Here is a 60,948-nt window from a genome sequence, read left to right on the forward strand (position 1 = left end):
ATAACTTCACCTTTTGTATAGTATCAACCTAATAACCTTCCACAAATAAATAGAGCTTTTATAAAGGCTTAGCTCAAAACTTACACCAGAGTTTTTTTTTATGCAGGATAAGCTCAAAACCTGAATCCAAGCTTTTAACACGTTAAGCTTGCAACATTCAGATTCATTGAAAATGTATCATAAGAGAATAAAAGTCTTGAATAAGCGCTTTTAGTACGAAACTGATACAACAACTCTTAAAAAAATTTCACTCTCTTGGAACTAAGGCAAATTTAACGGAAAAAAAATTATAAAACAAATGAGAGAAAAAAATAATATAAGCGTTTATATTTAGAAATTGATGCGTTTTAAAACGAGGAGAAACCTCCTTTAAACAATCCATGGGTAATTTTAATGATTTAATCAATTAAATCCATGTATTAATTGATTAACCAAGCTAAATTAAGAAAGTTTGAAAAACTATGTCACTTAATTGATTATTAACCTCTTTAATCGATTAGGAGACATTAAACTTTGATTCTAACCGATTAGAAGAACCCTTTAATTGATTAGATAATATACAATACCTTCATAATTGATTAAACAAGTTTCTAATCAATTAAGTGCGTGCTTGAATTGGTTTTTCATAAGATTTTAACAAAAAGGAAGAGGTTTAAGAATATTTTGTGTATGTATGTGTATTTTCTTAATACATCAAGACTTATTCTTGTTCCTTTTACAATAAACCGATCAAGACTGGGAACAACCCTAAGGGAATGACCGTGCAAAATTTCATACTTTCACACCTTCGAGTCTTCAAGCTTCAAGATCATAACTTCAAGTCTTCAAGTTTATTTGCTTGATTCACCTCTAACTATAATTTTGTCTAGAACTTGAATTCTTTGACTGACGAGGCTTGGGATTTTTCTCTTTTTATTAGTTTCCATCATCAGAATCATTTGAAGAGCAATCATGATCAAAATCACTTCGGTAGATGTTATAAACACTTGATAGTTGTCACCAAAATACTTGATAGTTCCATTATCAAAATCACAGTATTGTCATCATCAAAACTACTATGCTATTTCTTCTAGTACCTCCACAACATATAGTACCACAATCTCATCCTATAAACCTCCACGTAAAAAAGCATTTTTTTTACATCAAATTGAATGTTATTTTTTCTAAGGACGAAGGCGGTGACTTGAAGAGTCTGTGTTTGTTTTCCTATGAGTCATTTTTTCTCCTTAGTAATTATCTTCCTTATTGATATTCTGATTTCTTGTATCTAAAAAAGCTAGTGCATAAAGGATAAAAAATCACAGAAGAGTGCTCACAAATCCCAAAAGAATGCATAATCTTCATGGTTAGATTATGCTTATCCTTCCACCATTTATATCTTTACAAAAGAAGGCAGTATTGATGAGGTCTTTCTCCTTCTTCGCATTAGAGCATTTTGACCCCAAACATGAATGAAATGATATGCAACGAGTATGAAAATTATTCCATCCTATTTTATGAATGCAATTTCTCAGCGTTGGGACTTTGCTTACCATTTACTAGTGTTGAGATAAAGGTTCTCGATGTCGTCGTAGTTTGGTGCCTCGGATATGGAGTATATGATTGATTTCTCTGGGGTCGATTTTTCAAGGATTTGGAACTCTTCTAAAGCTAGTGCCTTTTAAAGACTGATTCTTTATGGTGACCCTCATCCAATTTAATGTCCATGTTATAGTTTGTGCTGTTGGGGACAAAGTGGAAGGTAAATGTGCTTAGTTGTTCCCCAAATATTGTTTTGAGTGTCATTTCCTTATAAGGAACAAAATATATGTATATGAAGAAGAGGACCTTACTATAGAAGCTTTGTACTATAATAAATGATTTATGAGCTTCATCAGCAACCTGGGTTACTTTGAGGGAGGTACCCCCACAGATGACGACGACCAAAAACGCTTACAGTGCCTCATTGACGTTCAATTGATGATGGAGGCCCGTTCTCAAGAAGAATGGAAAGTCATTTTTGGTAAGATCTAAAAGCTCTTGGTCTATTTGTCTTTAGTATGCCTATTCATGGTGTATTTGTTTAGACAATGATTGTGCGCAGATTGGATAAAGGATTAAGTGCAGCTCTGGCTTATATGGTGGGGAATAGAAGGGAGTGACGCCACTTAGAATAATCTTTCGATGTTGCTAAGCATATAAGGTTTTCCCAAACTTTCGTTGATGAAGGGATCGAGCTCCCATTCCTCTAGAGACCGCCGAAAACCTCATTAGGAAGAGGATTTCTCATATTTGCTCCCATTCTCTAGAGGAAGAATTAGTGACTGTGGCTCGATATACTTGGAGTGCCTATGGCTCTTTGGCCTTTGGTGGAGCTGGCCGCTAAGAAGCTCTTTGGTTTGATCAACAACATGGTGAGAAGCACGGGCTAGAAGAAACTGTTTGCAATCTGAAGCTTTAGAAGGATAATTACATGCAGGAAATACAAACAACTTCTACCTGTCTTAATGTAGGTTGATTTGGTCACCCTTAATCTCCTCAGCTCTCTGGCTGGTCAGATCCCTCATCTAGTAAGGACCATGGTGAGGAAGAACTAAGTTCTAGTTACTACTCAGGGAAATTTATCGTCTGCTCATGCATCTCTTTCAGTATCTCATAGGGGATCGGAATCTTTGCGCCTTATGAATGCTTCTATAACTTAGCAATTGGCTGACTATATGAGCGCCTTTCTTAGGGAAATATTTTATTTGTTTGAGAATACCTTGCAGCAAATGGAGCATTTTCATTTTCCTATGCTTAATCTCGAGATAGCGATTTGACTAGATGTGATGCTCAAAGATGGAGAGATTGTCTCTTTGCAACAATAGTCATGTCAACCACATTTTTTCTTTTGTATGTTGTATGTATATTATGTTGTACATGTGACTTCATATATAAGAGGGTGGTGAATTGTGTGTTTTAAAAAAAATTGATTTTGAAAAAAATTTAGAATTAATTTCAGAGTTTAAAAACATTTTAAGCAGCACAATGCATAAATTAAAGAGTTAAGGGATGGAGAGAAAACACTATAAGTTATAGAGATTCAGCCAAAATAAAAAGACTTAATCCTCTCCCCAAGATTTGTTCTTGAGAGTATCTAATATTCTTAAGGGTTTTTAGTAGGTTTAACTTTCTAACCCCCTTATACAAGGAAAATTAAGTTTGTGGCTAACTTCCAACCAAATAGAAAACACAGATAGAAGCGACGAGTCTTCCTTCCAAATGATGGATCAAAGCGATTAGTCTTATTTCCACAAGAAACTTGGAATGATTAGTCTTCAAGCTTCAAACCAAGATTTTACACGGGCTGAACTTGAACCTGTGTGAACTTTTAATTCGGGCTCAACTATCGAACTTAAGAGCTTTTATACCAAACTGATCTCTAACCATAGTAATCTTTTAACACCGAACTAAGCTTGAACTGAAAAAGAGGTTTTACATAAGATAACCACAAACCAATGTGAGATCTTAACCCTGGGCTAATCTCGAACCAAATGAAGACTTTTGAATGGGCTGAGCCTTTGAACGGAACCATTGAATTAGTAACTAAATCCCCAAAACAAGATTTTAATGAGTTTAGCTTTAAACCCAAATAAATAATTCCTAAATGGATGAATTATTCAACCAAGGTAAAACATAACTTCCTTGGTGAATTTACAAAAATATCGGATGACTTCTCGACAAGTGTACCAACAATGTCGAAGTAATAAATAAGATCATATCCACAGGGACTGCTATTTAACTAGACAAACATTGTGAAATGTTTGGAAAGTAACAAATAAGGGGTTTCGAGTCTGCGTGTGAGAAAATAAAGTTGTTCTGAAAATTATGAGAAAACAACCATGTTTTGCCTAAAATCTCTTATTTTTCCTCTATTGATGTCTAATGCACTACATGAATGAAACATCGTTATATTTCCACGGTGAGTTAACAAAACCATTATACCTTATCCCTTGATGTATAACTCACTTATTTATACTAGAGTTCTCCTATCCCTATTCAACTGGGATAAGTGAAATTAGGTGATGATACAGTGCGTTAATTCCAATGCCACTACTAGAGGTCTCCTATCCCTATTCAATTGGCGTAAGTATAATAATTGTCCTAGTTCAGACACATAGGCTAAGGGTATGTATTCTCTATACGTCCATGATCAAATTAATATAGTATCTCAAATATGCACATTAAGTCAAAGAGGCAATTAAATAGAAATATAACTAAGATTAGTCATGCAATAACAAATTAGACATATGTCCCAACAAGTTCAAAATAAGCTCATCAGACAAAACGTAACCTAAGAGTATTTAGCTACTCATATTGATACAATTAAAATACCAAATAAGAAGAAGGTTCAATATGAAAATCCTTGAAGATTTGGCCTTCAATGGCTTTGAATGCGTTCCAAATCTCACTTTCGGTACTGTATTTCGCCACTTCAAGTCAAAGATTGTAAAACCCTTGAAAAGATGCTAAAAATCCCCTCTTAAAGCCTTCATATCGTACCAGAACACGTCAGAATTTGTCCAGAAAAAATACCCATTGCGCGCGCAATGTAACTTTTTCAGCTCCATCACGCATGCGATGGCCAATGCGAATTTTCTAGAAACTTGCTCATTTTTGCTCCTTTTTCAGCCAAATTTCTCTAAGTCCCTATTTCTTCATACTTGGTCATTTTTGCATCATTCTTTGGCTATTATTCTTCAAATTTGGTCATCTTTGAAGACCATACCCAAAGATGTTTAAATACATAAAAAGCAACCCTTATGGACTTTTAATCCAAAATAAAAATAAAACACAAAAAGAAACCCTAATGGGCTTTTATTCCAAACAAAAAATAGAAAACCGCGGAAAATATTAAAATATTATATTCGGGCTTGAAACAAACTCGGATGGCTTAAAAGGACCATATTCAGAAAGGTATAATAATAGTCATTTTGATATCGACGCCAAACCTACATAATTCCTGCCAAATCTTTCTGACACGTGACTTCTTCTTTGATACGCATAGCTAGCGTTCCTACATCAGTCTCCTCCATCTCTAAATAACTCGACTTCGAATTCTCTTCTTGATAAAAAGCCTCATTTTCTTTATACTCATGAATGTCAGCAACATTGAAAGTATTGGATATATTCATAGAATTTGGGATAACTATCATGTAAGTATTATCATTGATCTTTTTTCGGGTCACTTTGAATGGGTCATACTTATGTAGTTGCAGCTTGCAGTAAGTACCAACTAGAAACCTCTCCTTACACAAAAACACCATCACATCGTCCCATATTGAAAACTTTAACTTTCTTGTGTTTATCTCGCATAGGAGGCAAATCATTTGGCAATTCATCTACGATCAACTCCTTAAAATCCATTAGGATCCCTATCACTTCTTTTAGAATTGTTGTTTCCTCGTTTATAACACTCATTAGCCCTTTAATCACCATTGGAAAGAAAAATCCAGTTTCTTTAACAACCTTATCAAACCCCCTTTCACTCTATATCATCATTAAGAAACTAGACTTTTTTCCAACCGGATTCTTATCAAAGTGAACAATAAGAGCCATAACAATTTTATGTGAGCCCTGTGTAAACGTCATCACGTTATCCATCCTTGATAAGTGATATCATTATCAAACTACTAAGGCATACCAAGTAAAACATGACAAACATCCATGAAATCGAAGAATCAGTCAACGTCGATATGCCAATATAGAAACTCCTTCACTCTCATCATTTTGTAGAATAATGGAGTATCATCCTTCACTCGATAATCATGGTTATATCGATTCCCATGATCAACATCTCTTCCTCGTCGGCTCTTCTTTAGAACTCAAATTTTCATCAATATCAGCATGATTGTTTCCACCCCATGAAACCTAATTAGTTCCCTTCTCATGTCTCTTCATTGGTTCTCGTTGTTATTGGCGTTATTCACCTGAGTTGTTAAAGTCACCATCTATTCAGTCAAAGCAGTTAGGGCCGCGGTAAAAGCCGCAATAATTCCCTCAAGGCCTGCTCTGATCAACAGTTGATACCCCATGACATATCAACCTACAAAAAAACATGAAAAAAGTTGCCCTGATACCACCTGACACTATTGGAATCACGAAGGATTAGCAAGTGCTAAATCTAGAATGAAAACACAAGTTTGTAAGCGACAAACTTGTTAGATAAAGTTTTGGAATCTACCAAAAGAGAAAACAATTGAATTTTATTATGATCAAAGATAATTTTGACGGTCACACCCAAAGGTTATTAAATACATAAAAAAAACTTTAATGGGCTTTTAATCCAAAATTGAAATAAAATAGAAAAATTTTTTAATGAACTTTTAATCCAAAACATAAATAAAACAGAAAATAAAAAACTCTAATAAACTTTTAATCTAAAATAGAAATAAAATAAAAAATTATGAAAAATAAATTTTGTATTTGGCCTAAAACAAATTCAAATGGTTTAAAAGACCCCTGTGTCTTTTTGATATCCAACGTCAAACCTATACAATTTTTGCAATCAACCCAGGGGCGGAACTACAACCCAGCGAGCCTGGGCATGCGCTCGGGCTCAACCCCTCCTTTCGTTGTATACTCCCCATTTAATAGTCGATTTTTAGACAACACCAGAAATAAAATTAGTAATTTTTAGACAAAACTAAGGCAAAATTAGTAAAAACAGGGTGTAAACTTTTTGGACAAAATCAAGGGAAATATTTTTTAGACAAAATTAAGGGTAAAATTAGTAGAAACAAAATGTAAAATTAATAAAAACAATGTGTAAAATGTTTGTCCGAACTCTCTAAAATTTCTGGCTCCGCCACTAAATCAGCCAAAAGCGTATTTTCTACTTAGAAGTGTAGACTTTTTAGTGAATGGTCAATGATATGTTTTGCATTGTGCCGCTTAATCCCATACTATTACAAAGTTTAAATTTTAAAAAAGAAGGGAATGCATTATATAAGTGTTATAAAAGTATTAATTCTTTAAGTGAGGAGGCCGGCTCCTTTAGGATTTTTCTAAACAAAATTAAAATTAGGTAGTAGATACATTACATGAGTGTGACATATACTTTTCAAAACAAATTGAATGCCGTTTGTTTGTTTACCATCTATTGGTTTCTTCCGTACCCTATGTGTGTGATTGTTCACTCCTATACCAAAATTCTGTCCATATTTTATTGGTATACTGACTCGGATCCGACTCATTACATTTGAGTTATGATGAAATTGAAGACCGAGTCGGATCTTATAAACACGTAGTAGTAAAACTAAAAGGAATAACGTAAACTCGTGACCAACAGAACTGCATTTGAAAAGAAGAAAAAAAAAGTGATGCTTTGCTCGAATATCTATACGCAACCTCCATGATTGTTCATGATACATTAGGCAAAAAAATAATAAAAGATAAACATTACTATGAAACACAAAAGAAAGAAAGGAAAGAGCGCAGTGGGTAATGTTATGTATTTTATAAACAATGAAAAAGCAGTTTGATTGAGAAAAAGTAAAAGAAGCCAAATATTGGTGGGCCTTGTGGAAGGAATTCTATGTAATGTATTGTATGATGGAATCTAAAGACCCCTCGTGCAGTGCAAAATAACTTTCAGTGCACGAGTGCTTAGCTGGTTGCAATTGTCCTACTCTATCATTTTTTATTCTTTTCTTTCTCTTTTTCAATCAATTAGTTCAGTTGATAGTTGTGCATGAACATCTGATTGTCGACGATGTGCAGATGATTTGAAATCAGGACAATTATAAGAACACGAGGACAAAATGAAAGGGTGTTTTACTTGAGTGGCAAATAGACATAAAGAAAATTGTGGTACGAATAATCTAAATGGGCCATGAGAAAAATTGTTCTGCTTCTAATGCAACAAAAAATATCCCTAGGGTGTCACTTATGTCTAAAGTGATGAAAATAAACAGGCACATTGATTGCAAGTGTTTTTAAAGTAAACCTTGTGTTGTGTCGTGTCACATCTTCATTCTTGTTCATGCTTTTACTTTTCATTTTAAAAAAAATTCTTGTTGTTATCTTATTGATTACTTGCTTCTTCAAGTTGATCTAGGGTTGTTCTTTTAATTTTAAAAATTGCACATATATAGTTGAAGACAACCAACTTGATTAGAGATATTTAATTTAAGACAATTTGTTCAATCGGTCACTATGCAGAAACATCATATGCAGATGCAGATGTGCAAGTTTGAACTCGCGACATCCCATTTATTCATCCGAGACACGCGATATCTCACTTGTATATGCCAATTTTTATTTATTATTGCCACTCTAAAATGATATTAGTGCTATTAATTTACAAATGTATTATTTAGAAATTAGCTTTACTTGTAAGACAAAAACATCATTAGCCAACTTGTTCTATTTCAGACATCAGAAGAAAAAAAAATATTTATGTATGATCAATTATTTTTAGGCCATATCTTTTGATTTTATATGTAATTATCTGCAAGATGTCGACATATTATTCGCCTCAAACCATACATTAAAAAAAAAAAAAACAGAAATAAGAATCTGATATGAGTGAAGATTAATATCTGGATACATTAAATGATATGGAATATTATATGTCAACTTTTACTATACACAATTATTATGCATGACAGATGTTTATGATTTCTCTCTAGCTTCCCTAAAATGTGGTATATTTAATTTAGTTTAATTAAATTAAATTTCCACAGATCTAAGCAATCATAGTCTCTCCACATGTGAGTAAGATTGGAAAAACAAATATCAGCTGGAAGATTCAGTGATGCTTTGTAAAGAGGGTTGCCATGTTCTTGACTTATTATGATTTCCACCATTGCTTGATCCTTTTGTCCTTGACTCGTGTCTCTCAGATTTCTTTTCCTGAAAATTTATTCATAAAATTATAATTAATTAATCTCAAAACCGACTAATTCAAAAAAATCAATCCAACCTATTTAAAATCGGAACAAAATTTTGGATGGACTACCCGATAAAAATATTATTAGTATCTAACAGAATTCGAATCTGAAGCCTTAAAAAAAACAAACTCTCACGACTCAAACTTTCACCGAAATCGACTTAGGTTATTTATAGAAGATTTAACAAATGATAAACTACTTGAAATTGGAAATAGAAACAGTAAAAATAAAATAAAATAAAATCTTGGTTTCTACCTTATTGTTTTCAGGTTGAGACCTTTCAGCTTCTTTGTCAATTCTTTCCTTAATTTGATTTGACTTTTGAGCTGATTCTGATGAGTTTCTCTTCATTTTTGCTTGTTTCTTTGCCCACATACCCTTTGTAACCTCTGAAACCAAAAACAACTTAAGACTCAGATTTCAAACAAAAACTTTATAAGGGAAAAAAACAAAAACAAAGAAGCAAAAGAAAAAGGTGAATGAACCTTGAGTTGAGATGAGTCTATAAACTTGACCAAGCATAAGTGTGTCTGTTGGTTTAAGAAGCTTGATACGTGTAATACGAACAGGATTAGTATTGTTGTTGTTGATTTTGTTGTTGTCACTTTTATTTGAACAATTTTCTCTATCTTTTGATGTGCATAATGTTGTGGAGATAAGAAGAGCAACATAGTGATCAGGGTGTGTTTTCATGACTTCACTAGCAGATATTGGCCAATATAATTTTTTTTCTTCACCATTTGGTTGTTGTATTACAAGAGTTGCTGTATCAATAGCTTGACAATTTCCCATGAACTCTTTCTCTTTCTTCTCTCTCTCTCAAAGTATAAGATGAGGATGGATAGGAAAGAAGATGCAGTGGAATGTAAAAGAAGTACTTTACTAGAATATTTATAGCAGCCACTCACTTCAACACCACAAGTTTACAAAGGGTCAAACAAAGTGATATGCATATATATAAAAAAAAACATATTCTAGATGCTATGTTATGCTATGTAGCATATATGATATAATAATTGTGCACATGGTGGCCTATAAATACTTGTAAATAAGGTTTTGGTATAGGCCTATATTTCATATGTACATTAAAAAAAAACAATGGTACAGATAGTGATTCCATGAAGTGGTTTAGGTCTCTTCATTTTTTAATTATACCATTTTTAATTCTTTTTCTCAATAAAATCAATATTTTAATTGTTTCACTAAAATAACCATGTCAAGTTGCATTGTTACTAAAAATATCCGCTATAATTGTCCATTTAAAAGATTGAGAATTTTTTATAATAGGATAAAATGAGTAACAAAGTTTTTCCGAAGATACTTTAGAGACGGAGATGAAGAACATAATTCTTTTAAAAATACTTTGAAGATGGGACGATAAATATATCTCTACTCTGTACTTTTCGTCTTGCCTAAAATACAATTACATAATTAATTAATGTATAATTTTAAATTTATATAAAAATTTATTTGTTATTTTATATAATTTATTTTATAAAAAAATTTAAAAATATATGTAATGTTAACTAAAAAAAAGATTTAAATGATTATTTAAAAAAAATTAAATTTGTAATTTTAATAGTCGTGACTCTTATTAACATATATTAAAAATTATCTAAATGATATATTTATCATAAAAGGTTAATTTCTTAATTTTTTTTTTGATTAATTTGGTTATAAATAATATATTGTTTTTACTATTACGAGTCTTTGTAGGAACCATGAGAATCTGCAGAGATTGTGATGAGGAATTTTTTTCTTCTGTAATAGAGATTAAAAAACATAGATGAAAAATAGATTTGAAAATAGAAATGAGAATTAGTATTCTTGTTCTCCGCCTTGTCCTATTGACATCTCTCTCTAGCATTTAATTATTGAGAGGCAAATTCAAATATGTCGTCTTTCCACTTTTCAGTAGAGGTGTCAATTTATGGGGTCAATTAATTTGAGCCCCAGCCCCATAATAATGGGGCCTTAAAAAAGTTCAAAAATAATAGGCCCATAAACACCTAGGACCCAAACTTAAAAGGCCCCAAAATTTAAAAGAGGGCCATTAGGCCCCAAATCAAATAAAACTAAAATTTTAATTTAAAAAATTAAATAATAAAAAATTCAAAAAATAATAACTTTTAAACAAAATAAATATATTAAAAATTATAAATAAATAAAAAGTTTTTTAAAAAAGTTTTTTTAAAAAAATTAAAAAATTGCGTTATAAAGAAATTCTAAAATTAAAAAAAAAAAACAACTTTTTAGAAAAAACTAAAAAAGTTTTTTCAACAAAAAAAATTAAAAAATTCGTTTAAAAAAAATTCTAAAAATAATGTATGGTATATCAAATCCACTTATGTTAGCACATCCACATTTTCTTTAGTTTTGTTTGTTACTTTCTTGTTTGATAGCACATCCACATTTTCTTTAGTTTTGTTTGTTACTTTCTTGTTTGATGAAGTTTTCTTAATAATGTACGGTATATAGTCATAGTGCTTAACTTAATATATATGTAAATATGTAAATTCTTTTGGTTGAAGTTATGCCACTGCTTCAAATATTATAGCGAGATTCACAAATTGCATATCTGTGTAGGATCTAAATTCACAAATTGGGCTTAAAATGGATTCAAAATAATGTTTGGGGTTCTACCATATTTGACTCAATATTAATAGATTTAGGAACTTTGTTTAGAGATAAAGGATTAGTTTGTAAAACATAGATTTGTTACGTTAATCCTACTTTACAAATTACAAGAGTAATAATCCATATTGGAACTAGAAATGAAATTTTTGAAACAAAATAAGGCCCCTCAATAGGGCCCAAAAATAACACATTAATTAAGGGGCCTAAAATTATGGGGCCTAAAAAATTTCTCATTAACAAAGGGCTTAATAAAGTAAGGCTTTAGTGGAGCTAAAAAATTGGCGCTTTGAAAAATTAGGCTTATTTGACAACTCTACTTTTCAGTAGTGAAATTTTGACGATAAAAATTAAAAACATTATATAAAAAAATTATTAGTACTTTGGAATATTTTAAAAAATTATTAGTACTTTAAATGGAATATTCTTTTTTTACTGTTATCAACTTAAGTGTTTGAGTATCATTGCTCTTATCATTCTACTTGATTAATCTATGTCTATAGTTGAGAATCCATAATACTAAAGAAATGTATTGGTGGAAAGTAACATTTTGGAGGACAAAAAGATGGCATGGTAGCATTGGCTCAAAAAGTGAGTTGCGCCAATTTAGACCAAGACAGGGATAAAATGAAAAGAAAATAAAAAATGAAAGTGTTATGAAACAAGGGTGAACGTGGGAGACAGTGATTGGAGCGATGGCGGAAACAAAGGGGACCTTGGCAGCTGAGTTGATGTAATGTGCATCTGTAAGGCGTTACATTCTGTGGTGGTGATTAAAGTGAAATGTCACTATTCAAAAGGTAATTGTAATTCTTCTTCTAGTTACCAAGACTTGGTTTATATGGGAATTTTTACATCTTCAAAATAATACAATTATTTTATTATCAAAATTTGATTAATACAAAGAGATAAATGGTGTATTTTTACACCATTGAGGAATAATTTAGCATATAATTATGACCACCTAATTAACTCTTTTCTTTTAATACTCTCCCACAAGTTAGACGATGCACTGAAACAAGTTAAAACTTGTCGAGGAAAGCTGAAAAAATTGATTTAGGAAGAGTTTTTGTCAGAACATTAGCTATCTGAGTAAAAGGTGGAATTAAAAATAATTTGATGAGACATGTTCTCATTTTTTCTTTGATGATATGACAGTTTGTTTCGGTGTGTTTGAAGCACTCGTGAAAAGTGCGATTGTGGGCCAAGTATACTGCAAATCTGTTGTTAGAGTAGATTGAAGTTGGCTTGGAGAATTTGGTGTGCATGTCATTAAAAAGATTCCATTTAACTGCATAGGTGAGGCTTGCAAGGGCTCGATATTCAACCTTTGAAATTGAGCAAAAAATGATTGATAGCTTTTTGGACTTTCAAGAGAAGAGTGACTTTCCAAGGAATATGGAAAAACCTGTGACGGATCTCCAAGTGGTGGGGCATGTGGCCTAATCGCTGTCTGCAAAGTCACAAAGAGTTAAGTTAGAATAAGAGCGATACAACAAACCCTGAGTATGGCTTGTTTTTAAATATTGTAAAATACGATTTGCATCTTGAAAATTATTGACAGTAGATTACTAATAAAATTGATCGAGTTGTTGGACTCCCAAGGAAATGATAGTGAGAGTTGTGGTTTTGTAAATAAGTTTACCAATTAGTTAACAAAATATGGTAGAATCATGATAAAGAGCAGAGTCAGTTGAGTGAAGTTTAAGAGAAGGATCATAGGGAGTTGAAGAAGGTTTTGCTGCCAACATACGTGTGTTACTTAGTAATTCAAGAGTGTAATTTTGTTGGTTTAGAAGAATATCATATGAAGATGTATCCACTTCAAGGCTAAGAAAACATCTGAGAGGCCATAAGTCCTTGATACAAAATTTGTTGAGAAAAATAGCTTTAACATGCTAAATTCCAGTGATGTTATTTTTTGTTAAAACTAAATCATCTACATACACTAGTAGCAATAAATTGATTATCACGAGATTTTATAAATAAAGAATAATCAACGTTGGAATGAGTATCGCCAAGAGGGATTATAAAATCAGATAATTTAAAGTATTATTGTCTTTTAGCCTATTTAATGCCATAAAGAGATTTATTGAATTCGTAGACTTTGTTGGTGGGGGATAATTGAGGAAGTTTATATCCTTTTGGTATGTTCATTCAAACTTCTTCATTTAAATCCTCGTGAAGAAAGACATTATTGACACTCAATTGTTACAGATTCCAATTTTAAGTAGAAATTAGGAAAAGAAGAGTTCTTGCATTGATTAATTTAGCTACAGGGGGAAAGTATCAAAGTAGTCCACACCCTCAAGCTGAGTGTAACTCTTTGCAACCAGTCTAGCTTTGTACATTTCAATACCATCATCAAGGTATTTTATTGTGTAAACCAATTTATTCAGGTTCGGTTGAATGTTGGCCTACTCCTGTTCCCAAGAGATCTTCTTAAAATTTTGATTATAAACTTTGAGATTTTACAAGTTATGTCCACGAACCTAATACAACTTGTTCCGTCTTGGAACCATAATTGGATAAAGCTAGTGAACCGAGGATCTTGAAACGGCGATGATGATATCCAATACGGAAGTGTGGGGTTGATCTACCAAGGTTAACACTCCAACTCTCAAATCAGTTCAAGACTCAAGATAAGTGTAGTGAAAAGTGGAGATCATAGAAAGTACCTTGCTTTTTGTTAGAGACTAATTTGTTGATATAATTGTTCATAATTTTGTGGTCTTTTGCAACTTATTATATAGTTTACTAGTGTTTAAGCATTCAATTCATGTAAATAAATAAATTATAAGCTTATGTTTGTGTATGTGTGTGTGTGTGTGTGTCTATATATATATATATATATATATATATATATATATATATTGATTTATTCACTTTTCTTATGCATTTTGTAGATTTTTTAAGCTTATGGCAAGTTTTGGGACTTTAGAAATGCAAGAAGAATTCTTGGAAGGAGTCAAGAAGTCCAAATTAGCAAGAAAATTTCATCAAGCCCGCTAAGCGAGGGTTGTAGCGCGCTGCCACTTTTATTACAAAGCAGAGAGCTATGTTTTTTAGCGCACTTAGCACGGTTCCTGTAGTGGAGCCAAATATTTTTGCTAGCCCGCTTAGCGCGGTCAGCAGGCTAAGCGGGCTTCAACTTTTTGGCACTTAGTTTTTGAGCACTTGAGATATTTTGTGGACCTTATCTTCTACTTTTACCAACTTTCTTCAATTACAACATTCTAGGGCACTAAAAAGGGAGAAGAAAAAAATGTCTTTGAAGAATTCCATCAAGATTTCAAGCATCTATATTCATCTTTGATTATTGATGCTAGTGAAGCTTACTTTGTTTCTTGTTGTTGAAGCTACCATGAATATGGATAGCTAAATATCTTTTGTATCAAGATTAGAGGTAGTTAGCTTGCAGATTATGTATTTCTTTTAAACTTTTGTGTATGAACTTGGTTGATGATTAATATATGGTATCTTGTTGTTTATGTTTTATTTGTTGATTTGAATCACTATTGAGAGATATGTTTCAAACCATGACCTAAAAGATATTCATTTATCAATAAACAAACTCTAGAGATTGATTTTTGAGTTGATAATCACTTGTATCTAGTTTTAAGGATTATCATGTTGATTGTTGGCATGAGAGATCATCTAGTGGTGAATATGATAATACTCACGACATGGCTTCAGAGATAAACGGTATTGAAAGGATACATGATTATATTAATAATTAATAAGTTCATACACTTGGTTAATTGAATATATATGAAACAAGTTAACGAAACCTAATCTTGACATGTTTTTCTCAAACCGTTCAAAACTCTATTTTTACCGTCTTTAACTAATTTTCATACATTCATTACTTTCCATTACCAAAAAATTTCCAAAACCTTACTCAAAACATTATTAACTGCAGAACAGCGGTAATATCGCATCAATCCCTGTGGAAAAAATAAAGTAAATACTTACCTTGTAAAAGTGTTTTCAACAAAATGGCACAGTTGTCGAGGATTGGCGTATAAGATATTACAAGCATTGCAATAGTGTTTTGTTTTGAGAGTTACTTGTATTACTATTAAACTTTTATTCCTAGTTTTTGCTCACTTGTTTGGTTAGTGTTTCAGCTTTTTGTTTATGCGAGGAAGTGTACCTGTAGATCAACTCCTTTTTTATCCTGAGATTGAAAGGACTACTCGTAGACTTAATAGCAAAACCAGAAGGAGAAGACAACTAGCCAAGGAAAGGAGACTAAGAGAAGAAAACTGCTACTTCTTCAACACCTCAAAGAATTGAAGAAGTTATGGCTGAACCAGTTCCCCCTCTGAGAGGTTCGTGTACTAATAGTCCTAGGAGGAATGCTCAGTTTTCTTGTAATGATAAAAATGCAAGACATTTCGAGATGAAGACCTACATACTTCAAGTTTTGTATGCAAGTCCTTTCATCAGTCTTGATCTTGACGATCCATACAACCATCTTACAAAGTTCTATGAAATTGTTCGTGCAATTGGAGCTTCCGAAGAGGAGGAAAAGCAAGTGTTCAAAAGATTATTTCCTCATTCTTTGATTGGGAAGGCTAAGGATTGGTAACTTGATCAAGTGTTATACTGTAATGCCTTTTTTGTGAATAGAGTTTCTTTCTCAACAAGTTTGTTGTAACTGTTTTTCTCTCTCTTCTTCCATCTTCACCTTGTTCATCTTGTTTTGCTGTGCACCAACAATTAGTATCTAATGCTCGATTCGGATCCACGGGAAGAGAAACACGAGTGTACGTAAGGTGTGTGTGATTGATTTCTTTGTTCATGAATTCACGTTGAATTCACGATCGAAACTGTAGTGAAATCACATTTCTTGATTTTGAGGGATTGGGAAACACGAGTGTTTGGTGAGATCTAAGTGATTTCTTGCACAACAACAAAAATGAATGGTGGAAATAGTGGTTTGAATACGAAACTTTCAGTGTTTGATGGAAAGAACTGGAATCGGTGGATGATTGAGAAGCGTGTGTTGTTTGGTGCTCCAAATGTGCTTGATCTCGTCTATGACGGTTACATGTTGGTTGTTGCGGATAGAACAAAAGCGTAAAGAAACGGTAAAGGCTGCATGGGACACACTGGTACGGTGCTATAGCGGTAACGCATCAATGAAGAAGATGAAGCTTCAGAGTTTATGTAAGCAGTTCGAGAATCTCAACATGAAGAACAATGATAAGGTACCATATTACATCTCTAGAGTAATTCTGATCACAAATGAGATGAAATCTTGTGGAGAAACTCTTTTTGAACAAGTAATCATTGAGAAGGTATTGATATCTCTCACTCCTTAATTTAATTACATTGTTGTAGCAATTGAACATTCTAAGGATCTGAGCATCATGGGAATTCAAGAGCTGCAAAGCAGTCTAGAAGCACAAGATTTGTGTTTAGTTGAGAGAACCTTTAAGAGAGAGGTAGGGCAGGCTTTGAAGGCGTCTTCTTGTAAAAAGATTCAAGATCCTTCTTCGTTAGAAGCCAAGAAGAGACATGGTGGTTCTCAGATGTTAGAAGCGTCTAACTCTAATGAGAAGAAACATCAGAAGGGAAGGGAGAAGCTTGATAAGAAGAAGATTCAATGTTATTGTTGTAATAATTTTGGCCATTATGCTTCTGAGTGTTGGTCAAAAAAAGGAAAGAAGTATGAAGAAGCAAATATAGCCAGAGAGTATAATGATGAACCTCTGATATTGATGGCTTCTGACTCTGATAATAGTGAATTGTTAGAATGGTGGTATATGGATATTGGACGATCAAATCACATGACTAGAAATAAACAATGGTTGATAGATTTTGACTCCAGAAAGATAATAAAGGTTAAATGTGTTGATGATAAGTTCGTTAATGCTAAAGGAATGAGAAATGTCGGAATCAAAGTGAAGAATGATAAAACTATTCTGGTCAAAGATGTTTGGTATGTTCCTGGAATGAAGAGAAATCTAATGAGTGTAGGTTAGCTAATTGAGAAAGGTTTCTCACTTACTATGAAGGACAATCTCTTAAAGTTGTATGCTTCTAATCAGAAGTTGATTATGCAATCTGAGCAAGGAAACAACATAACATTCCAGGTGAATGTGGACACAACTGAAACTAAATGCCTTAGTGCAAAAAGTGATAAAGGTGATAGTGAGTTGTGGCATAAGAGATTGGGGCATCTGAACTTTAGAAGCCTGACGCATTTGAGTTCTAAGAAGCTGGTACATGGCATTCCAATTATTGTGAAGCCTAAGAAGTCATGTGAGGTATGCATAAAAGGTAAGCAATCTAGATTGGAATTTGCATCAAAAGTGGTTCTAAAAGCAAAGCATGCTTTGGAATTTGTGCTTTCTGATGTGTGTGGGCCATTCCCAGAACCTTCACTTGGAGAAAATAGGTCTTTTGTGTCATGGGCATCACTCATAAAGTTTAAGCATGAGGTGTTTACTAAGTTTCTGAATTTCAAGGTGAAGGCAGGAAGATAGAGTGGTCAGAAGCTAAAGATTCTCAAAACTGATGGTGGAGGTGAGTATAACTCTACAGAATTTAGATAGTTCTATGAAGAAAATGAGGTTGAACATGAAGTGAATGCTCCATACACTCCACAAAAAAATGGTCTTCGTGAAAGAAGAAATTGTACTTTGCTTGATATGACAAGGAGCATGCTGAAGGAAAAGAAGTTGTCTCATTCATTGTGGGGGGAAATTGTAGCAACTGCAATGTATGTGCTCAACAGGTGTCCAACTAAGAAGCTGAAGGAAGTTGCTACTTTTGAGAAGTGGACTGGAGATAAGAAAAATGTGATTCATCTTAGGGTATTTGGTTTTGTATGTTATCAACATGTTCCAGATGCTAAGAGAAAAAAGCTGGATAATAGAAGTAAAATAATGTTACTGGTGGGGTACCACAGTACATGTGCTTATAACCTTCATTGTCCAATATCTAAGAAGATGGAATTCAGCGGAGATGTCATAGTGAAGGAGTCAGAAACTTGGGATTAGAAAACGTCTAATCATGCCTCTAGTGGTGGAGGTGCTTTTGAAGGAAGTTTGAAAGTTGTTTATGAAGATGAGTCAGAATCAGAAGATGATTCTGATTCTAAAACTGAAGTCGAGTTTGAATCTGAAGGGGAATCAAATTTTGAAGGGGATTCGTAAGGTGAATATGACAGAGACTTCGAGGGTGATCTAGATTGGAGGTGGTCCAGATTATGATGGTCAAGACTCTTGGGGTCAAACTTCTATAAGTAATCATGCTTTTGGAAGTAGCTAGTCTTCTGAAGGTGGTCCAGAAGCTAATAGTGTTCCAGGTTCTGTAGAAGATTCTGAATAAGTTCAGAGACCACAAAGAATGAAACAAATACCCTGAAGGTTTGCAAAGTTCGACATGTTACGCGATACTCAAATAGCCTCTAAAGGCAAGTCATTTAGTGTGCCATGTTAGTGGACTCTGAACCTGTAAGTACAGAAGAAGCACTCAAGAAGAAAATCTGGCTTAAGGCTGTGAAAGAAGAATTTAAGGCTATAGAAAGAAACATAACTTAGGAGTTAATTGAGCTTCTAAAAGAGAACAAATCCATCAGCGTTAGATGGGTTTTCATGATAAAATTGAAGCCAAATGTATCAATTGGGAAACACAAAACGAGGTTAGTAGCTAGAGTTTTTCTCCAGAAACCTGGGCTAAATTACTTTGAGGTGTTTGCACCTGTAGCTAGATATGAAACAATTGGGTTGATGATTGTTATAGCTGCTAATAGGAATTGGTCTATGATACAACTGGATGTTAAATCTACACTTCTGAATGGTCCTTTACAAGAAGAAGTTTATGTCTCACACCCTCTTCAATTTGTGAAAAATAATTAGGAAGGGATGGTGTACAAGTTGCATAAAGCTTTGTATGGACTAAAGCAATCACCCATAGCTTGAAACTTGAAGATTGATTCATTTTTCAAGAAGCAGGGGTTTTAGAAATGTGAGATTGAATACGGTGTCTATGTTTAGTATACTTCTAAAGGCAATATGATTCTGGTATGTCTTTATGTTGATGACATATTGCTGACAAGGCGTTGTTCTGATGAGATAGTCAAGTTCAAGAAGGTGTTGATGAATGAATTTGAGATGAATGACCTAGGAAAGTTGGTATACTTTTTAGGGATGGAGATTTTGTACTCTGAGAAGAATATCATTTTGCATCTACTAAAGTATGAACTTAAGCTTCTGAAGAGATTTGAGCTAATAAATTACAAGTATGCAGTCACACATGTTGAGAGGAATCACAAGATGGATTCCGATGGTGAGGGTGAGGGTGATGATGTAGATGATATTCAAACTCATATTGGTGTGGATATAGAGTTGACAGAAGAAGTACTTCTAGATATTTTTCAAATATGTGGGAAGTCCCATTGCTTGGTGCTCCAAGAAGCAACCAGTGGTTGCGTTGTCAACTTGTGAAGTTGAATACATTGCAGATATTTTGTGTGTGTGTCAAGCTGTGTTGTTACTGAATTTGTTGTAGGATCTGAAGATTAAGGTGAAGAAGCTTGTGAAGTTGATGATTGACAACAAATCAGTTATAGGCCATGCTAAGAAACCAATGTTGCATGGAAGAAGCAAGCATATTGACACAAAGTTTCACTTTCTGAGGAATCAAGTCCATAATGGAGTGCTAAAAGTTGGTCACGGTAGCACCCATAAGCAACTTGCAGATGTTCTGTCGAAAGCTATCAAGACTGAACACTTTATCCACTTAAGGGATGGAATTGGTGTTGTAAATTTCTGAATATGAATTACGGCATAGTGTTAGAAGTAATTCATATCCAGAAGCATTGTTAGTCAAAAGCAGAAGCTTCTGAGGTGACTGTACCAGAAGTGGTGTTTAGCTTATGGAGTTTAGTTTGTTTGTTAGCTTAGCTATTAAGCATAGTTTTTGTTGTGCCTATGTGACAATTTACTTTGTCTATTTAAATAAGGTTGTAGCTAGGGTTTGTAATACTGTAATGCCTTTTTTCGAATAGAGTTTTTTTCTAAGTTTGTTATAACTGTTTTCTCTCTCTTCTTTCATCTTCGCCTTGTTCATTTTTATTCATATGTTTCCGTTGTGCACCAACATGACGTACTATTTCTTACTTGATTTTTTTTCCGGTATTTTCTATTTCTCTAAACCATATATGCACTGTTTTTACATAAATAACTCCGTATCAATAGGAGTTTTAGTCAATGGAGCTACAAACTTAAGAACAGTAAAATGTCAAATTGTTTAGTTTGGTTATCTATGCAAGACTGAGTCCTATGTCTCCCTAACTTCCGTGGACCTCAATAAACTTGATATATTAATTTGTCTTAGAGTCTTTTTAAATGTCTAAACTTCATTTGACTGAGGTGATTCTTGTCAATCATTTAATTGGACCATTTAGGGATTTGACTAACGAGTTATTTATTATTATGGGTAAATACGAACCATTTTTTTAAAATTAACTTATACTACTAAAAAATTTGCTTTTAGTGACCGATTTAATGATCAAAAAATTTCGGTCACTGTAGTGATCGAATTAGCCATCAAAATTTGATATTTATGAGCCAAATTTAGGAGGTCACTAAATAAGTCACTAAAATAAATCAGCCACCAATTTAGAGACTAAAATTTTGTGACCGAAGTTTCGGTCACTGTAGTGACCAAATTAGCCACCAAAATTTGATATTCTTGAACAAATTTTGAAGAGGTCACTAAATCGATCACGAAAAAATATTTTTATATACAATTTGATTTATATATAAAAAATAGAGACCGAAATTTCGGTCACTAATATTTTTTTTGTTTCTTTTTCTATTTTTAATCATCATTATTATGTTACTATTTCCTTTTTATTTTTTAAAGATTTTAATTCTCTTTTAATTTTTAATTTTTACTATATTTTTTTAATTATGTATCACAACTTTTAATTTTATTTTATGAAAAAGAACACTAAAATCAGTCACTAAATTTTGTCACAAATTCGATCTCTAAATTTCAGTCACTAAATTTGTCGCAAAAGCTTAGCGACTAGCACTTTTTCAACCGAAAAGTACCGGTCACTAAATTGGTCACTAAATGTTTTAGTGACCGATTTTTAAGCTTCTTCAATCTCTAATTCGGTCATTAAAAATAGTAGTGTTGGATAGATAGATAGTCATGCATGAAAGATGGAGGGTGGAGTGTCACCTTTCTCCGATTGTAGTCTGACCATAACCGGCCATGTGTTCTCTCACTCACCGGTCACTATTATGATATTGAGATCCAAAGTTTCATATCTTTGTCTCATTCTGGTTTAGATTGTTTCTTAATGATTCTAACATTTAATACTATGGTATATATATGATCAAAATAAACAAATAAACTAATGAATTCATATTTGTAATCAGATAATGAAATGTTGTTTTTTTGTTTTGGTATGATATGATCACTTGTTGACAAACAACTAACAAGGATATGGACTTATGAGAAAAAAAAGAAAAGGTGATTAGCTGTGAAAGAAACATATATAGTAGGCCGTAACATGTATTCCTTGTTTGAAAACTACAACTATAGTCCACTTCTAATGATTAATACCAAAAGATATTGCATTGCATGAAAATTTCAATCCTTAGATTGAATACTATTCTCCATGTTTTTCATCATCGTTCTAGAAAAGCACAGTAACAAGGAAGGAATTATAGTGGATTTCATTTTCAGCTTGAAGATGAATTGGCCAACTTCATCGTGGAGTTATTTTCAATTTTCATGGACCACATATAGCATGAGGGAGGGGAGCACCAAGTGGGTTCTCATATTTTAAATGATGCTAGTTTTAGTGAGTGGTGCATAATGGATGAACAATTACTTAAATAAATTAAATAAATAATTCATAAAGTTCTCTCTTATTGTTTGAGCTTTAAGATCTTCCATTCTTTAGACTATGATACTATCCTCTCACCTTACATTGTGTACCAAAAAATTGTGGTGGAATGATAGTAGTGCAATTCAAGCTGAATAGACTCTTAGAAGTTTAAAGAGTTGCAACCTATCTAAGCGCCTAAGAAAATAATAGTTTCAAAGTCAGCTAAGTTTATGAAGATATTGTGTTGAGTTACATAGTGTATGTGAGCCCAATAAAGATGATTTTCTATTAAAAAAAGAAGAAAGTTTTAACTACGTCCCACCGAGAATAAAGGTGGAAAATGTTAGAATTGGACAAATTTGATTTGTCTAAGTATTTTGGTATCGTTGAGTTCGAATCATCCTGAAGAATAATTTTAATCAAAATGTACAAGTTTTTTATTTTTGATTTTCTGAATCAACCTTTTAAACATGATTCAAAACATGTTACCCTTTATGTCCTTATTTAAGCTAGTTTTGCAAGTTCATTTGGAAGTAGGGGCGTGCATGAATTAATAACCAAACCAAATTGAACCATATATATGGTTTAGTTTGGATCTTAAAACTATTTCATTAAAACCGGTTTAATTTATTAAAATCGGTTTACATGTGGATCGGTTCAGTTCTAAATCGGTTTTTCACAAAAACTAATTTTTTTTAAAAAAAGTGGTTTTAAACCGGTTTCTCTCAAAACCAATTAAAAAAAACAGTTTTAAAACCAATTTAAAATCATTTCTTGTTGATTTTGAAGTTTTTGTTGAATACATCTACTACATTTGTGTCTCGTGCTCACCTTGAAATACTCTATCTAATCTAGGACTTTTTTTCCTGTAAGAAACAATTACCTAGTAAAAATATTCTTATGGATGTATTTTTTTCGGTTTTGTGTGTAAGTATATGCTATATGGATCATCACTATAGTTTTTAAATTTTGCTTATATAGTTTTTAAATTTCATTATAATCCTGGACATTGTGAGGAGTGGCAAGTGAATATAAATCGATTATGATGAGAATGGAGAAGCCACCAATGCCCACTACTGCCCACTACTACGACATGTGATTGTAAACCACTAACAACATTTGTTCACACAAACACAAAAGCATTTAGGGAAGTAGTGCAAAGATTAACATCAATTTTGAATTTTGCAAGTATTTTCATAACCATAAAGCGGCAGTGACTAATCTGGATTTTGTTTCACCGCGACTATGTGTGACGGTGATGACCGTTTGGATTTGAAGCAAAAGAGAGAGTTTTGTGAGAGTCAGTTAGATAAATTGGAATAGGGTACCCAATAGATGAACCACATAATAACCGGTTTATATTGGATAATAAAATGGATACCCAATTTTATATTTTAGCATTTGGTTTGGATTTTAAAAAGTGAAACAATTTGGATACTAATTTGGTTACAAATAACCGGTTTTTTTGCACACCCCTATTTGGAAGTAATGTTAGAAAATAGAGGGGGGTTACAAATTAGGCGCAATTTTAGATTTGGAAGTAATGTTAGAAAACATATTTTGGGGGGAGGGAGAGGGAGAGAGGTTCGGCATTCGTCCTCACTTTATCTACTCCACTCTTTAATGGTTTTCCATGGGAACCTGCTTTGTTCCTTTTTGTTTTGATAAATATTGTAAGAGTTCATATAATCATTAATCCACAATAATGTTGAGAAAAATAAATCTCTTATCTAGATCTTAACTTGTATACGGTATAACGCCAAACGCTTCTGCGTAATCTTTACTCGATTCACGCTTCTTGAACCTTCCAACTTCACCAATTTGCTCACAGTCTTCGTGTGTCGCAATCACCCCTTGATCTCACTGATTTTTTAAGTGATGAAATGCCTGAAGATTTCAGAATAACTCCTTCCTGTCCATAGCATTCTACATAAGATCCTCATTCTTTTTTACTGGAACTTGTCAGCACCAATGACAATAACCTCAATCTTGCAAGCTTCCTGAAAACCTTAACCAAACCTTCAAGAACAATTAGTTTCAAGAAAACGTCTTCCTCAATCAATTACAAATCTCTCATAGTTAAGATCTGAAATCAAAACTAGAGGTTAAAGATGAAAGAAATTCGTTTGCAAAAGTTTTGAAATTTTAAAAATGAGAGGGTCTCGATTTCCCAAAAATCACAATGAAGATTAAGATTTTCCACTAAAATTATTATTCGAAATGAGATGAAAAAATGAATTTATATGTGCTTGAGATTATACACAAAAATAGATGGAAAAAGTTAGATAGATTTGATTCAAGAACATTTCATGATTTGAGTCAAATGAGCAAGTGAAGTGGAATAATAAAGCATGCAATTTTTGACCCATTTCTGGTCTGATTGAAATCAAGTATAAAGTCTGATTTGAATCAGAATGCCTTTGATTCAAATCAAGTGCAAAGACTGATTCAAATTAATTTGAACATAGCCAAAAGAAAAAAGTGAAAAAATCTGACTTATATGAATTAGGTGTAAAGTCTGATTCGAATCAAATGAAGTAGAGGTGACTCAGATCAGTCTGATTTGAATCAAGTGCAACTTGTGATTTGAATCATAAAGCTGTCTGATTCGAATCAAGTTAAAAGTTTGATTCGAGTTAGAGTGTTTGAAAAACTTTAGTTTGCCTGTGTTCAATATGATTCGAGTTAAGATATGTACATGATTTGAATCATGCACATAAGATCTCAATTTTTCATGGTGTTCAAAATACTTTGAAATTTTTCTTTTCACCTAACTTAAACCAATAACATATATACGGTTCTTGTTTCACTGACTCGTGAAATTAACTAAAAGCATCATAATCAAACTCAAATATAACAATTTATATATGCAGGCTTAAAAAACGAATCAATTCAAACTTGATTCAGAGATGTGCAACTATGAAGGAGACTTTAACATTCAACTACACAAGTGGGTTATCAAAAACATTTGGTTAGCATGTGAGAGCTGTCTTATTAACTTATGAGTTACTCTAACACTTTTGCAATATTCTTGTCACTCAAACACCACGCTAAGTGCACGATCGACCATGTGAGCTTTTACATTTCTTCTCTTTCACAACTTTGAAGCTTCAAGTTCCTTGTTTCATTATCTTTGACTTTAAAACTTCACTGGAACCTTGAATCGTCTCCCTAACGAGGCTAGTGATAACTTCAAGAAGAGTATAATTATTAGAGATAGCTGGAAAGATATCACCAAGGAGCAACATGATTCCACCAAACATTCGAGTCATCATCAAAACCACCATGATCAACATATGATTAGAGTATCAATTACACTTTTTTGTACCTGCAAGCACATATATCCATACTATTCATATTATTAATCATCTTCCCTAATTTTTTTCTTAGTAATGTCTCCTTTTTTTAGTGTCTTTATCACACTGCACCATATTACAACTCACTTAAGGTTTGTTTGTATTTGTTTTTTCTACTCCAGACCGATAAATGTACTAAACTTGAGCATCATGCATGTATATGATGTTTTCTTGGTTATGAAACGGAACACAAAGGTTATTAGTGTTGGGACCCAATATTCTAGTGCTTTCGAATCTCTCGCCATGTTGTCTTTAGGCACACATAATGTTCTCTTCCTTGTCAAAGTTTATATCATTCTTTCCTACTCCCACTCCTCTTTTACTAATCCTAATGTTTGTTATTTTCCTAGTGACACATATAGAGGTTCTGACTTATGTGCAGGTTCTTCTAGTGATCTTTAAACCCCTTATGATGTTCTATTTACTTATGAACTTCCTCTAAGGGTAAGAAATCCACATGTACATCTTTGTGATTACCATTGTTATACCACAATACTTCACCATCATGATACGGTCCAATATATAAGCCTCTACCAGTCTTCATTAGCAACAAGCTATGTAGGAAGAATTATAGGAATTAGAGAAAATCCACACATGGGTCACTAGGAAAGACTCTTGTATGATGAAAATGGATGTATAAAATAATGACTATTTGTGATGGATCTATTGTGTGCTACAAAGCTCATCTTGTAACAAAAGTTTTCACTCAAGAGTATGGTATTGATTTTGAGGAAACATTTGCCCATGTTGCACACATCACCTATGTCCGCACTCTTCTTGCTATTGTTGCCATTTACCAATGGAAACTTGCTTAAATGGATGTTACAAATGCATTCCTCAATTGCGAGTTAGAAGAAGAGGTGCACATGCTTCCTTATCCATGATATACATGTAAGGGAAAAAGTATGTCGCATTCGTAAGATTTTATATGGTCTAAAACAAGTCCTTAGAGCTTAGTTTTCTAAATTTCACAAGACTATTGCCCAGTTGAATTTCTCTTCTGGTGCTCATAATTATGCTCTTTTTACTAAAAAAGTAACAATGGCATTGTTGTATTGCTTATTTATGTCAATGATATAATTATTAGTGTCAATGACTTATCATAACTGAAGAGCTCAAGCGATTCTTGTGTAAATATTTTGAGATGAAGGATCGTGTACCATTAAGTTACATTTAGGGACTTGAAGTATTATCTTCAAGTGATGGCTTGTTTCTATCACATGCCAATTATGCTTCTGAACTTGTCTCTCAAACATGTCTCAATTGTAAAATTGAACACACTCCTTTTTAACCTAATGTTGAATTTACAAGATGATACTTTGCTTGACATTGCTAATTTTTATTGACATCTTGTAGGTAGTTTGATATATCTCACAGAAACTTGGTCGGATAGTTCATATGGTGTTCATCTTGTTAGCCAATTCATGGTTTCTCCTTGTATACACATTATCTTATTGTCCTCAGGATTATTCAGTATATCAAGGGTACCTTATTTTATGGTCTTCATTACTCAGATACATCCTTATTCACACTTAGAGCATACTCTAGTGTTGATTAGGCTAGTGATCTAACTAATCGTCATTCTACCATTTATTTTTCCTAGACATTCTCTTTTATTTTGGCAAACTTTGATAGTCCGCTCTACCGTCGAATTTGAATATTGTGCTTTTGCTAATACTACTTCTGATATATTGTGGATTTATTGGCTTATTGTGGATTTAGAGATATCACAATTTTCACCAACTAATCTATATTAAGACAATCACAATGTCATTCAAATTTCTCACAATGATGTTTTCCATGAGAGAATCAAACATATTGAAATTGATTGTCACTCCATTCGTCAGCATCTTCTTCATAGTGAACTCCATCTTATCTCCATTATCTCTCTTGACCAGCCAACTTATTTGTTCATAAAATCTCATTTTCCTAGTAGCTTCCGCACTTTAGTATGTAAACTCAAACCGATTACTTATGCATCCCTTTGAGTTTGAGGAGTATAAGATGTATCTCATTAATTTATCTTTATTGTAATTTTTTTTTCATGTCTCTCCAATCTTATAATTTAAATGTAAGCAACTTACTTGCACTAGATACACACAAAATATAGAAATGTATTTCCACATTTTTTGAATTACCACAATAATTAAGAAGGAAGATAGTATTTTTTTATGTATTGAACACGTAATCAGTGTGTTCTTGCAGGCGTAGAAGAGCGTGTGGTAAAGGGCAATCCATAGATTAGTTTTTTAATTGTATCTTAAACTTTAGTGTATGCGTTACAAAAGAAAGAGCATTTGATTATGATATGATGAAGATGAAGTGGTCCCAACAACTCCCAACAAAGCTTCTATATTATAATTTTCTAATCCAAGTCCCACTCACTCACTCCAACCAAAATTGACCTCACTCAACCTATTTATTTCTTTGTTAACTCCTCCAAATCCAAGAATATATATGTTCCTTTCCCTTTCAAAACTTTATTCAATTCAATTATTCTTTCATTACTTGTATTAAATAAATACAACTTTGCCGGTGCCTGTACCTATCGTTAATTACTATATCCATGGACTATGTAATGTAGGGTTTACGTGGATGGAAACTTCACTAACTCACTTTATGTCTTTTTGCTTTAGAGTTTATCTACTCATTTTTCTAGTTTCGTATGGTTTGTTTTGACCTCAGCACTTGTTAATTTCAATATTTGTAGCAACACCCTATATTAAGAAATGAGTATTTAATCTAATTTAGGTTAATCAAGTTGATAAGATTTAAACTCATCCTAAATTTCTTTTGACCCAATTCATTCAAATTTTATTCAAACTAGGTAGAAACGGGTTTGAATAAAACATATATTTAATTCTTTAAAAAAATTAATTTAGTGATAAAAATATGTTAAATTTTAAATTTTAAAACTAATTTCTATAAATAGTTATAATTTGGTTAGAGCTTTAAATAATAGTGAATGATTGTTTTACTAATCTGATATTTATTATTTCGTTATAGAACAAGAATTAATTGGAGAATGGTAATTGCGATGTGTAACGGCGGATTTGAATTTTTGGTGCGGTAAAGGAGTGGTTGACCTGCAAGATTAACAAGTCAGTATGTGAATGAGGTTTGAATTTGAAATTGTTGTGGAGAATGGTGTGCTTTCTATTTATATAGGAACGCGATTTTAACCACTTGCTATTTGTAAAGCGTGAAATATGGGGAGCCGTTGGATGTTCCCTTGTCTTGGATCTCCTACGCTATTCCTAAGGTAGTACGCTTACGCTACAAATGGTTTGGACGAACTATTGCTTTCTCTAGACCAGACCTACTAGCTTTTCTGTTTGGTCCAGAACAGTTGCCCCAAAACTTTTGTCTTTGCTTAGCAATGCAACGGTTGTTGTCGTATTCGTTCTTTTGTGTTGGCCATATCCGACTTTAATGGAAAACCAATAGGTGATGTTGATGCTCTCAATCTTCCTGACTCGTTAGTGGATCAAGTATGCTCTTGGCGAGGGGCGTAGTAAGGAAAGGATAAAGCTCTGGCTTCTACGCAGGCTACCTTATCTAGTACGAAGGCGTCCCTTTCTACTGCTCAAGAAGACGATGAAAACATGCATCTTGAGAATGCCTCCTTGGATCAGACATTAGAGCATATAGAGCATTTTCACCCTCCGTTGCGCATTTTGAGGGAGAAAGTATGGTCAGACCATATGCTTAAAGATGGAAAGATCGTCTCACTTAGGGATTATTTGTTCCTATGTCCTTTTTTTTGTAATGTAATACCCTACACTATGAAGCGTGAGTAAAATGAAATTGACGTGGTGATATTGCTTTTACCCTGCACTAAGATGAATGAATTAGAGGATTGAGAGAAATGAAAATGAGTTACTTATTGTTGTCTATGTATTTTTTACCATGTACATATGACCCGAGAAGGTGACGGGATGATATAACAACTTATGGAAAGATTCTGGGTGGAATAGTGACCAGAGTCTATGGTGAGGGAATCTTCATTTGTTAAGGGGGTCACAAAAACAATTAAAGGAGGAGAAATCAAATGTTGCTACATTGGCAAGGGGGTATGATATATTTGACCTTATATATTAAAACAAACTCCAACATCTTATGCCACCTAGTCTTATTTTTGCCACATCATTAAAAATTTATGCCATGTCAAATATGAAGTGTGGCACCACTAAAAACTCATCTTCACTTTTTAAAAATGTTTATTTCTCTATTAGAGATCATGGGTTCAACACCCGATAACTACAAAAATCTATTAATTTAACAACTAATTACTAATAAATTTAATATAAAATAATTTTATAAACTTTAAAAAATAGTTATATTTTTCTTGCAATCTTTTCTTCTTTTTCATCATTATTAATATATTCTTGAAAGATAAATTAATTCTATCAGTTTACTTAATATAGGGCAAATATCTAAGTCAATATAATACAAGTTTTGTTTAATAAAAACAATACAATTAACTACCTACAAAAACTTAGTTGATAGATGACAAAAAATAAAATATCAACCTTAAAAGATTTACATTAAAATTTTACATTCGAACTACTCAGGTTCTATGTAACCAATCATCACCATCAAAATTAAGATAAACCTCTCTACTTTATAAAGTATACATTTTTAATTTTGCATTTTATTCCTTAAATCATTAAGTTATATCATTAAACTTTATTAAGATGACGTGAATAACCTTATTGAAATAGACGATCTTTTATCTTTTAATATTTGGTGAATTCATCTCTCATCCGTAAAATGATGAAGATTTAACTTTTTAAAATGTATTGGAGTAAAAAAAAAAGAAAAGAAAATATAAAACAAAATTATTGAATAAAACTATTCTCTCTTTTTTATTCTCATCATCTTATCATCTCAATTACAATTCTTATTATACTAAATAAATTTAGGGTAAATAGCTTTTTCGCCCCCTACGATATAGGCGATATTTGAAAAAACCCCGTTAAAAAAAAGTTGCATAGATTACCCTAACATTTGAAGATTCTCTCATTTTTTTTACCTTCATCAAGCAAAAAAACTGACGTGGCAGGTATTTTTTATGTTGTATTTTTACTAATGATGTGGATGGTCCATGTGACTTATTATTTTATTTATTTGTTAATTTTAATGTCACGTAGGCATAGCATTTTATATTATATTTTTGGTTGATATGTGAAAACATGTTAAATTGAATCTTCAGCGCCCTACACTAGCTGCTTCTATTTGTTACAAAAACAAAGAATAATATGTTGTGAAATTAATGCCAAAAACAAAGTATAATATGTTTCTTTACTTTCTCCTTGAAACAAAATTAGAAATGTTACAGAATAACAAATGACATCTCTCACCTTAATTAGGATTTGCAGTGTACAATGTTGAGAGATTAGTATGCTATTTATAAGAAAACTAACACACTAAATTAATGGGATTTTTATATAGGCTCATTACACAAGTTAACTTAGATTATGTTTGCGAGTTTGTAGGGTAGGGGAGGGGAGAGAAAGGCTTTCGAAAAGGAAATTTTAAAAAAATATAGAAAAATATTTGACATTTTTTGAAAAAATAATTTTGTTTAAAATGATAAAAGAGTCATAATCATTACTAAATTTTTAATTTTCAGAATAGTATAACAACCTAAAAGATATTTGAAAAATTTATGCAAGTCCTCCAAAACTCTTCTTCCATACAATTTTTGAGTTCTCCATTTTATGGAGTTTTTGGTGTTATAAATAAAATCAAACCTCCAAAACCCTCCTATCCAAAATCTTTTTATTCTTTTCACCTCATTATTCCAATTTTTCAAAGTCCTCCCCTCCCTTCCCCTCCAAACTCACAAAATGAGCCTTAGAGAACAAGATAACTTAAACAATTAGGCTTAACAAACAGGCTCAATTCGACATGCTAACAATCCTAGCACTTCGACTACTGCATACTTGAGCATACTTCGACTACAGCATTGCAGAGCTTCGACTACAACATGTGAACAGACTTCAACGACATGTTAAGATCTTGTCGAATTGTCGAACCAAAAACCTACCATTCGATCATACTAAAGTTCGATTCAGTATCTCATACAATATTACTTAAAAAAAACGTCAATATCTCACGCATCGTGCGGGTCTCAATCTAATTGTTTTTAATATCTAAACTTGGTAATTCATAAGTTCTCCGGCTAATAATACTAAGGGTAGCATATAATTTGAAAATTGTTCCTAATAATTATGTGAACTAAAATTGATAGAAAAATTCAGAGATGAAGAGGATTAGCATTCTTCAAATCTCTTATTTCATCCTCACTTGGTAAAATCGCGGTCCAACTAATATATATGCATCTAGAATTACGATAAGTTAACAAATCACACTAAAATAATGTCTTAGCTCAAGATTCTTTTCTCTAACACAACACTTTAATGTTGTAGATAGGAATGCACAAACTTTTCACTTGATTTTCAAAGTTAGGATGATCAACTCAAGAGCCTAGAAACATGAAGTAATTTTTTTGGAGATCAACTGTGCTATTTGGATGAGGTCAAAGCCACAATGCACTATGATCCAAGCTGGAGAGGGGGAAGGTGGATAATCGAGCTAGATGAGAAATTTGTTTCCAAGAAAATTTGCAAAAACATGAGACTCTCATCTAATAATCTAGATGATTGTTCAGTCTGGCCTTAGATATAGTGTAGTTTAATAAGTTAATGAATCATTATAGTCTATTAACTGATGTAAACCAAATTGTTGGGCTATGGTACTTATTATCTGAGTCTCGCCTAGTCTCTCAAACTATAAAATATATAGTATGCTAACTTGCAATATACAACTTGAATAACAGTTAAACTCTTTAAGGATAAAGAATAGAGTTTATGGGCTATGCCCTCTCTCTTTGTACCAAATATGATGATTACTGATGATATATATGTTAAATATCAAATAAATTATAAATAAAACATACACTAATACTGTGAATCCCTTCCCAGGTCAGCATTTACAGAATGAAAAACAATAAAACGAATGTTTTCTTGTTACATTATAAAACAGACTCACTATTCTATAGCAATTGAGAACTTGATATAACTTATATCATTTGATAAGATTACAACTTCATTTTAGAACAAGATCAAATCAGACATTTTAGACACTCTTGTGAAGCAAAATATTTGACGAAATTTACCGCCTAAATTACACAGATGGGAAGTATTTGTTTAGATTGAAAGGCAGTGAATAAAACTCTTCACTTCTTGTGTCTGTTTTAAAGGACCTGTACTTATCCCACCAATGCTTTCCTCTATCTTTCCGAATAGCAGATTCCTTCTTATGCAGTGTGTTATCAAGGAAATATGCCACGACTCCAGCTACAAATGCTTTTGATTGGAATGGCACATTTACCATATCATTGAACTGCACACAGATACATCAAAATGTTAGTGTAACCAAGGTGTACATAAAAAGTGCATGACAGGAATATAAAAATAGAGCCATACCCATCTTGCTCCAGTGTGAACTGGACCAAACCCGTTAATTGCTGTGTACTCGTTAAAGTACTGTGGGATAGACAAGCCCAGGAAGATAGAGAAGCCTAATACAAACTTTGTTCTAAAACTATTGAGGTTGCAGAATTGAAGAAAACTTAGACCTCCCGAACCTACAAATGAAAGTTAAAGTATGGTTATTGTAAGCATCAAAGTAACTGAAAAGCCTGAATGTTAAACTTAACTAACCACGTATAGCATAAGTGCTTATCATATGCGTAGTAAATTATTTCTATCATAAGAGAAATTAAATCAAACTAAGTCCTTCTCATAAGCTACTCATAAGCTATTCTAGAGAGCTAATGAACATGTCATAAGTTGTTTTCATAAGTTGTTCCAAACATTATCACAAAAGTTAAGATCAATAGATATGCTCAAATAAATCAACACACGCAGACTTAATATCTTAAATCAGACATACCAACATAAGCAAAGAACAAGCAGTATAGTGCAGCAACAATGGAAGGGGGGATGGAAGCGAATACTGCTCCAAATTTCCCTACAGAGCAAAGAAAAAATAGTAAGTGTTGAAGGAAAGAAATATACTAAGTTAAGGAAAAGCAAATACTCGGGTTTAAAACATTGCACTTAGATTTTCATCTTACCTAGAATTGAAAAGAAAATCATAAACCCGGCGGATATTTGCACCACTCTTCGACTACCAACACGTGTTAAAGCCAAAAGACCGGCATTTTCTCTATAAGAAAAGAAAAACAGACACAATTCTCTCATCAACATGGCTGCTTTCCTCTTAATTAATGTGGGGGTGAACAAACAGAATGGTTAGGTTCTTACACAGATACAGAAGATCCAATCCCGGTTCCAAACAAACCCGATAACAGAATGCCAACACCCTGAAGAGCGGATACAAAATGTACAATTATCAGTGTTGACTACGAAGTACTATTGTTTATAAATGCATTTGAATTGATTTGTGGATATCTGAATGTAAGAGTATCATACCTGCCAACCAATACCCCGACTAAGAATTGATGGTGGTAATGGTGTTGCACTAGCGAACCGATAAACAGCAATAAAAGCTCCACTGGACTGTTTGTAACAAATCAAACACGAATGTAAAATTTAACTCTGATGAGGCAGAATTATTCAATGAAAATGCAACTAAGAAAACAAAATACAGCCTTTCCTCTCTTCACTGCAAACACCAGAGTACTTCTAAAACTTTACAGGATAACCTGAATTTAGCCCTAGCTGATTTTTCTAAACAGCAGAAAATAATCAACCATGATAGGTATCAAATTTGTAAAATTTATTTTCAAAAGAGAAATAAACTAAGGCTAAAGGGGGCTTACTTTGATCTTATTTATCAAAAGTATTTGATTGCAGTATATGCAAAAATAAAATTAAGCTGAATAGAAAAATGATCACACGGGCACATTAGTGACCGTATTTTTGCTAGAATACAAATAAAGGAATTACCTCTACTAGAACAACAAAGGATGCCATCATCATGGCAAAGGCTTCGCCTGCATCAAATGAAGGTGCACCCCATTGAAATGGATATGGAACTCGAATCCTGCAAACCCGATATCCCAGTGAATAAGAAGCTAATATCTCAAGGATGCAATTAAATTTTGATTTAAAAATATCAATTTAGCTATGTACATGCTCTAATGTTCAAAAAATTGACCTGTATAGAAAAGAGAAAAAGGTTCAAGCTAGATATATGTGACACTAAGGAATACCAACACTTTCTTAATACAAGTCTGAGTTGTCAATTGCAAATAACATGAAATTGCTCGTTGAGATTCTGCACTGCTATAGCAGCTATGTGACAGCACTGGTAGCCATCTCAAGGATTGAGCATGATAGTGGTCTGTTCAAATTCTGATGTGCTATAGTGCCACTATTTAACAACACTGATACACACTCTTTATGATTAGTTCATTTTTTACAAGTTAACACACTTACCTCGTAAATTAACCATTTTCTATAAAAAAATGGACTGATTATGAAAAAATGTCTTTTAAAAGTGTTACTAGCATTTCTCATGTGACAATCATTTACTATCTCATAATTCCTAATGTGTCACTCAATCAACACACTTGAAACATTCTTTCATTTCATCCATCCTACGTGGATCTTATGGTTTATCTCCCATCACAATGCATGACGGACTCAAGATATTCAAAAATGAGTGTTGCCACATTGCATGTTCTCTTATTCTCACCTCCACAATGCATCATTGATAATATCTAAATGGAATTCATAACAATGAATCCCCGATAACATCCTTTGGCAAAAGGTGCAATTTTGAAGTTTTATGAAGTAATCGGATAAATAAAAAATTTTAAAAACTCAAATGATATAATGTTAAAGACTTATAGTAGTACACCACAACTTAAGGACATTGGAGAATTGTCATCAAATAATCTGTTGCAAAAGAAGAAAACCCTGTAGAGTATAAAGTCAAGAGAATTCAGAATTCCTCAACTCACCATGGAGCAGCATCTATTAGGCCTGAACGATCAGTGCGGCAGGTTATCTGTGTTTTATGTTTAGCATGGTTATATGCCCCTCCAACAGTCAGAATATACGCATATAACCACACAATTGCAACTGTGAATAAAACAGAAAAACGGTCGAAAACGTGTTTTCCTGAATGGAGCACGTGGGGTACAAACTGCATGACAATCAATAACTGTTGTTAGCAAATTCAGATCCACATAAACCATCAAGCCCAAAAGATAAAGAAATATGAACAGAGACCAAGATGCTGAATTGAACATAGATATTATTTGTCCAACACTTCAAAAAACTGTACCTGTGAAACAAATACTAGCAATATAAGCTCTGGCAATCCAATCTCTACACATTGAGCAACCTATAACCAAACCAGGCATCAATGTCAAGTCAATTTTTTATCAATTAACAATGCACATGGACAATTAATTTAAATATATAATATAAGGCTTACCCCGGGAAAGCCCAACTCATACAACCCAAAACCAACAAGAGATACCAAAGGAACGGCTGAAAGTGGACTTAAGAACCTGAAGAAAGAAGTTGAGTTTGCATCATTTAGAAATTTTACGATCTATCCCATGAACATAAAAATGTTAATTTAATTTTCTCAGTTACTGAAGATTAGATAGTTAATACAAATTCCATATCACATATCACTCAAGCATGTCATCAAAATATGAAATTCGATCATCAGGGTAGTTGAGATTAAACTGACAATGTGCCTAAGTTGCATGGGTAGGAATATGGTACTGAGAACAGGTACAAGATACGTAAGCTTTAAGAAAAATCAAGGCACGGGTACATTAAAAATATACAATGGAATGTCTTTTGTAAGTATTATATTTAACAAACAAAAATACAAGAAAGAGTGTTTCATAAGTAAAATACTCATGCTTCAGATGTGCATAAGCAGCAGCACCATAAATCAAGCTTATACTTCACTTCGGACATTTTCAATCCACATATGAAAACCATGCAAATATAACAAAGTCACTTATTAAGACTAAGAGCTTGAGACCAACCTTGCAACATTACGCCAAAGACCACTAAATCCAAGTACTATTTGAAGAGTTGAAGCAACAATAAGAGCACCTTGGATTGCCCGCATTATCTTCTTGAATTTCTGAATAGAGGAAAATAAGAAAAAAATTGGGGAAGAAAGTGAGCAAACACTGTACTCTGCTAGTTAGATTAAATTTATGCTCTTTTTTGGATTATTTTTTCTTCATTTCTTTTTTAACACTGTCTCATGATCCCAATGTCCAGGCATGCCACAAGCCCACAAGGAATTGAACCAATATCTTTGAGTTTAAGACGTGCCAATTTTACTGATTAACCAAACTTCCATTCATAAATACATTTACACTCTTATTGTTTTCGAATTCCATTAGATTAAAACACTGCATTGTTACCAGTTTTCTGATTATAACGTAGAATAATTTCCTTAAAAAATTAAAGAAGTCTCTATTCAGGTTATGGCTGATTTCATTTCAATACAAGAAAGTAACCCAGCAAGCATATAACACTTCAACTGCGCACAATTAATAGCAAGAATTGTTCTCAAGCAAAACCTCTATAGGATCTGGCTCATCATTGAATCGCCCAGCGAGAATGATTGAGATTGTTGTTGGAACAAACGTGTAAGACCCTCCAATTACAGCTGGCAATCGGCTACCAAACAGAGTTTGCACTAATGTGTTAATTCCAGCCACAAAGAGTAGTGTTTGGATAACTTTAGCCTTCTCCTCCTACAAAAAAAAAAAGAAATAGACTTCTAATTATTTTCTCCGAATCATCAAAAGAATTGTTTCACTTAATTTTTGAATGCTTACATTGCCACCTCCCATCTGAGGAACAAGAGAAGTAGGAATCAACACAGTTGTACCCAGCATCACAAGATAATGTTGGAAACCAAGAAGTATAGCCTCAGCTGCATCAGAATGCACCCAAATTTCACATCAAATTTAGTAAGGTAAAGAAAAGCAAATGTATCAATCATATCATCAACAACCTAAAGTCCACTGAATAAAAGTGATGGCCCTTAAAGTTCAAAATGTAAATTTATTTAGCATGATAACATAATATGATATTGAATTCATCCACAAAATAGAATTATAATTACTTAAAAATGGTTATTTCTTTATTTAAATAGAATATTATCTCCTCATAAACTCATCAAGGTATCTAAAAGGAAAGAATTTACAAAAAAGAAACTTTAAACACTTGGATAAAAAGTTAGCATGCACAAACAAATAAAATATAACCATCACAAAAAAAAGCTTTAAAATATTCCATATCTATAAGCTAAGAATCAGGTTCAAAAGGAATAAAAAAAAGAGAATGCAGCAACTCACGCCAAGGAGGAGGACTTGTTATGCAGTAAGAAACATTCGGTAACTGATCTTTCGGTGGATGAGGCTGTGGCTCATCCGCTTTCGGCGCCGGAGCTCCACCACCGCCACCTCCTGCCATAACTTCCTAACTTCCACACACAAACTCCACAATTAACTGTAAAAATCAATTAATCAAACTCAAATCCAACACCAACCACAAACAAAGAAAAAAAAGAAGATAACAAACAATGATAGAGTATAGTAACTATGAAAGAGAGTGAGAGTTTGTTTAGGTTATGAAAAGTACTAAGAGTAATATTTACAATAATTGCAAAGTTTAACAGAGAGAGAAGAAAAGAAAAAGTACCTTTTAACGACGTTTGTTTCAGCTAGTAAAATCAATGAACTGTATAAAGTCAGAAATAAAAAATAAAAAGTTTTGAGTGAAAGACAACTCAGAATGTGTGAACTGTGAAGTAAGTAAAGAAGACTTGAAATGAAAACAAAGAGTGTGAAGAATGCTATAAAATGATAAACCAGTACACAGAATGAGCTAAATGTTCTTTCTTTCACTCTCTCTCCTCCTAATAATAATTTATTTTCTCTCTCTTGCTGAATGCAACTACTCGAGTTATTATATTAGGAAACCTATCCTTTTACGTTTATTTTCAATTATTCATCTATTAAAATAAAATTCGTCTATATCCATTCTAAATTAAAGTAACTTTTAACTGCAATTAGTGTTACATTTATGTCTTATTAGCGCTAATTAAGTTTGAGACAAAATTTTAATATTATTTGTGATATTTTATTTTATTTTAATTATTTTGATGTTGTTATTTGTTTGGTTTTGGAAGTGGCAATAGAAGGAGAGAAAGCAAGGGTCGTGGATGAGTCATGACGGTGATGGTTGTTGGATATGTTAATTTGTATTGTAGTTATACACCGACAGTGAATGATACATTAGGTTAAATTAATTAATACAGTCAAATGTGAAAGAAGGGGTATGGAATGGAAACCAGCTTCGCCAAAGCTAAGCTAGGTTTATAGAGCCTTGTGACATGTCTAAACGGTACCGTGTAAAATTTTCTTACACTTTAATAGTCTCTCAAATTGTTAGTTGGTTGGTAATTCAAGTGCAAGGCTGTTAGTTGTAATTTGGTATTGAAATTAGTTGATGTGTAACTAATTTGTGAGTTGGTTTTGTTAACTAATTAATAGTTTGTTAGTTAGAAATTGTTCTAGTAAATACATCAACACAATGTGAATAAAATCATCAAATTTTATAGGGTTAAATATGTTTTTTATCCTTATAAAATTATTAAATTTTGTTTCTGGTCCCTATAAAAAATGATACGTTTTAGTCCTCACAAAATTATTATGCAGTAGTTTTAGTCTCTGTTGTTAAACTAATGTGTATTTTTGAATGATTATTTTGCAGACATGTTTAGAAATTAGAATGTTATAAAAAGTTTCTTGTAAATAAAGAAATTCAAAATTTGATTTCTAAGTCGAAATTCTTATTATTTTTATCATTATCTTTTAAAATTTTAAAAATTCATATTTAATTATTATCATTTTAATAAATTCTAAAATTTGGTAAATAAATATTTTACAGTATTCTAAACATATATGAAAAATTTATTGAAAAATTTAAAAGTAAAAAGGCAATTAAACAATTTTTAAAATTTAAAAAAAAAAACAAGGACTAAAACTACTTGTACACAAATTTTGTAGGGACCAAAATATCTTATTATTTTAATAAGAACTAAAAATAAAATTTGAGATATTTATAAGGATAAAAAACATATTTAGCTCAATTGCATATCATTCAATTACTCTAAATTATTTAGTGTATTGCACATGTAAGCGACATAAAGTGCTTTAACAAATTGACAATAGTGGATCTTTGGTTCCGTTCGATATTGGGAGAGTGAAAATCAAGAGTGATTGTAGTGAACATAAGCTCGAAGGGAATTTTTTCCGCCCAATTACCAAAGTTTGATAGTGAAATTTGAAAAACGGGGAATCTACATATAGGAGCATTGTTTAGTTTTCTAGATGTGTTGGAGATCATCAACAATGGTTATTCCACATTAGTTAAGGTGTAACGGATGAATAAAAGGTTGAATTCATGGAGAATAAGAGGAAAGATATCAAAGTTTTGTTCCTCATTAATCAATGTATGGATGATGCTAATTTTGAAAAATTGTTGCTACCACAAGCTCAAAACAGTCTTGGTATATATTGGTAAAGAATCGTGATCGAGGTGATGAAGTGAAGAAGGTGAGGCTTCAATCCTTTGTAAAGAAATACGAGATTATGCAACTAGAAGAACATGAAAAGGTAACAGTTTTTTGTAATGATTAGAAGCATTACAACCTAGATGGTAAAGAATTGTGAAGTTCTCTCGTATCAGAAAATTTGTAAGAAAATCATGTGTTTCTTACATAGCCAGTTTGATTATATTGTGTTTTTTATTGAGAAATCCAATGACATTTTTTCCATGAGCATGGACAAATAGAAGGACACGTTTGATTAGTCGAAGGCATTACTAAGATGGTGATCAAAAGAAATTATGCCAAATCAATTATCACATAAAATGTACTTTTTGTTCCATGAATGAACAGTAATCTTCCAAATATTTGACAACTTTTTGAAAAGAGCTTCCAAGTAATCATGAAGGATAATTTTTTAAAAAATTATATGATGCCAATCGCAAATTGATTTTGAAATCTCTATTGTCAAAAAATACAACATTTTAAATCAGTTCACATGTTCGAAAAATTGTCAACTCACCGATGAATGTTGGTTCTGGCACTCAAGACTTGGTCATTTGAATTCTATAAGTCTTATTTTGAGCCAGTCAGAAGGCTCAAAAGCTATGACCCATAGAGCACACTGATCAATCGAGTTACCTACAAAGTAGGGACGGTATCCTAGTCTAGAGTGTAGGTGATATGAGCCAAGGTTCTATCAGATGAATCCCCGCATTCCACGCCTGAAGATTAGCAATTTGTTATAATCGACTTGCTATATAAGACTGAAACACACCACTTTTTCAAGTACAACTTAAATTCAAACTTCATTCATTCGTCTTACTGTCATACTGACTTGGACGATATAGTGCTAACTTTGAAGGTCATCCCCTCTTTCACCGACAAGGAGATCAAGTCCACAATTGTCATCTGCAATTTGATCACTAATCAATTATGGTTTCCTCACTAAACAGTGGCACCATATTTGATAAATGATATCTGATTCCCATGTTTTCCATGTTTGAACACTCATCTCTCGATTTATTGAACCATATTTTCTACAACCTAGAGATTCAGACCTTCTGAATCTGAATTGAAGATCTCTGATTTTCGATCTTCTCTAATCCTAGATCAACACCGATTCTAAAATCTCCATTTAGATCTTCCAACAATTGGTCCAATTTTATTTCTAAAAGCTAATCGAGCCAAATCAAATCGCACATTTTTCCTCTTGCGGTTCAGATGATTTTTTTTCCATGTATATTTTAAATATGTATCAACAAAACCAATGCAGTATAAAAAATCAAAAGTTGAGGGAAATGAAGCCGGACCCTAAATATCCGTATGCATAACATCAAAAGGGGCTCTATACGCCATTTAAGAAATAGGGGCATGGATCCTATGAGACTTGCCCACATAACATGACTTGCACAACAAAGTGTTTGATTTATTTGAAATTGAAATGTTACAATGTTTGAGAGCCAACTTGATGGATGGGAAATTTGCATGACCAAATATAATGCTACAAGAAGCTAGGGCTAGGTTTATTTACATCAGAAATAATTGAACAAGAAATGGACTTAACACTTTTACATAGGGAAAATGAACTTTGATGATGTATCGATGACATCCTTGAAGGCTCCATAACCAAATGTGAAAAGCAATACAATCCACTTGAATCAAGAAAGCCTTCAAGTAGAGTAAGCTTAGAAAACTGTGATTTGATAAAGCATTTGTCAGCATTGAACTCAAAAATAACTTTGTTATCTTTTGAGAATTTGGAGACTGATAATAGATTTCTAGCAATGCAAGGCACATGAAGAAAGTCATTAAGAGCGAGTGTGTATGAAGGACTAAATTGTGAATAAACATAAGATGGACATACATAATTTATGGTTAGAGAATAACCATTAGCTACACATAACAAACAACCACATAAATAAGATTTCTTTGTATGCAAGTAAGAAGAATTAGGTGTGAGGTGATTTGAAACACCTAAATCAGCAAACCAAACATGTGTTTCAAGATCTATAAGCAATGAGTACTCATGAGCAATAGACATCATGGCCAATGCTTGAGGATCAAATGTAGATTCTTCAAGTATATCAGTAGAGGCATCAAAAAACTCTAAGCTTCGGCTTGTGCTAGTGTATGAGTGAAATGCTCATCAAACATATGCCAACAATCCACAACAACATGACCATATTTTCCACTAAATAGGCATGTAGGCATGTTTTCAAGTGAGAAGCGGCCTCTACCACGACATCTACCATGTTGCATTCATCCTCGACCTCGACTGCTAGCGGAATTGCCAAGCACATTACCTATTTGGTGATTTGCATTCGCTGCGTTTGCTTAAACATATAACACATCCAATTACTGGCGAAACTTATCAAGTTGAGCCTCTTGAACATAAAGGAGAACTCCCACGTCATAGAGATATTGTCATATTGAGGCCTAGTAGTGTCATACATTTGCATAAGAAATGGATTATATTCCTCAAGGAGTCCATCAAGAATATAGTCAATTTGATCTTTTTCAAAAACAATATCATCAACTGCAAGCAATGGATTTACGATAGCTTTAACGCGAAGAACATATTGTGTAATAGAACTATTACCTTTCTTAATGGATTTGAGTTCAACACGAAGTTTATGAATGTGTGCTTTCATGTGTGCGTTAAAATACTTGTGTATTTTATCCCAAACTTCGAATGCATGCTTACATGAGAGAACACGAGGTAGCACATATTTTAAGATGGTAGAGAAAAGCCATATGAAAATAGCTTGATCTTGCGCAATTCATTCTTCATACTCATTCAAAACTTTGCTTTTAGCTTGATCTTGTGCAGTCTTGAACTTTTGAGGGATATGAGGGTTCACGACTACTTTATGCACTCTTTGAGCGAGAATGACACCCTCAACTTGTTGATTCCACAATAAATAGTTGTTCTCTCACAACTTGATTGAGAGTTTAGGTCTGAAATGATGTGAAGAAGATGAATCTGGAGCATTTATCGCAAAGCTCTAGGAATTTTGGATCATGCTACCGATTGGTGCTGCTTGAGAAACTTGCGATGACTCAGTCATGGCAACTCAAGGAAGAAGATGTGGTTATGTAATTGAATTCAATTAGAATAGTTAGAGAGCAGAAAAGATCGGCTACGTGAATGCTAAAAATGTAGTTTTGAATCTCATACTTCATTCATTTAAATATTACAATACCATGACTCTTCTACTTATAGAGATACATGAACGATTATTCAGCTATACTACACACTTACATATATGATAATACATAATTACATACACGTTGATATATTCCATGCACATGTAGTCCTAGTATGGTGCCTTTGTTTCTATCAGAAATTTCTCTTCTAATACATTAAGGGTCTGTTTGGTAAGACCCCAAAAAGAGTTATTAGCTTTTCAGCTCACATTAATGAAAAAACCCTGTTTGGTAACTCTCTTTTAGCTTTTAGCTTGTAACTTTTTTACTAGTTTTTTGTTTTTTTTCAAAAGCTATTTGAAGTAGCTTTTGAGCTTGTGGCTTTTTCTTCCATTTATACCCTTATTATTTTAACAAAATATATTGTTACTCTTATTGATTAAAATGTCCTTTTATATCATTTTGTATCTATCAACTAATGAAACAGCTAATTTACTAAACACCCATGTTAACTTATCAGCTATCAGTCATCAGCTATAAGATACCAGTTATCAGCTATCAGCTACAAGCTACCAGCTAGTTTTACCAAACAAAGCCCGAGTATTGAGTATTTTTTCAGGGACTTTTAAAATCACTTTGAAATACTTTTTATTATTGTAATTAAATACATAGAAACTACACATTTTATTACAATATATACGAAAAGAAATTTAGAAAAAATCTAAGGTTAAATATATTTTTGGTCTTTATAAATATTTTAAATTTTATTTTTAGTCTCTATTAAAAAAATGATATATTTTGATCCCTATAATATTTTTATGCATGCAGTTGTAGTCTCTGCTATTTCTAAAATTTTGAAAAGTTTTAAATTATCCTCTAACTTTTAAATTTTTAAATAGTTTTTTTTCATACATATTTAGAATACTAAATTTTAGAATTTTTTTAAATAAAAAAATTAAATATAAGTTTTTTAAATTTTTAAAAATAATGATAAAAATAAAGAAAATTTTGACTTAAAATTAAATTTTGAGTTTTTTTTTTCAAGAAACTTTGTATAACGTTCTAAATATATATATGAAAATACACAACAATTTAATTATAGAGACTAAAATTACGTGTATAATAATTTTGTAGTGACTAAAACACACTATATTTTTTATAAGGACTATAAGAGAAAAAAAAACTATATTTTTTTATAAGGACTATAAGAGGAAAAAAAACTGGAATAAAACCTTTTTATTAAGGCGGGTCAGGCTATGTACAATGGTTTGCATATTCAACACTCTCTTTTTTCACTTTTTATTCTCCACATCATCTTCTCTTTCTTCCACATAATAATTCAACACTCATTTAATTTTTACTCGCTACAATGGTTTTGTTTAATAAAATTCAACACCTAATCCCACCATTTTAAACAATCACAAGAACCAATAAAATTTTGCAATGTAATATATGTGGGCCCACACTTTCTCATTCAACATGTTGAATGTTTTCAACACATATTAATCCACATCACTTTCAACTCTTTATTCAACACATCATTGCACTTATTCAATTATTGAATAATTTTTTCAACACCTCATCGTAAATAGTCTCATAGGGCATCTTTCAATTTAATACTCGTACGTTCATTCTCTTGTCAACATGTGGCAAAGTCAAAAGATATAAAGAGAGAATAAACCAGGCACTATCTTACACAGAGAAACCTAACACAAAAAGAATTTCTCCAAATTAGTTTCACTATATGAACATTCCATTAGCATGAATTTTTGTTTTTATCCATGCCTTAAATAAGGTTATCAAAAATTGATTGGTGCACTTTAATTAAATATTACAAAAATGAATTTTTAACATGATGTTATTTATGAATTATTAACTGAGCCCTCGCGAAATTTTAAATATGCTTAGCTGTAAATTATGCCTGCAGTTTTAGTAAACAGGTGCTTGAGAAAATTCTTACGGCAAGCAAGCATCGTTTTTATGTAACACGTACGAGCGTCAGGCATTTATTATTGTTCAACAACTGCAGCCTGCAGGTATGTAAAGAGGGTAATAATAGCTTGATGTTGAAACAACAACAAAATTTGTTTTTCTACACATGAGAAGGAGCTTTAAATTTCAAGTTTCCCTTGCTCATAAATAAACTTAACAACCTATTTTTATATATAGTATCAAACATGAATCATGGATACGCTCCTCTCTCCAATTATTGATATTGACTTACTAGATTTTATTGACTAGTATAAATATTTGTAAGGCATTATCACTCCTCTCTCTCTTTCTCTTGTTTTTTCGCTTTTTTTCCTTTCTGTTTATCGTTTGTAAATCTTCTATTTCTATGTCAGTGTAAATTTCACAATAAAAAATTAAAAAATTTGTCTGATTAAAATGATTTTGATTTGAATTTATGTTAGTGTAAATTTCACAATAAAGATTTATTAAATTTATCTGGTTAAAATGATTTTGATTTTGATTGATCTTGATTGTGATTTCATACTTCTAATATTGAAAATGAAAGGACTAGTAAGGAATTGAAAAGGATTGTTGGCTTTAAATTATCAATAAATAAGCATAAATAAGGAACTAATGTGCAGGAGTGAATTTGAAAATTTTCATTAAAGTTTCATATTTGAGGGATACTAACTTTAGTTTATATATATATATATATATATATATATATATATATATATATATATATATATATATATATATATATATATATATATATATATATATATATATATATATATATATATATATATATATATATATGAGAAGGGATCATTTGACACCGGTGTCAAAGTATTAATTTTGACACCAAACCTACCCCTTTATTCTTAACAATTCAAAGGTTAGGATATATTTCCTTAAAAAACTCATGTGTTAGTTATAAGTAAATGTATCCTAACCTTTGAATTGTTAAGAATAAAGGGGTAGGATTTGGTGTCAAAATTAATACTTTGACACCGGTGTCAAATGATCTCTTCTCTCTCTCTATATCTATATATATATATATATATATATATATATATATATATATATATATATATATATATATATATATATATATATATATATATATATATATATATATATATATATATATATATATATATATATATAGGGATATATTTACTTCAAGAGTAAGTGTTGAAGACTTACTCCAAATCTTAACCATTGATTATCATTAATCTAAGGGCTCTAATTAATTTTTTATATAGAAAAATATTTCCAAAAATAATTAGATTAAATAATCAATTAAAAACCGTTAGATTAATGAAAATCAATGGTTAAGATTTGGAGTAAGTCTTCTACACTTACTCTTGAAGTAAATATATCCCTATATATATATATATATATATATATATATATATATATATATATATATATATATATATATATATATATATATATATATATATATATAAGGAGGGTTATATTGACTCCAAGAGTAAGTGTTCAACACTTACTCCAAATCATAACCATTGATTTTCATTAATCTAACGGTTTTAATTGATCACTTAACCTAATTATTTTTGGAAATATTTTTTTATATAAAACTTTAATTAAAACCGTTGGATTAATGATAATCAATGGTTATGATTTGGAGTAAGTGTTGAACACTTACTCTTTGAGTCAATATAACCCTCATATCTCTCTCTCTCTCTCTCTCTCTCTCTCTCTCTCTCTCTCTCTCTCTCTCTCTCTCTCTCTCTCTCTCTCTCTCTCTCTCTCTCTCTCTCTCTCTCTCTCTCTCTCTCTCTCTCTCTCTCTCTCTCTCTCTCTCTCTCTTTATATATATATATATATATATATAAATATATATAAAAGGACGTATCAAATGAGATCTAAAAACTTTTAATAATAACCATCTGATTTAAAATTAATGTTCAGATATGCATTTATGTGTGATATGTATTTAAACCAGAATCTATCTATTAATTATTGTCTCTTAGAATTTGAGTGGAATCTGAAACATTGATTTAAAATCGTATGGTTATTATTAAAAGTTCTCATTTGATACGTCCTTTTATTTATATATATACATATAAATATATTTTTAGTCCATATAAATATCTCAACTTTCATGTATAATCCCTATTAAAAATATAATATATTTTAGTCCCTACAAAATTATTATGCATGTAATTTTAGTCCCTCCTGTTAAACTAATGTGTAATTTTGAATAATTATTTTTAAGATATATTTAGAATGTTATAAAAAGTTCCTCTGGAAAAAAAAAACTTAAAATTTGATTTCTATGTCGAGGTTTTTATTACTTTTATCATTATCTTTTGAAATTTAAAAAATTTACATTTTATTTTTTTTATTTTAAAAAATTCTAAAATTTGATAAATAAATGTTTTAATGTATTCTAAACATGTATGAAAAAAATTATTTAAAATTTTGAAAATTTAAGGGTAATTTTCAAAATTTTAGAAAATAACAATAATTAAAACTATATGTATCAAATTTTTGTAGAGATTAAAATATATAACTTTTTTCACAGGGACTAAAAATGAAATTTGTAATATTTACAGGAATGAAAAACATATATATATATATATATATATATATATATATATATATATATATATATATATATATATATATATATATATATATATATATATATATATATATATAGGGGACGACTCAAGTGAGAACACTTGGTTATTATGAGAAATGAGAACAATGAATCATGACCATTAAATTTTGATTTTGTTGATTTTAATGGACTGGATTGGTTTCTCTTTCTATGTTGATTTAAAATAAATATTAAGGATTCTAGAAAGAGAAACCAATCCAGTCCATTAAAATCAACAAAATCAAAATTTAATGGTCGTGATTCATTGTTCTCATTTCTCATAATAACCAAGTGTTCTCACCTGAGTCGTCCCCTATATATATATATATATATATATATATATATATATATATATATATATATATATATATATATATATATATATATATATATATATATATATATATATATATATATATATGTATGTATAGGGGATATATCAAATGAGAACTTTGGTTATTATGAGAACTTTTAATAATAACCACACGATTTAAAGTCAATGCTTAGATATGTATTTATGTGATATGTATTTAAACTAGAATCTATCCATTAATTATTGTATTTTAAAATTTGAGTGAAATATGAGACATTGATTTTAAATCGTATAGTTATTATTAAAAGTTCTCAGTTCTCATAATAACCAAAGTTTTCATTTGATACGATATATATATATATATATATATATATATATATATATATATATATATATATATATATATATATATATATATATATATATATATATATATATATATATATATATATATATATTTGTGCGTGAAATATTGGACTCTTGCGATGTGTCTCGAGAAGAACATAGTTTTGTGAAAGTGTGAGGAAGCACCCCCATGAACCGTTCATTCACATGTGTGCCCTTTGGCTGGTCGGCCGATTTGATTTAGGCTTAGATTTGTGCTTGGGTGATTCGTTATTTTTTATATACGAAACGGTAAAAATTATTTAATATTAATTAATTTAATTACTAGTATGTATGGGTGTTTGCGGTGCGGTTTTGGCGGTTTTGACATAAAAAATTATCTGAACCGCAAGAGGAAAAAGTGTATGGTTCGGTTCGGTTGGATTTTAGAAATAAAACCAAATCAATGCGGTTTGGATTGGTTCGTTTTTTTTTTTTACAAAAATTTATTGAGCCATACATACACATATTGATGACAATATAACTTTGTATTTAGTCATTTATGCGTTATCAAATAACAACAAAATTCATCATATTTGGATAACAACTTTCCATTTAATATACAAAAATAATATTAGATAAAAGTGTAATAAAAAAACATAAAATAGTAGCATAAAATAATATCAAAAACATTATAATAAAATAGAAAAAAAAGAGGAGATGAAATATTAGAGAAGATGAAAAAGAAAGAGCAGAAGAGATGCGATTAGATAAGAAGAGAACACTAAAAATGTAATTTGAAAAGAGAACAATAGAATAAAAATAATAAGATGAAAAAGAAAGAACTTAAGAGATGAAAGACTAGAAAAGAATATGCGACATGTATTTGGAAAAGAAGATGAGAAGAAGGTGCAATACCGCTCAAAGAGATTTGAGAAGACTTAAATTGAAACCTTAAGTGTGAGGAATAGAAAATCATTCGTAATTGTAAGGCTAAGGCATAATAGGTTTGGGTTTGGTTTGGAAATAAGTTAGTTGAAGTTTGGGGGTTGTAACATAATGCGGTTTGGTTCGGTTTGCTTTGCTTTGTAAAATACAAACCGCAAACTGAACCGCGCCGTTTGTTAAAAAATGGTCCGAACACATCTGAACCAAATGCGGTTTTGGTTCGGTTCGGTTTTGCGGTTTTCTACTAGACCGGTTTGGTTTTGAACACCCCTACTAGTGTGCTGCTAATTAATTAATAATTATTAATTAATTTTTGGTGTGCTGTCCCATTACGGTAACCCTAGTAGATCTTGACCAAGTTTCCACGAATTTGTCTTGCCTTCCACGTTTCAATGTTTCCTCGTTAATTAATTTCCATAACGGCTAGTTTTGGGTTGGATCCGCTCCATTCCCCCCTTGCGTGGTCCCATAACAATAGCGCTAGTTTTTGACCAAGTTTCCACGATTTTGCTTGCCTTCCACGTTTCCATGTTTCCTTGCTAACCAAGTTCCATAACAGTTAGTTTTAGGCCATAACCGCTCCATTCACCCATGTGTTTTCTTCCATTCTAGTTAGATTTTTGCATATAAATAGAGGTCTTCTCATCTCATTTTCATCACTCAAGAATCCTGGATTCCAAAATCTTTCATGTCTCTCTCGTCTCCGCCTCATCTAAATTTTTTTTTTAATTTTTTTAATTCTGGAGTGGCTTCTTCGTACCATCTACGACTGGTATAAAAACTAGATATTTAGAGTGGTATTAATACCAAATTTGACTGGTCATAGTGCCATAAGAAAGTGTAATTCTAAAACGATTACATACCGTATAAATAGTAATCGTACGATGTAAAATTGGATAATTTTATCTTACAAGTGTCGTGGTTGAGTGACTGCTTTGCACACCTTTGAGAAGTATCGCAAAATGCCTTAAAGAGAGTGACATAGTATGCGACTCGACCCTGTAATTTCTTCAATGATAATTTATCAAAGCCCTAAAATAACAATTTTAAGAAGTTTCAAACTGCCATGGCTATTAAAGAAATGATTGGTACTTCTGTGGTTGCTGTCTCTTACAAAATGTCCAAGTTTAACGAAAACCACTTCAAACGTTGGTAACAAAAGATGAAATTCTACTTAACATTGAAAAAGCTTATCAATGTTTTGATCGAGGACATTCCAGTTGATCCTTCTGGATCAACTGAACAAACTAACAACAAACAATTTATGGATTTAGATGGAATTGTTCATTCAAATGAATTAGATTCCACAACTGTGCAGACTAAAGCGAACAATTTACTACCCAGGAAAGAAATCTCCTTATGGAAAGAGAAGGATTATTTTTTCAAATATCACATTTTAAATGGACTCATTGATGATTTGTATGATTATTATAGTAACAATGAAACCGCAAAACAAGTTTCAGAAGCTCTGAATAAGAAGTATGATATTGAAAAAGATGGATTAACGAATCATGTCGTTAGCCACTACCTCGAGTATCAGAATGTTGATGAAAGTTTTGTGGAAGCTCAATGTCATGAACTTCAAAAGATAGCTCACGAGATCATCATTGAAGCATGCCCTTATGTGAACAAATTCAAATTGTTATTATTATTGACAAATTGGAAAGATTTTTAAATATCTGCATCGCTACAAAACAAAAGAATTTTTTATTGAGATTCAGATTACTCGCCTTTGAATTGAATAAAAATCTCAGAGAAAAGATTAAAAAGATGAAGTCTTGGTTGTTTCAAATAAAAAAATTAAATTCGATGTGATTCTATAGCCCTTTGGCAAACCTCTAAAGAATCAAAACTGCAATGTTGTGAGTCAAATTAAGAATGAGAATCCTTTAAGGGCCCCAATTGCTCCAATTGCTAGGCATCATCCACCTCCTCAAAGAAATAATGATCCTATTTTTACTTGCTTTACTTATGGAAAATCGGATTATAAGGCTAAGATATGCAAGAGCAGGCGTAAACCTGTTGTTGGCTCTAGTGCACAAGTTAACCTGACTAATGAGCAATTTATTTATACGATCACTAAAATCAACATGGTTGGTAGATTTGATGGTTGGTGGATAGACACTGGAATATGTCGTCATGTCTCTTATGATCGTGCTATATTTAAAACATACATGAATGCTGAAAATAAGAAAGTGTTGTTGGGAGATGCTCATACCACTAATGATGCTGTTATTGGAGATGTGGGTCTGACTTTCACCTGTGAAAATATTTTAATCTTAAAGAATATCATGCATGTTCCTGAGGTTATGAAGAATATTAATTTTTTGTTTCTTCTAAATAAGGCATGGTTTTGTCAGTCTATAGGGGCAAATTTGTTAACCATATCTAAGAATGGTATTTTTGTTGGGAAATGGCATGTTATTGATGACATGTTTAAGTTGAATGTTAATTTGAATAAAATTTCTCCTTATGTTTACTCCTTTTGTGATTTTAATGTTTGGCATGCTAGACTTTGTCATGTTAATAAGCATATTATTTCTAATTTAAGTAATTCGGGCCTAATTGAAAATCCAAGAAACACAAAAAAAAGGGTTTGAATTGGGTTTCTAATATGATAACTTTTTGCGGACCCAGAGATAAACATAATAATGATAAAAATACTTAATAATTTTTATTATGGTCAATGTTTACTAAGTTAATCCATTACACTCGCCAGAGTGATTTTGCCTTCTCAATAAGGAACTAAACCACTAATAAATGAGATTACGACTAAAAGACAAACTATCAATGAATTCTCGAGGCTACAAACTAGACTTAGTCCCTCAAGGAATACAGTCCCAAAGACAAACTGTCGATGACTTCTCGAGGCTACAAACTAAACTTAGTCCCTTAAGGAATACAACCAAAGTTACAACACAAAGATTGTGTGTTTATAATAATGCTTCTAAACAAGCTAACTCCTACCTTTATATTCTAGTGTATGTTGATTATGTTACTAAATGGGTCGAGGCAACTACTTGCAGTGCCAACGACGCCCAAACTGTTATTGATTTTTTGAAAAATAATATTTTTGCTAGGTTCGGAATACCCAGAGTTTTGATCAGCGATGGGGGGATACACTTCTGCAACAAATATTTGGAAAAATTCTAGAAATATACAATGTTAAACACAAAATACCAATATCATATCATCCTCAGACCCGTGGTCAAGTAGAAGTGTCGAGCAAACAACTTAAATAAATTTTGGAGAAAACATTTGCATCATCAAGGAAATATTGGTCCAAGAAGCTAGATAACGCTCTTTAGGCTTATAAAACAACTTTCAAGACACATTTAGGATTTTATCTGTATCAATTAGTTTATGGAAAGGCATGCCACCTCTCTATGGAACTGGAAATAAAGCTTATTGAGTAGTTAAATTTTTGAACTTTGATGAAAAGCTGGCTGAAAGGAAAAAATTACTGAAGTTGGATGAGCTAGAAGAGATGTGTTTATATGCCTATGAAAATGCATTAATTTATAAATAAAGGACAAAGAGAAATCACGACAAGAGATTGGTAGGACGATTGTTTCAAATATAGCAACAAGTTTTTCTATTTAACTCTAAACTTAGATTATTTTTTGGAAAATTGAAATAAAAGTTGTTAGGACCTTTTATTGTCACAGAAGTATGTCCATGTGGTGATATAGAAATTCAGGATCCTATTGATATGAGATAGTATCTCTTATACTCGTGGAGCCTTAAAAATACATATGTCAAGCTAATGACGAGAAAAAATGTTGGATTGGAGGCAACCCATCACTTCTGTCAAATTTTATTTACCTTCTTAAGATTTTTTTTCTCGTATTTAAATTCAATAAAAGGAGTTCGAGTTACTCATGCATAATCCTCTATTAGTTAATTTTTGTTTGAAATTAATAAACAAGTTTGCTTATGTTGTTTCTTTACAGAAAATTGCAAATTTAGCATTGAACAGATGAACCAAACAGCATCACCAGAAACAAACTTGATCATCAAGAAAGTTCCCTATGAATTAAAAGTGAAATATGAAAATGGAATCAACAAACTTGTACTTAATCTCCATATACCTCAGTTAGTAAAGTTTGAGCCAGATATTTCCATTGTTTACAATTTCTATCATTAAGTGTATCCAAACTTTACTATTTTTTCAAATTTGAACTATTTCCAATTGAATTTTTCTAGTTTGATTTGCACACTATTAGTTGGATATTTTGACAATCATGAATATGGTTTCAAAATATCATGTTTCGAAGAGAAGCAGGAGATATGGCTTTGTAAGGTCATTACGAGTTCTTTTAATAAAGAATATTTTACCATATCAAAGTGGAGTCCAAATTAATGCCTTCAAAGTCAAAGAAATAAAAGACATAAAATATTTCTGGATATTTGGAAAACATACTTCGACAGTCACGTTGGTTGCGCTTTAGAGCTTTAAGCGGGAAGGTTTGAAATTCAAACTGATTCATTTTGGCCAGAACACGCGTGGAAGTCTCAAAGAATTGAAGCATATGCAAGCATCGAAGGTGGCGTATTTCTGTAGAAACACCGTTAGGGTCGAATTAGTATAAATAGGGGTCTTAATGTTAGGATTCAGTGTGTTAATTTTGTACACAAATCACTCAAATACACTTAAAGTACCAGCGTAAAGAAACGAGTTTTGCTGAGAATGTACGTATAAGAAACACCATCATTATTTTTCAAAGTTATTTTATTTTATCAATACAGTTATTTATATAACTTTTGATTTCCTTTACTTTTTCAGTCAATGTCTTTACTTTCAGAGTCATTTCATACGCTTTCTACTTTTCTTTTAAGTTTTCAGTTTGAACCTTTAAATTTCAGTCATTTATAATTCGTAGTCGAAGTCATCTTTATCTACATTTTCATATAGTCATAATATTTATAGAATTCTCATTATCCTCGTAGAAACGAAGTAACATTAAAATATGAATCCAACTATAAAATTAATAAAAATTAGACACAGCCGATCATGTCAGTTACCAAAATACTCAATTAGGAAGACTAACAGTTGTTTATCAGAAATCACTGTAAACACACACACACCGAGGCAGTTTGTTGTTTTAAACTCTAAGCCTTTTTAAGCCAACTTGTATTATTATGAATATCCTTTGCTACCCACTTTGATCTTAGCCCTTATTTCGATGACATAGCCACATATATGAGCCAATTGACTCGAAAGATTAATTCTTTCCACCCTCTCTTTAGAGTTAGGTAGAAAATTTAGTTTTCATATCTTATGAAAAAGAATAAGTTTGGGGTTGCTCTTAAAAGTGAGCAAAGTTTAAGTTTGAGGTTGGGGTACTAGAGATATTGGTAAAAAAATTAAAAAATTGAGAAAAAAAATCAAGAAGTCAAAGCAATTTCTTCAAAAACAAGAAGAAGAAACAATAATGCAAAGCATAGCGAATACCACAAAAGTATAAATCTCTAGTACCGATAATCAAGAAAAGAGCTAGTGGGTTAATAAAAGGAGAACTAGGTACCTAACTCCAAAGGTTTAAACCTACTTTCCCAAAAATATCCTACCCAAACATAAGTCAAGTTACAACCGAAAAAATCCTCAAGTGTGTGTGTGTTTTGATTACTTTGAAGAATTTTGTTAGAACACGATCAAACTCAGTATAAGAAGTTTTGCATATTGATCGAGAGATTACCTTATCAATTGAGTGAATTGTAGTGAGATGAGAGACAAATTGAGTATTTGACAAGATTGAGGATATTTTCTGAATTTTCCGGATTGAAGTTAGAAACTATAATGATGATCAGGTAAAACAAATATCGAATGGTGATGCTCATTTGTTATTGTTGCAGTTGTTTTTTGTTTGAAATGTGCAGTTGCGGGCAAGTTACTTGAAGACAAGCAACAAATTAAGTTTATGTTGTGATGACACCCTATCATTGCATATATTTTATCGATGAATTGGGGAAAAACAAGTCAAATAAGAGTAAATCTGAGAAATACTGGCCAAAGAATCATGCAAAAATGGCCATGTATGAAGAAATGGGAACTTAGAGAAATTTCGATAAAAAAGGAGCAAAATCGAGCAGAGTTTTTGGAAAAATCACGCTGGTCATCGCTTGCCATTGAGTGCGTGATAGATCTGGAAAAGTTGCATCGTGCACGTGATGCTATCCATGACGCGCACGGTGGGTCCTTTTTTCTAGGAAAAATTCTGACATGTTATGACTCTTTGTGAAGGCTTTAAAATGGGGTTTTGGCATCTTTTCAAGGGTTCTTCGAATTTTGACTACAAGTGACGAAATTAAGTACCGAAAGTGGATTTTAGAGAGAATTAGAAGTCATTGGAGGTCAGATCTTCAAGGATTCTCTTATGCAATCTTCATCTAGTTGTTTGATATTTTAACTGTATCAGTATGAGTAGCTAAACACTTTTTGGTTAGGTTTTGTGTGATAAGCTTATTTTGAATTTGGTGGAGCATATGTCTAATTTGATGTTGCATGAATTACCGTAGTTATATTTCTATTTAATTACCGCTTTTGCTTAATGTGTATTATTTGAGATAGTCTATTAATATGATTATGGACGTACAGGGATTACTGACCATTAGCCTGTGCGTTTGCACTAGGGAAATTATTGTACTTACGCCAATTGAATATGGATAGGAGACCTCTAGTAGTGGCATTAGAATTAATGCACTATATCATCGCTTGATTCCACTTATGTCGGTTGAATAGGGATAGGAGACCTCTAGTAAAAGCTAGTGAGTTATACACCAAGGGATTGGGTATAGTGGGCCTATTAATTCGTCGTAGAAATATAATGCATTAGACATCAACGAAGGAGAAGTAAGGGATTCTATGCAAAACCTGACTGCTCTCATTATTGTCTGATCAACTTTTATTTTATCGCAGGCAAACTCAAAACGCCTCCCCATTTGTTACTTTCTAAACATTAAGCAATATTTATATGGTCAAATAGTAGTCCACGTGCATACGATCTTATTTATTACTTCTACACTATCGGTACAGTTGCTGAGAAGTCATCAGAATCCCATTCTGGAGAACAAACATTCATGTAGAGGCAATCCACATATTTTGTATCGATTACACATGCTTACTATTTTCGAGATGAATCACCTACCATTTTGAAGATGGATCCCTATCCCAATGAACAAGATCCATCCTATCTTCATTGGTGTACTAGAACAAAGTCCTTAGGATTTATGTGTCTACCCACAAATGTTGAGCAACGTCCTTAAAAAGTTCAAGAGATGGTGGCGTCTTTTTGTGCTTGTTTCATTGTCGACAAATAAAAAACACCTATCGTGAGTATTACATTCTTATCATAAGTTTGTTGGTGAATTATTGGGTTTTGAGAGAGTGCTCCTCTAAAAATCTCAGGTTCAAATTCCACCAGGTGCTAACAATTCTTGTGTTGGGCCAGTCCATATAGAGATTTGCTTTGGCTTTAATCAGTCTTAAGGCAGAATACCCAGTTTTTTTTAAAAAGAAATAAATTATTCTAACCACCATATAATTTCACCCTTAATAGCTTCATAGTTGAATGAACAATTTATACACCTAGTGACATATTTAGTAGCTCGTTCCTCCCTGAGATTCATCACAAGTATTAAAGCAGACATCATAATTTTTCTAAAGGTAAACCCAACATCAGCCTGTCTCAACCATATCCTAGTAGATTAGACTAATTACTTTATAGGCTAGTTACTTATAGTTTTGCTACTTTTGTATCGTCACTTCTAGGTCAACACCTTCACCTCAGTTCAAGACAACACATCAATAATGTGTATGTTGCTACTAAGATCAATAATGGGAATACCTATTTTTGGGTTTCCTTAATGGGCCATTAATGAAGAACTAACAAAAAACAAAGAAAAACAAGATATACAAAAATAAGTATTTTATACTTTAATGCGTGATTATGAATGTTAAAAAAAGGTAGCTCGATTTAAAGCAATTAATTAATTCTAAGCCCAAAAAAACTTCAACAACAAAGGTAGAAGTCGTAAAAAGAAAAAGATAATTGGAATCACTCAAGAACGAAGGAAGTTGGGAAAATGAATCTCAAATCCCCAATTTATACACACCAAAGGCGCCAAGATCAACAATAGTGGTTTAATAAAAAAAATAAAAAACCACATCTAACGACAAAGACGAGGCACCGGTTTTATAACGACATTGAAGTGTACTCAAATGAACTTAGACGTGTCACCCTCCTACCCTAGGCGCATGAGCATACATAGAGACCTTCCCTAAGACAACATTTTGGCTACACAATGAGCATCAAATGTACATGTTTCCAATGCCAACTACTTCAACTTAACACCATAAGGGAGCTCCCCCTTTTCTTTGGGGGGCGCATTTTCAACGCACTTACTTCCTCAACAGAACTTACAATTGAAGTGGTCTTAAAGATTTATGCATTAGAATTCCTCATGTCATTAGTGATAGCGAGAACTTGGAAGGAAACTGTTTCGGGCTGGCCAAAGGCTTAAAAAGACCAACCCAATCCAACCATTATGGTCCACTAAACTGACATACGGGTGAGCCTCCTTTCTAGAGCATCGCATATGATCACGATTCTTGTTCTCATGTAAACCATTGATATGCACGAAAGATCCTCCACAACCACAATAATTCAAGTTAGATCAATTAGAGCAGTTCTAACTCTGACAATTTTGTAAGTGTGACTCTGAGTCACACAAATATTCATTCACTCATTCATACTTGCAATAGTCTCATTTCTCTCAAATATTGACTTAAGTATTAGAGTGATAATGTTGCATGTACCCCTCTCTAATCATGGGAGACTGTACGAGAGGTCTTCTACGACAATCATCTTAAATTTCTTATCTATTTTTATTCCCGTATGAAATAATTTTAAATTTTAATAATTTGATTTGATCAAAATTTAAAGAAACTACAATGAAAAGAAGAAAAGAAAACATGAAATTAGAAAATGTAGAGACAAAGTCTCTCCTAAGTTAATTTTAGATCTTCTTAAAAAGTGAAGATTTAGAACATAAATTATTTTATATATTAAATTTAAATATATATTTTATTAAATATAATACTAAATACTTTAGATACATATATTCATTCACCCATTCAAAAACAATTGTTTCACCTCTCTCAAATATTGACTTTGTTAATTTTGCACGTATCCTTCTTTAATCATGGGAGACCACAACCACCGCATGAGAAGTCTTCCACGACAATCATCTTCATTTTCTCATATATTTCTTGTTCTATTATGAAATAATTTTAAATTTTAATTATTTGATTTGTTTAAATTTTAAAGAAAAAGGCAATCAAAAGAGAAAAACGTGAAATTAGAAAATGTAAAGACAAAGTCTCTCTGAATTAATTTTAGATCTTCTTAAAAATGAAGATTTGGAACATAAATTTATTTTATAAAAAAAAATTAAATATTTTTTTATTGAATATAATAAATGAAAAAATATTTCTCTATAAAATATTTCTTCTCTTTCATCGAATTAAACACAACACGTATGCAAAACCTCTCACATTCCAAACACACGCAATTTCTATAAAATGGTATAGGGAAGATATTGGTTCTAATTAGGGGTGGCAAAACGGGCCCGGCCCGCGGGAAAGCCCGTTTTACCCGCACTTTTTCGCGGGGCGGGGAGAGGTTTTATGCCCGCTCCCTTTAGTGTGCCCGCCCCACCCCGCCCCGTTTTTTTGCGGGCTTTTACGGGCATGAGTTTTTTCATACAATTTTACTATTTTTAGGCCTAAAAGGTTCAATGCCCGCGGGCTTTCCCCGCCCCGCACTCACTTTTTTGCGGGGCGGGGCAACGTTTTAGACCCGCACTCTCTAATATGCCCGCCCCGCCCCGCACTCACTTTTTTGCGGGGCGGGTCAACGTTTTAGACCCGCACTCTCTAATATGCCCGCCCCGCCCCGCCCCATTTTTTCGCGGGCTTTTGCGGGACGGGCCTTAACGGGGCGGGCATGCCCATTTGCCACCCCTAGTTCTAATCAATAAGGCCAACAACAAAAAGGAAGAAATAAACAGAAGGAATGAAATCATGTATACATTATTTCACGTGCCTCTGTGGAACCGGAAAGAATGGTCCTTCCTTAGCGCTAAACCAAACCAAGTGACATGTTTTTGCAAAGAAAAAAAATAAAGTATGATGTATTTTTAAAAGTAAATTATGGTGTTTATGATTTTGCTAGAGATATACTTTTAGCAAACAAATTAAGATCTTTGTTTTTTAGAGGTTTCTAGTTTTATTTTTCACTTTAGATTTCCTCTCTCTATAATAGTAACGGAAAATACTTAGATGGACATAGCTATAACACCTGGATTTACACACAACCAATCACATTTTTTTATTAATTAAATAATAAAATTAAAATTATCTCTCTCCTCCATTATCACAACCACCCTCCATGTTGGCAATTAAAAACGAAATTAAATTTTAAATAAATTTAAATTCTCTCTCTTCTTATTGGTTGTGCCTAAATATATGGATTTAGGTTCGTGTCCATGCAAGAATTGCTCGTAACGGAAAATACTATTATGGTTACCGAATTTCCTTTAATATAAAGATCAATAACACGTGTAAACCAAGAAAAATGGCGACGGTGGAAAATATATCCACTCTGTACGAAAGAATGATTGAGCATTATTATATTTGGTATTTGGCTTAAAAAGAATGATTGATAACTATTATATATTTGGTTTATAAAGAATGATTGAAGTTGGATAATTCTCTTGATGTTATGGGTAACAGAATATAAGGTTGGTGTTGTAACTAGGGCTGTCAATGAACCAAACTAATTCGAAAATAGTTCGAAACTCGATTCGGAAATTAAATCGTTGAACTAGGTTCATGAACCAAATGAGCTGAGTATGAGTTAAAAACTAAGTTCGTTAACTAAATGAGCTGAACTTGAACTATACATAGTTCGACTCGTTAGGTTCATGAGTCAACTCGATTATATATGAGATAGATTATATTGTCTTTAAGAGTAGATTTAAATATTTTCTCTAAATCTTATTACCATATTTTATTTTAATCTAACGGTTTTAATTGATAATTTATATTCTCTAGTGAGCAAAATATTTCTACAAATAATTATACAAATAAAATTAACATCATATAAATTCCAATCTTATAACTTTTATTTTATTTCTATATTTTTTATTTAAAAAATATT

At 32.1% G+C, this 60,948-nt stretch overlaps 4 protein-coding genes across 5 annotated transcripts; 2 read left to right on the forward strand and 2 right to left on the reverse strand.

Annotated features, from left to right (window-relative positions):
• Nucleotides 1-8,515: 8,515 nt before the first annotated feature.
• LOC131635923 (uncharacterized) lies at nucleotides 8,516-9,837 on the reverse strand. The gene is made up of 3 exons (XM_058906564.1): nucleotides 9,398-9,837; nucleotides 9,168-9,301; nucleotides 8,516-8,874 (listed from the first exon to the last, which is right to left on the reverse strand). The coding sequence occupies exons 1-3, from the start codon at nucleotides 9,702-9,704 to the stop codon at nucleotides 8,758-8,760; spliced, it is 558 nt and encodes a 185-aa protein (XP_058762547.1). The 5' UTR covers nucleotides 9,705-9,837; the 3' UTR covers nucleotides 8,516-8,757.
• A 6,633-nt stretch (nucleotides 9,838-16,470) lies between these two features.
• Nucleotides 16,471-17,539, forward strand: LOC131623675 (uncharacterized). Its single transcript, XM_058894719.1, has 2 exons — nucleotides 16,471-16,597; nucleotides 16,896-17,539. Exons 1-2 carry the CDS (start codon nucleotides 16,471-16,473, stop codon nucleotides 17,537-17,539), a joined length of 771 nt encoding a protein of 256 aa, XP_058750702.1.
• Nucleotides 17,540-32,727: 15,188 nt separating this feature from the next.
• LOC131635933 (nucleobase-ascorbate transporter 6-like) lies at nucleotides 32,728-38,715 on the reverse strand. Of its 2 annotated transcripts, none has more exons than XM_058906575.1 (15): nucleotides 38,495-38,715; nucleotides 38,149-38,276; nucleotides 37,627-37,724; nucleotides 37,366-37,542; nucleotides 36,817-36,917; nucleotides 36,246-36,321; nucleotides 36,093-36,152; nucleotides 35,767-35,951; nucleotides 34,748-34,844; nucleotides 34,271-34,357; nucleotides 34,103-34,161; nucleotides 33,913-34,004; nucleotides 33,729-33,806; nucleotides 33,260-33,420; nucleotides 32,728-33,176 (listed from the first exon to the last, which is right to left on the reverse strand). In XM_058906575.1, the coding sequence occupies exons 2-15, from the start codon at nucleotides 38,264-38,266 to the stop codon at nucleotides 32,958-32,960; spliced, it is 1,608 nt and encodes a 535-aa protein (XP_058762558.1). In that variant the 5' UTR covers nucleotides 38,267-38,276; nucleotides 38,495-38,715; the 3' UTR covers nucleotides 32,728-32,957. The 2 variants fall into 2 exon arrangements, with proteins under 2 accessions (XP_058762558.1, XP_058762554.1); XM_058906571.1 differs by having other exon boundaries at nucleotides 38,149-38,302.
• Nucleotides 38,716-50,888: 12,173 nt separating this feature from the next.
• On the forward strand, nucleotides 50,889-53,873 carry LOC131623765 (uncharacterized). The gene is made up of 3 exons (XM_058894809.1): nucleotides 50,889-51,350; nucleotides 51,550-51,973; nucleotides 53,680-53,873. Exons 1-3 carry the CDS (start codon nucleotides 50,889-50,891, stop codon nucleotides 53,871-53,873), a joined length of 1,080 nt encoding a protein of 359 aa, XP_058750792.1.
• The last annotated feature ends 7,075 nt before the right edge of the window (nucleotides 53,874-60,948 follow it).

Source organism: Vicia villosa, linkage group LG1, assembly GCF_029867415.1.
Source record: "Vicia villosa cultivar HV-30 ecotype Madison, WI linkage group LG1, Vvil1.0, whole genome shotgun sequence".
Taxonomy (NCBI): domain Eukaryota; kingdom Viridiplantae; phylum Streptophyta; class Magnoliopsida; order Fabales; family Fabaceae; genus Vicia; species Vicia villosa.

What these genes read in the sequence shown, in the direction of transcription:
- LOC131635923 (XM_058906564.1), bottom strand. Translation starts at nt 9,704, where the DNA reads ATGGGAAATTGTCAAGCTATTGATACAGCAACTCTTGTAATACAACAA. An exon ending in TAGACTCATCTCAACTCAAG is followed by an intron (nt 9,302 to 9,397) that starts GTTCATTCACCT and finishes TTTTGGTTTCAG; the next exon opens with AGGTTACAAAGGGTATGTGG. An exon ending in CTCAACCTGAAAACAATAAG is followed by an intron (nt 8,875 to 9,167) that starts GTAGAAACCAAG and finishes ATAAATTTTCAG; the next exon opens with GAAAAGAAATCTGAGAGACA.
- LOC131623675 (XM_058894719.1), top strand. Translation starts at nt 16,471, where the DNA reads ATGAATGGTGGAAATAGTGGTTTGAATACGAAACTTTCAGTGTTTGAT. An exon ending in GCTTGATCTCGTCTATGACG is followed by an intron (nt 16,598 to 16,895) that starts GTTACATGTTGG and finishes ACATTGTTGTAG; the next exon opens with CAATTGAACATTCTAAGGAT.
- LOC131635933 (XM_058906575.1), bottom strand. Translation starts at nt 38,266, where the DNA reads ATGGCAGGAGGTGGCGGTGGTGGAGCTCCGGCGCCGAAAGCGGATGAG. An exon ending in TGCTAGTATTTGTTTCACAG is followed by an intron (nt 35,952 to 36,092) that starts GTACAGTTTTTT and finishes ATTGTCATGCAG; the next exon opens with TTTGTACCCCACGTGCTCCA. An exon ending in GATTTTCTTTTCAATTCTAG is followed by an intron (nt 33,807 to 33,912) that starts GTAAGATGAAAA and finishes TTTGCTCTGTAG; the next exon opens with GGAAATTTGGAGCAGTATTC.
- LOC131623765 (XM_058894809.1), top strand. Translation starts at nt 50,889, where the DNA reads ATGAAATTCTACTTAACATTGAAAAAGCTTATCAATGTTTTGATCGAG. An exon ending in TCATTGAAGCATGCCCTTAT is followed by an intron (nt 51,351 to 51,549) that starts GTGAACAAATTC and finishes GTGATTCTATAG; the next exon opens with CCCTTTGGCAAACCTCTAAA. An exon ending in TGCTGTTATTGGAGATGTGG is followed by an intron (nt 51,974 to 53,679) that starts GTCTGACTTTCA and finishes GTTTCTTTACAG; the next exon opens with AAAATTGCAAATTTAGCATT.